Source organism: Pinus tabuliformis, chromosome 9, assembly GCF_031772625.1.
Source record: "Pinus tabuliformis cultivar Carrire ecotype Pingquan chromosome 9, CPIR1, whole genome shotgun sequence".
In the NCBI taxonomy this organism is placed as follows: domain Eukaryota; kingdom Viridiplantae; phylum Streptophyta; class Pinopsida; order Pinales; family Pinaceae; genus Pinus; species Pinus tabuliformis.
This window is the reverse complement of record NC_142307.1, coordinates 53,297,988-53,370,076: the sequence shown is the minus strand read 5'-3', so window position 1 is coordinate 53,370,076 and position 72,089 is coordinate 53,297,988. Positions and strand designations below refer to the sequence as shown.

The following is a 72,089-nucleotide window of genomic DNA, read 5'->3' as shown; positions in this document are numbered from 1 at the left end:
ATTGGTGCGATTCTTCTGTGTGGGGTTTATCTTTCGAATCTCTTCAACGTGCTTCCTTAGTGTTACCATATACTGAAAGGTAGTGAAATTTGAGAGAACGAAAGAGTCCTGAAGTAGAAAATTACTAATGTGGTTGAAACACAAATTCTCTCTCAGCTGTGGGCATTAATGTAATCTAAATTTTCTTTGCTTCATCAGGTTGATCATGTGTCTCAATTTCCATGATATATTCTTTGAGAACATCCACCAAGTTTGATAAAGTAGTGGCTTGATGCAGCAATAAGCTTGATGCAAATAGCCTCTACCTATGCCACAACTAAGTGCACTTGCAACAATGTAACTTGTTGTTCTAAAGAAGAAATGCCCCCCATACACAGGTTCTCTAACTCCCACATTTGCTTCGTAAACCATGCTGCTAACTGCGTCCCCTCTCTGCTGAATGGGAGGGTCGTGCATGTCATGCGGCTATGATAAAAAATGGTAATGTTTTGTTGGGGTGTGTTATATTCTTTCCACGACTAACCCACATAGTGAACCAGGGGGTTAGAGGGGGGCGGGTAGCCCCCCTCTACGGGGTCCGGGGCAGCACCCTGGGAAAAAAAAAATTTGGACCCTATATTAGGTTGGGCGAACCTACCTATGGTTTTCGGTCCATGATTTTGGACGCAATGGTTTTCGGTCCATGGTATTGGATGCTTTGGCATGTATAAATATGTATTGTAACATTGAAAAGAATATAATGAAAAATCAAGCTGGTAGTCCCGGTTTTGGGATCCAGGGGAAAATCTCTATGTATATGTGTTTTATGTGTTATGCTATCTCATTGTTTATTTTTTTGTGATTTAGAATTCGTATGCAGGTAATTTCTGTACAGGGTAAAACCTACATTTGGTATCAGAGCTGTTTTGGCTTCAAGGGGACGCCTTTGTTGCTGAGGGGTTTCGCTCGGGCCTGTGGTAGACCCTGTTCAGTGGGAGATCTGTGAGATCGATTCTGGTGGTGAAAGAAGATGGCGAGCAGCGGAAAGATAGAGATCGAGAAGTTCAATGGTCAGAGTTTTGAGTTGTGGAAACTCAAGATGGAGGATCTGTTGGTGGATAAAGATCAGTGGATCGCGGTAGATCCAGGTACTAAACCAACGGGAGTGACCGATGAAGAATGGAAGAAGTTGGATCGGAAGGCAAAGAGCATAATACGATTATGTGTCTCAGATTCAGTATTGTTGAATGTATCAGGGGAAGCTACGGCGAAGGCTTTGTGGGACAAGTTAGGGACTTTGTAGCAATCTAAGTCTCTGGTGAATAAACTGTTCCTACGGAAAAAGCTGTATAACCTGAGGATGAAAGATGGAGACTCGGTGACAGAGCATCTGAACGCATTTAATACTGTGGTAAGTCAGTTAGCATCTGTTGACATTAAAATTTCAGATGAACATAAGTGCAACAGTTTGTTGTGTTCTCTACCAGATTCGTGGGATAGTCTGGTTATTGCAATAGGTCGCAATGCAACTGCTTTGTAGTTTGATGAAATAGTCTCAGCCTTGCTGACGGAGGAGATGAGACGGAAAAATATGGAGAGCCAGAATGGTGATGCCTTGTCTGTACGAGGACGGTCCCAGAATAGAAACAAAATAAGTCATCGAGTGGGAGATCTAAATCTAGAGGGAGATCTAAATCTCCAGGAAAACCTGTAAAGGTGGTGTGCTAGAAATGCGGAAAGGAAGGGCACTTCAAAAGGGACTGTAAATCTAAATCTCCTGATAAAGGAAAGGGATCTGATGATGCTCCTTCTACAGAGGCGAAAACCACCTCAGATGAAGGTGGGGATGTGTACTTGGCTTCTTCAAGTAAACATGTAGATCATGAGGCATGGTTGATTGACTCAGGTGCATCCTTTCACTTCACTCCCCATAGAGAGTGGTTCTGCGAGTATGAGAAATACGATGGTGGTGATGTCTTCTTAGGAGATGATAGGAAGGCTAGAATCATTGGTCGCAGAAAAGTAAAGTTGAAGTTGCAAGGTGGAAGGGTTAGAACACTTCCGGGTGTTCTGCATATTCCTGCATTGGCCAGAAATTTGATTTCTGTAAGCAAGTTGGATGATGCAGGTGTAAAAGCAGTGTTCGAGAAGGATACCTGCAAGGTGGTTCGGGGAGCACTAGTATTGATGCGGGGAGTTCGGACTGGAACTCTGTACAATCTGCAAGGTAGCACTGTTGTTGATGGGTGCAACAGTTCTGCAGTTCCTAAAAGTGGAGCTGAAAATCTAGTGGTCTGGAGAGAAGACCATGCTGTGGCATCAAAGGCTTGGACATATTGGAGAGAAGGGCCTTCGAATACTTCATGGTAAAGGTATGGTAGAAGGTATGAGTAATAGCTCTCTGGATTTTGATTTCTGTGAAAATTGTGTATATGGGAAGCAGAATCGAGTGAGTTTCCCCTCTGGTGCTAAGAGGGCGAAACAGATATTAGAGCTTGTGCACAGTGATGTGTTTGGACCTGTGAAGGTTCCATCACTGGGTAAGTCTGTGTACTGTGTATCATTTATAGATGACTTCTCAAGGAATACATGGATATATTTCCTTAAGAAGAAATCTGAAGTCTTTGACAGGTTTAAAGAATTTAAGGCTCTGGTGGAAAATCAGACAGAGAAGAAGATAAAGGTGCTAAGGACAGATAATGGTGGAGAGTTTTGCAGCAAGGAATTTGAAGAATTCGTTAAGAAGTGTGGTATAGCATGGCAGAAGACTACTCCATATACACCTAAGCAAAATGGAGTCACAGAAAGAATGAACAAGACATTGATGGAAAGGGCAAGAAGCATGCTCAGTGGTGCCGGGTTAGGACAGGAATTCTGGGCAGAGGCGGTGGATATTGCATGTTACTTGATCAACAGGTCACCTTCATCAGCGTTGGAGGATAAGACTCCACAAGAAGTATGGACTGGTAAGAAACCCTCTCTTTCACATCTGAGGGTATTTGGATGTGATGCATATGTACATGTTCCAAAGGAGAAACGAACCAAGTTGGATAGTAAATCTGAAAAGTGCATCTTTATTGGGTATAAGGATGGTTTAAAGGGTTATAAGCTTTGGAACCCAGTAACAAGGAAGGTTGTGTACAGCCGAGATGTGGTGTTCAGAGAGGTGAAAGATGTTATTAAACATGAAGTCCAACCAAAGGAACCTGAGAAGATAGAGTTTGAGCTAAAGGAGGAAGAATCAGACTCTACAACAGAGGAGGAATCAGAAGATGAAGAGCCACAAACTTCGGCTCTGAGAAGATCAATTCGAGAAAGAAGGCAGCCAGAAAGGTATAGTCCATCTACTTTCTGTTCAAATTTTGCTTTGTCTGTTACTGATGATGATCCCAGAACTGTGAAGGAAGCAGTGGATTCAGAGGATGGAAAACTCTGGAAAGAGGCCATGGTTGATGAAATGGCATCTTTGCACAAAAATGAGGCTTGGGATCTGGTGGAGTTGCCGGCTGGAAGGAAACCCATTGGTAGCAAATGGGTGTTCAAAAAGAAAACAAATGCAGAAGGGAAGGTGGAGAAATACAAAGCTCGGTTGGTAGCAAAAGGTTATTCCCAGGTGTCGGGAATTGATTTTGGTGATATTTTTTCTCCTGTTGCCAAGGTAACTTCTATTAGGTTACTTTTATCTGTTGCTGTTGTTTTTGATTTTGAGGTAGAACAGATGGATGTGAAGACAGCATTTCTTCACGAGGATTTGGAAGAGGAAATCTACATGAAGCAACCTAAAGGCTTTGCGGTGAAGGGTAAGAAAGAACTGGTATGCAAGTTAAAGAAGTCTCTGTATGGGTTAAAACAGTCACCAAGGATGTGGTATCAGAAATTTGATACATTTATACGGGGACTTGGCTTCACCAGAAGCAAAGCAGATCACTGTGTGTATTTTAAATTGATTGGTGACCGTGTTATTTATCTGGTCTTGTATGTGGATGATATGTTGCTGGTTGGAAATGACAAAGAAATTATCCTGGATTTGAAGACCCAATTGTCCTCCAAATTCGACATGAAAGATCTTGGTAGTGTAAACTATATTTTGGGCATGGAAATTAAAAGAGATCGAGCAAAGAGGAAGCTTTGGTTAAACCAGAGGAAGTATGTCGAGACAATACTGCAGAGGTTTAATATGCAAGATAGTAAACCGGTGAAGGTTCCTATTCCTGTAGGTGTGAGGTTATTGCTGAACAGTGTCCCAAGACACAAGAAGAGGAAGAGGACATGTCCCGTGTTCCATATGCGAGTGCAGTCAGTAGCCTGATGTATGCAATGGTCTGTACTCGACCAGACATTGCACATGCAGTGGGAGTATTGAGCAGGTTTATGTCAAAACCAAGGAAGGAGCACTAGACAGCAGTGAAGCGGGTTTTTAGGTATTTGCGTGGCACTAGTGATTATGGTTTGTGCTACCAAGGAAGACCAGGATTGGACAGAGTGTTGGATATTCATGGCTTTGTTGATGCAGACTGGGCTAGAGATCTGGATCAGAGAAGATCTACAAGTGGGTATGTGTTTAACCTATTTGGAGGTGCAGTCAGTTGGATGAGTAAGAAACAATCTATAGTGTCACTATCAACTACAGAGGCAGAATACATGGCAGCCACTCATGCAAGCAAGGAAGCAGTTTGGTTGCAGAGATTGTGTTCAAGTATGGGGTTAGTACAGGGAGCTATAAGAATAGACTGTGATAGCCAAAGTGCAATTTTCTTAGTAAAGAACCCTGCTTATCATTCAAAGACAAATCACATTGATGTTCAGTATCACTTTGTGAGGGATATGATAGAAGACAAAAAGGTATTGCTGGTAAAGGTGGACACTTTGAAGAATATTGTAGATGCATTGACAAAATCTGTGAGCTCTGAGAAGTTCTCTTCTTGTAGAGAAACAATGGGCATTTCAGGGCTGGAAAAATGACTAAGCTCTCCTGTGGCCCCGTGTGGAAAGAAAACAACAAGTGGGAGATTGTTGGGTTGTGTTATATTCTTTCCACGACTAACCCACGTAGTGAACCGAGGGGTTAGAGGGGGAGCGGAACCCCCCCTTCATTGCGCCGATTGCGCAGCGGGGGGGTCACAAGGGGGGCAGCAGCCCCCCCTGTCCGGGGGGTTTTAGGGGGGCGGGTAGGCCCCCTCTACGGGGTCCGGGGTAGCGCCCTAGGAAAAAAAAAAATTGGAACCTATATTAGGTTGGGCAAACCTACCTATGGTTTTCGGTCCATGATTTTGGACGCAATGATTTTCGGTCCATGGTATTGGATGCTTCGGCATGTATAAATATGTATTGTAACATTGAAAAGAATATAATGAAAAATCAAGCTGGTAGTCCCGGTTTTGGGATACAGGGGAAAATCTCTGTGTATATGTGTTTTATGTGTTATGCTCTCGCATTGTTTATTTTTCTGTGATTTAGAATTCGTATGCAGGTAATTTATGTACGGGGTTAAAACCTACATGTTTGTATTAAAGAAATAAAACCCACTGGTCAGCTCTACGAAAGAGAGTCTGAACTAGGAGAGTCTGGCTCTGCAGAATGCTCTACTTTGTTCATCCACATTATACATTAAATAGAAAACATGGTTTTATGGAAGTTAGAACAGCATCTTAAGAAATAGAAACTAATTCCTATCTTGAGGTTACGTGAACCAACTCTACCCATTCTAGGATATTCTCCATTATCTTCAGCTCTCCCGCTTAATGGAGAATGGGTTCACATATATGCCTAACATCTCCCTAAACATTTGAAACTTAACTTTTCCAAGAGGTTTAGTAAAAATGTCTGCAACATTATCACATGTACTACAATATTCCAGATGAATTTATTTGGATTGCACTTTCTCCTTGACAAAGTGAAATTGAGTCTCAATATCTTTAGTGTTTTTGTGAAACATCGGATTACTGGCCAAGTTGATTGAACTTTGATTGTCACATCTGATTGTTGTTGTGACTGTCTGTTCTTCCCCAACATCTTGGAGAAGTATCCACAACCAAACTGCCTCACACATTGCTGCACACATGGCTTGATACTTTGCTTCTGTTGAGGGCAAGGAGACTGTTTTCTACTTCTTGCTGCTCCATGTGATCACCCCAGATCCAAGACTGAATGCATAACCTGTTATAGATCTACAATCATCTACATTTCCTGCCCAATTTGAATCTGCAAATCCCGCCAATCTAACATTAGAAGAGTCAGCGTAACTAATTCCATAATCTACAGTACCTTGTAGGTACCTCAAAACACTCTTAGCTGCATTCCAGTGGCTTATACATAAACTGGCTTAGCACACTGTCTCCATAAGCCAAATCATGTCTAGTGGTGGTTAGGTAGATTAGACTCCCAACCAATTGTCTGTAGAGTGTTGCATCCACTGCTTTTGAGCCATCCTCACACTGCAATTTGATGTTCTGCTGCAATGGTACCGGTACAGGCTTACACTGATCCATCCTAAACTTTTCTAATAGGCCTTTGACATAATTTGCTTGGGACAGAAATGTTTGACCTAAATCTCTCCGGATCTCAAGACCTAAATAGTATCTGAGTTCACCAAGGTGCTTCATCTCAAACATCTGTGACATCTGTTGCTTGATTTCATCAATTAAATATGTAGCATCACCTGTAATTATCAAATTATCTACATATAATGAAATCAACACTACGTACCCTTGTTCATCTTTCATGGTGTAAAGATTAGGGTCATTCTTGCTTCTATTATATCCAGCTTGTAGAAAAAATGAATCAATTTTCTCATACCATGACCTGGGAGCTTGTTACAGTCCATAAAGTGCTTTCTTCAATGTACAGACTAAATGTTCTTTTCCTTTTTGGACAAACCCTTCCAGTTGCTCTAGATAAACCTCTTCTTTTAGTTCTCCATTCAAAAATGCAGACTTTATATCTAGTTGGTGCATCATCCAATGTTTCTTAGTAGCTAAAGCAATTAACATTTTGATAGTGTTCAATTTCACTGCAGGGGTGAAGGTTTCTTCATAGTCTATCCCTTCTTTTTGTGAGTACCCCTTTGCAACCAACCTAGCTTTCAGTTTTTCTATAGTTCCATCTGCATTAATTTTCGGTTTATATAACCATTTACAACCTATGGTCTGTTTTCCTCTAGGAAGTTCAACCAATTCCCAAGTGTTATTTCTGATTATTGAATCATATTCCTATTCCATCGATGTTTTCCATTCACTACATTCATTTGCTTCTTTATAACTAGACAGTTCAACCACATTCATCATACTAGTTATAAAAGCATTTTCCCTATATCTTGTAGGCATTTGAGCTTTCCTACCTTATTTGATCATCAATTACTTTTTTTTCCTGCTGCTGCTGCTGTTGTTGTTCATCCTCTGCCTTTGTTTGCTGTTGACCCTGATTGTTCTCTGTTTCTTCTTTCTCAAAGTACAGAATGTTCCATCCATCATAGTGCTCATCAGGTTCTTCATTATCCTGCTCATGGAATTTAACATCTCTACTAACAAAAATCTTGTGAGTAGAGGGATTAAATAGTTTGTGTGCTTTATATGATGAACAATACCCTATAAAAGTACATCTAATCGCTTTTGAGTCTAATTTTCTTCTATCTTCCTTTGGAATGTGGGAAAATGCTTTAGATTTAAATATTCTTAAGTGTTTTACTGCAGGCTTATATCCATATAGTGCCTCAAAAGGAGTTTTAGACTCAAGACTTCTTGTAGGACTCCTATTTTTTAAATAAACTGCAGTATTCACTGCTTCAGCCCAAAAACCATTTGAAAGATTCTTACCTTTAAGCATACTTCTGGCACATTCCACCAGTGTTTTGTTCTTTCTTTCTGTTACTCCATTCTGCTGTGGAGTATGGGGTACTGTAAACTGCTGCAAAATTCCATGATCTTCACAATATCTGATGAGTTCATCCTTCCTATATTCTCCCCCTTGATCAAAGCGGAGAATTTTTATCTGTTTCCCTGTTTGTATTTCAATCATATTTTTAAACTACTTAAAGTATTCGAATGTATGACTCTTCTTACTTAAGAAATACACCCAAGAAAACTTCGTACAGTCTTCAATAAGCAGTAGGAAATACAGTGCACCTCCTAATGATTTTGTCTGCATGGAACCACAAAGGTCTGTGTGCACTAATTCCAGTATATCCCTCTGTTTATTTTCAACTCTAACGGGGAATTCTTCTCTATGCATTTTTCCTAAAGTACAGGCATCACAATCATTATGTACTTGCTTTAGCATAGGAAGATCTCTTACCATTTCCTTCCTTTGTAATAACAGCAAATCATTATAGTTGATGTGGCCGAATCTATGATGCCAAAGCTCTTCTATAGTCAGGCTCGCTGCTATCAATGCTTGAATCGGTGCAGGTCTCACGTCCAACTTGTACAGACCTCTTGTTCGGATCCCTGTAGCAATTGTCTTCATGCCATCTAGCAAATCTTTAATGTAGCAGTTAGATTTTAAAAATTCAACTTTCAAATCTTGGTCTATAATCATAGATATAGAAATCAAATTCTTTGTTATGTCAGGCACATACATTACATTATAATTTGATATTACCATCGAGTAGAATGACAGAAACTTTCCCCCTCCCTTTGATTTGATGACTTCTCTAATCACCTAGGTAAATCTGTGCGCCTTCATTGATCTCTTTAACATCCTCTAGATAGTGCTTATTTCCTGTCATGTGTGTTGATGCTCCTGAATCTACATACCAGATGTCTGCATCAACATTTTCATCACGATCTGCCATGAACAATCTTAAATTTTGCACCTGATCACCATTCGCAAGATGACTTGCATGTCTTTTTGGCTTCTGTTGTTCTTCATGATATTTCTTTTTCCTACACTCCCTGGCAATATGACCCAATTTTCCACAATAAAAACATTTAGTTTCAGAGTAGTTTTTATTGGGATGCATACCTTGAGTCAGATTTGGCCGTTTATGTGAACTTGCTCCATTTTGTTGTTGTGGACCTCCTTTCCCTTTGTAGAAGTTTTTCTTCACCATCAATGCAAGATCAACACTCTGGGGCTTTAGGGTCGATCTCCTCTCTTCTTCCTGCATCAGTATACCTATCAGCTCTTCAAAGTGCGGGATCTTCTCTCTGGCATTGATCCCAGTGATGAACATTTGATAGTCATTAGTGACACCATTCATTGTAATGGTCACAATATCTGTATTGTCCATTGTATGGCCAATATCTGATAATTTGGTTTTCGGATCCTTAATTCTTGCAACAAATGAAGCAATTGTTTCATTCTCCTCCATCTTCATGGATAGGATCTTACTCTTGAGGAACATAAGATGATTTGAATTCTTGATCTCATACAATTCCTTTAGAATTCCCTAGATCTCGTTAGCTAACTTACCTTCTCTGATGTGCAGTATAATGCAGTCTTTCACTGACATCTTTAACATTGTCTTTGCTCTACTTTCTCGTTTCTCCCAATCTGGGACCGATGTTGATCCAGCCTCGGGCCTTGGCTCATCCCCATTCACAATCATCCAAGCACTATGTGCTTCTAGCAAAGTCTACATCTTGAACTTCCAATTTGCATAATTGGAACCATCGAGCTTGTTATGCTCGTTCATGCATGCTTCAAATATATTGTTATTCATCTTGGCGATTTAGAAAAAAAAAAAATCGACAGGTAAAAGATGTTAAATTTACCCCAGATTTGTGATAAAGACAGATCACTGATCTTCAATGTTGTTTGATCTCGCAGCACACGTGCAGATCACCGTGGCTTTCTTCTCAGCCTCTAGACAACCTTCTGTTGTCAGCTACAACCTTGTTCTTAGCTTCCCCACGCAGCTTCTCTGACAGCTACAACCTTGTTCTTGGCTTTCCCACGCATCCACAACCTTGTTGTTGGCTTCCATGATCATCGCATAATTGTGTGTCTTTTCTGCGATGTCATCACAGCTGTACACGTCTTTCCTACCATGATAAAGGAATAAATTGCGCGAAGGAGCTACATTGACCTCGTCGCAAAGGTACACTCATAACCAGCGACGATTTTGGAATTGTCGCAGTTATCTTCCTTATAATTACAATGATCTGGGTTCAAAGAACCACCCACCAGGCAGCGTACAGGTTCCTCGGCCCTGACGCTCCGATACCATGATAAAAAAAGGTAATGTTTGTATTAAATAAATAAAACCCACTGGTCAGCTCTACGAAAGAGAGTCTGAACCAGGAGAGTCTGGCTCTATAGAACGCTCTACATTTTTCATCCACATTACACATTAAATAGAAAACATGGTTTTAGGGAAGTTAGAACAACATCTTAAGAAATAGAAACTAATTCCTATCTTGAGGTTACGTGAACCAACTCTACCTATTCTAGGATATTCTCCATTATCTTCAACAGGGTAAAACAAACAACCTCATGCGTCCATGACATGTAATAGAAAGGAGGGAAAGCATAGGAGGAGAATGAGAATGAATTACATGAAGTAATTTATTCACATTGCTGGTTCCAAACACGTTGTGAACATGAGCAAATCTACGTCGATCATCAGATGGGAAATTGGGGGCAACCGTACAGTCATTGGACATCTTCATCTTAGCAGTTTACACGCAGCACATAGTTACATGCTATTCGTCTTTCTTTTTTAGGATGATGTTGTTGCTCCACCTTCGACACCCATGTTTCTTCTTATGTAGATATAGCCTATGGCCAACCAATTAGGATAAAATGGTCGATTACGCCTGGCTTCGTTTCAACATATTGGAGTTTTGTGACCAAGTGCAACACATTCACTCCACTCCCTTGATATATCTATCACGCTTGTGAAACTCTACATCACATTCCTTCTTGCAAGCAAGAAAAATCCTAAGCTAGACTTCTCATGTATTGTTGAAGAGCATAAAAGCAAATGAAGAGACGAACCTCCGAATTCCACATGACCTTCCCTTCAGTTTCTGCTTGTTGGATAGCGTATTAATGCTATTTTCGAACAAAACTAAACCGTAAAAAATACATTTTTGACATTTTCTCACACGTCGCAATATACGGTCATTAAGAAATTTTAAACGTAAAATACGACCAAAGTGCCTTGTGAAGGGCATCTTTCACGTCAAATTCCATCCTTGATCTGGAGTATTCATTTTTGAAGTCTATGTTGTGAGGAAGGCAGATGCAAGGCAAATATTATACCATATATCCTATGACCTATAATAGATGCCTAATTAAAACGCGAGTGACACAAAAATTACTAGGGCTTTCTTTTTGGTCTGAGTAGGAAGCCCCTTTTTTCTGTCTGAGAGGATATCTAACTCCTGGAACACATCGCTTCAGGGATTCTCAGAGAGGACCTAGATAAACATGAGGTGTATTGAGACTTACCTTCACTAATTTACTGCAATAAACAGAATTTACAGCTATAAAAAGGGGAAAGATGATCTCCAAATTCTAGAGATCTGACAATTTGCCTCTACCATACCGGATTCAAACCCAAATCTGCTCCCACAACCATGCTTCTAATAGCTTTGGTTGAAAGGAGTATATGGGTCACATATCTTTGAGTCCTTTGAAAATGTAGATAGTTGGCAAATCTTTTCCTTTTGGTAAAATGCACATGTTCTCATATAATGTTGTTAAATAGTTGGCAATGCTTCATGTTTTCGTGTATGTATGTATATATATATATATATATATATATCTTACAGCTGGCCTTTGGCTAAGTTGCCACACTATGATTACCATTTGTATGTTGTCAAAGTTTTCCAGATGTAACTCTAGCCTCCTCCACTCCCACTTGCAGGGATTTAATCGTGAATGGTCTTTAGATTTTAATCCTTTAGTTGTATAAAGGAAAAACTTCTCCCAATTTGTACTAATATATTTCTTTCTCAGCTTCACACTCGAAGTATAGATCGCCAGCCACTTCTCTTTCAATTCAGTGCAGATGATTGGCAAGTATTTTCAGTACCCATTATTCAAAGGGCACGTTGTTAGTCTAGCCAGTTGTAGGTACCAGGTTCCATTTCCTCACTTTGTTGTTGTCTGCGCATGATGTTTGGGATCCAATGCCTTTGAGTCTGGTCACTGCTAATTAGTATGGAATATAATTACACATAAATGTATGCAAGTTGGTAATAAATTATAAATCTTATCAGGTTAAAAAAACAGGTTAAAGAAAATGATTTTTTGTTTCTAATTGAAAGTATGTGTATCTTAAAAGTCGGAGGTTATGACACTAAAATAATTTTTCTCCTTATTTATGAAATTATGGACAGCTTAGTCAAAATTTTCTTTTAATTTGAATTTGGGAAAGAATTATGGACAGCTTAGTCAAAATTTTCTTTTAATTTGAATTTGGGAAATCTTTCAATGACAGTTTCTTTGCTTACAAGGGATAGTGGTCTGCATAGGAAAACCCTTCCCCCAGTTGTGAAAATTGGATGATTTCGCTTCAATAATGACTTCAACTTTATAACTTAGTCACAGAAAACTGAAACCGACATGGAAAAATTGGTAGTTAAGTTTGTTGGGGGGATTATGGACCAGTTAGCCCCCCGAGGCCCATTCGTTGTATCACCAGGGCGAGTGGTAACCTCTAGCAATGAGGCTATAGAAATATGTTTGTTCATTGAGTTGCGCATCTCCAAAAACACATTTATGAACACTTTCAAGAGCTTACTTGTTTTCATTTTGGTCTTCCTTTCCAAATGCAAGAATGGGGAAGACAAAAAGTCATTGTTTGCTAAACAAAAAAGCTGTTTATTACTTTCTTCAGCTCTACTTCACAAATGTAAACTTCTTGCAGCATTTTTAAGAATTTCATGTTTGGCTTTGCAAATTGACATAAACAAAAGAACACAAAACAACTTCCATCATATATATTGTTTTGTAGCACAGAAGGGGAACTTGGTTGTGAGACACCTGCTTGAAATAGTGCGTTATTGCAGAGAAATTTAAGGATCTAGAAGTACATAGACTGGAAAATTGAATGTTTCTTGCTTATGTTGCAAGCTTTAACAATGCAATTTGTAGAATCCGGAACTGACACCCAGTGTTCGCAATGAAAATAAAGTCCGCTTAAGCAAACCCAAATTCAAAGATGAATGAATACTACGAAAATAACAACCACAGTAAACATTGACATCATGACAAATTTTGGTAAGATAAATGTTCATTTTTCTATCTTGGATCATTTTCTAGGTTGATACATGTATCTTAACATGTAAATGAATAAAATAATTGACTATTCTACCCAAAGAGTGGATCCTATAAATCATTTTGTTAAAAATTTAGGAAGACAAAATTTCTTCCTCACATATTTTGCTCTAGAGGCTATTATGGATTACGTTATAGAGTGTCCATCTGATTACCTTCATGGTCATTTTTGTTGCAAAGTTCTCTAGAAGCCACGAATGGTATGTTTTACTATAAAATTTGCTGCAAGTACGAAATTATTTGAGAAACAACAGAATTTGCTTGAAAATGTTAAAATGAGGCCTTTGACAACAATTTTTGTAGGAAAAACAACTTGAAGATTTTCTCATGACAATGGTGCATTTGAGTAAGCGTTCCTAAGGACTCTCTTGCTCATAAAAACATGATAAAAAAGGGTGAGGCTAGGAAAACCATTAAGTAAATCCAACCTTAGATGCGGTTGTTCATTTCATGTCAATAAACAATCAACGTTCCTGTGTTTGTGTGTTACTCACATAATACTACAAGAAGTTGACTTTTTATCTCATACTTTTTTTCCCAACGAAAATGTTATGGGAAACCCAAGGGATGTTTTTCCACAAATGGCATGGGAAACCCAAGGGATGTTTTTCCACATTTGTGGATGGCATCATTAGTGAACTTGTCGGCATATACTAGTTTTATTGGCCTAAGGAGATTTGAAATAAGTACCTTCCAGTATTGAACTAGCCAAATGCTCAACAATTATCCAAAACTGGATCTGCAACAAACATCATATGGATTTAATGCTTAACAATGAAGAAAGCTTGATGGTATCAGAATGTTGGCTACGAAAGCAGAGCTCATCCTTGAAGATGACATCGAAGGAAGTGGTTAACAGCGTGAAGGGCCTATGCTTGTTCAATCCTCTATTGTTTGCCTCCAAGTGTTGCATTGCCAATGAAAGCACAAAATAATAAGATAATTAAAAAATTAATTGCATTGTTTGGTGGTTTGCATAACCCAATTTGTCATTCACTTGATTGTTGGGATAATTAATTGTTGTGTAATATCTGTGCTACAGTGCATTGAAGCATCATTCCCTCTGTTTGAACTGTGTTAATAAGCTATAGCTCAATTTCCAACATTGCAATTGGACTGAGTTGAGTATTTTTATGTACATAAATCTTCCCTCATGCTATGTGTGCATACATCACCATCGTTGTGTTCTATTTTGCGACCTTACATCAAGGCACAACTACAACCATCCACTTTGAAGCCATGAACAGTAACTTCAAAATGCATATTGCAAAAATAGATAGGTTATTGAATTATGTTTGTAAATGAGTTGTTGCTTGAACACTTGCATATATATGTATTTTCAGCGAGCAAACTTAACTTGTTTGAGTGTTGTGAATATAAGTCACTTGCACATATATGTATTTTCAACGAGCAAACTTAACTTGTTTGAGTGTTGTGAATGCACACCTATATTGTAGCATGCATTGTGTATTTGGCAAAATGAAATTGTAGAGTTTAGGTTGAAGAGTGTAAAATTTGGGAGTTCTTATTTGGGTAGAACAACACATAGAAGTTGAGCATTGGCTTTGGTACCTTGAGTAGATAAAAAAAACATTGAACTAAATTATAGTTGGCCTTGGTAGTTGGGTCGCCTTGCATCTTCTCTCACTTCTCTTATTGCCTTTGACCGGCCTAACTTAGCCTCATCGTCTCTCCTCTTTACTTGCTTTCTCCTCTTGCTTTTGTTAGGCCTAACCTATAATCATTGTCACTCCATATTGCCTTTTTTAAATTTACCCTAGTATCATCACCTTCTCTCACCCCATATTTCCTTATTCATTTATCCTTCATTTTTTTGTTGGAGAGTTGGTATTTCTATCCTTAACCCTCATAGGTCAAGATACTAGCCTTTGTGTTATTGGAATTCAACTCAATTCATAGGTGCCTACATTATCACACCTCACCTACATGTAGGTGCATGTATCATGTTCTTAATTCTACCCTTTGCCTTTGTGTTATTGGCATTCAACTCAATTCATAGGTGCCTACGTTATCATACTTCACCTACATGTAGGTGCATGTATCATATTCTTAATTCTACCCTTGCCAATGTTTTCATGGTTGAGGTGTTATTATTGTCTCACTTATACTCCCTTACGTGTTATGGTTATTATTCCATTATTATAAAAAATACTTATTTCTAATCTCATAGTTTGACACAATAGTTTGGCTATTGTGTCATTTGCACGATAGTTAGACTTATTTCTCGTTATTTGGTCATCTAAATTTTGTTGTTTAGTTGCTATTTTCAATACTCCAACTTCATCCCCAAGTTGTAATATGTACATATAACATATATATGTTGGTGAGATAGTATGAGTTTTGGGTAGGAGAGTCTAGAAAAGTAATTGTACATAAACCTTAATTAACAAAATACATCATGGCTGTAGATTAGACAGACAAAAAGTATGGGGGGCTAGGACCCCATAAGAGGGAAAGGTAAGGGTATGCTACGACCACAATCCATGATCAATATTTTCCCACGTTCCTTTGGGAGCAGGCGTGTAATACAAAATTTACATCTAGAACAGGGGTCCTCACAAGATCTTAGGGGACAAGACATTAGAGGAAGCATTCACTAGTGTGAATCCATAGGCAAGAAACTTACGTGTATTTGGTTGTCCAATGCATATACATATAACAAAAGAGAAGAGGACCAAAATGGAGTCCTCTAGCATGAAGGGCATGTTTATGGGATATAGCAAGATTTTAGAGGCTTATAGTATTTTCATTCTAGTATTTGAAGTTCAAGAAGGAACTTGCATCTAGGAAGCCACATGAGATGATACCAGTGATAGAAGACAAGGAGTAGGAAGCTTCAAAGGTTGAATCTAGATTAATAGCTTCCAGTTCAGGAATTCAATATTCAGATGAGGAGGAGAGATGTTAGGTAATTTAATTGTCTTTAAACTACTATATTTAATTGTCGACCCTTGTTCGTAATACTACGAAGCATAAGCACAATATATGTAGGTATCAGTTTACCAAACCAATTAAAAGGACAATCTACCTAGAGGATAACTTGCTGAGAAGAAGAAGACGAAGAGAAGGGTTCAAGAGGAGGCTAGTGACTTGGTCTTGGGAGGACTCTAGTGTCAAGGGTCTTTGTCATGGTCTTGGTATTCGTCAATTGAAGATTTATAAGAATATTTTTTTTTGGGTTTTGTTGGCTTGTTGGGGCCTGGCCCAGGTTCAGAAGTGATTTAGCCAAACAAATCCTAAAATTACCGGCCCTTTCGTTAACAGTCCACGGTGTACGGATTGAGGTCTCACCTGAGGTAGTATGGGAGGGTGTTGGAACCAGGTTTCCGCACCCTAGGGATGTCTTGATGAAGTCTAGGAAGTTTTCAAACCGAACTTGCGTGCTGGAGTTGCTCCACGCAATCATCTACCCTTCGCAACTTGTGCAATTGCTTCTGCGCAGCGCTGTAAAGAGCGTGAAGAGGTGTTGTCTAGATCCTTTATCCTTACTGTGCTATTATTATAGATCTTACTTAATTGTGTGGGCCCAATATTCTCATTCATCATTCAACATTCATAACAAGTACGCGCAATCATAAAACTGTAAAGAGATGCATAAATATAATAGAAGCATAGACACAGAATATTCCAGAATCAACTTATCTTTTATTAATTCTCTATCCAAGTACAATCCCAACTCTGCCATGCGCACTCAACTGTAGGGGTCCGTGCACATAGTTGTGGACTCTACCAAGCCCCTGCGCACTCAACTGTAGAGCCTCTTACTACTACCACAACCCAAGACTTAGACTTACAGACTCAGAGCTAATTCATCATCCAAAACCCATATGTTTTTTCTCCAAGCTAAGACTTACTTTACCCTTAGAGCCTTGCTCTATTTATACAATCCCATGGTCTGTGGACCATCAGTAGGCCGACAGACTTTACATTACATTATCTTAGGGCGGACAACCCTAGACTCTTGTGCTCCGCACCCACATTTCGTGGGGTCATTACATTACACTTGACCAAAATTTGGGCTTCAAGCCCAAAAAACATACTATGGAGAGATTTGCTGCCCAACAGGCCCCCAACACAATCATCGTGACTTGTCCCGAGTCACTCTCCCGGTGTAGCGATCCTTGCGCGAAGTCCATCCAATTGTTCCTATGTGGCGCGAAGTTCCGCAACTCACCATGCTTCCGTCGTCTGGATCTACTCCATTTCTGCTTCTGAATCATCTGCGTCTGAATTGATTCTTTACTTTGATGATGGCTTCTAGTACCTGTGTTTATAGTCCCACACTTCTATCCAACTTGTCGGATCGCGAAGACTGTGCTTTGGTCGGTTAGTCAGAGAGCCGGCCCACCCGTGTATGGCTTCAGGCGACTGTCATTTACTCTTCCTGGGAAGGGCTCTCCATGAAGTTTGACTAGCTAGACCATGCCTACGTCTGTGACTTCTTTTACCACATATGCATTCAGAATTTTCCAGGAAATTTTTCGAACTTTCTGTCATACAGCAACACTAAATCGTTTACCTTGAATGTGCGCAACTTGATATGGTGATCATGCCAAGCTTTCTCGCGTTGTTTCTGTACCTGTTGATGGAATCCCACTAGAAACCATTCTTCCTCGAGTTATTCCAATTGTGCGAGCCTCTCTTCGAAGGCCTCGTGGTCCGACATGCATGTAATTGCTGCTATCTGCAAACTGGGTACAATGTATTCCATTAGCATGACTGCTTCTGTGCCATAGACTAACCTAAAAGGTGTCTAACCCGTCAATTTTTTGTACGTGGTTCTGTATGCCCATAATATGGCAGGTATGCGCAGGTCCCAGTCATTTCGCTACGCATTACATACTTTAGTCAGCGCAGTCTCCAGAATCTTGTTGAATGCTTCTACTATCCCATTAGCTTGCGAATGGTAATGAGTACTTTGCTGATGATACACCTGAACTCCTCGGTGAGTGCGCTGATAGTTTCATTGAGGAAGCGCATTCCGTGGTCACTCATTAAAATTTTCGGGCATCTAAACCGTGTCAACACGTTTTCAAACAAAAATTTTGCAGTTGTGGCGGTCGTGCAGTCCTTAACCGGTTGTGCTTCCGCCCATCGAGTCAGGTACTCTGTCGCGGTGATGATGTAGCGCACACCCGTCTTTCCCTGAGGTTTGATTGGTCCCACAAAATCGATTGCCCATTTTTCAAATGGTTGCAACGTCATCTATGGATTGAGTGGCATCTCATCCCTTCATGATGGTTTCCCAGTCCTTTGACATATGTCGCAGGCCTGACAGTATGATTTCGAATCTTAATGTAGGGTTGGCCACCATAGCCCAACGCGAAGAATTTTTTGTGCCGTCACGCATCCTGCATAATGTCCTCCTGCATCCCCCCCATGTGCTTCTGTGAGGATCTATCCTCATTCAAATTGAGCTATATATCTTTGCAATATCTCATCGTTTCCCATTTTGTAGAGGTGCACCGCGATGACAGAAAAGTCCGTTGCGCGCACCACCAATTCCTCCTTTTGTTGGACTAAATATTCCTTTAGCGTGGTTCCTATGGTTAAAAATTGGATTATATCTTCGAATTGGCCGTCCGCGATGCACACTACAAAGATCTGTGCATCAAGTAGTCCTTCTTCCAAATTTGTTGGCTCCTCGCCTGTCTCAATTCGTGATAAGTGATCTGGTCCCGCATTTAGGTATCCTGGCTTTACGATGACCTCGAAGTCATATTCTTGAAATAGTAACAGCCATCTGCATATGCACCCCCCCAACACAAGCTTGTTCACCAGGTATTTCAACGCGGAATAATCGGTATACATCTTGAAGTGCCCGCCAAGTAAATAGTGTCGGTATTTTTGGAGCGCGTATACCATTGCCAACCATTCGCACTCGGTAGTAGAATAGTTCTTTTCGGCTTTGGACATTCGTCGACCCGCGAACGCGATCCAGTGATCCACGCCTTCCATGCCTTCCTGCGTAAGTACCATTGTCAACGCAATACACGACGTATCAACATGTACATGAAATTCTACATCCCATTTTGGGAAGACCAAGATGGGAGCGGATGCCATTTTCTCCTTGAGAACATCCAAACTTTTCTTACAATCATCATTCCAACAATATGTAGCATCCTTTTTCAATAGTTGTTCCATTGGCGTTGTTATTTGTGCATAACTCTTGATAAAATCTCTATAGTAACCAGTGTGCCCCAAAGTAGTGCGTAGTTGTTTGACACTTCGTGGCACTTCCAGATTGAGAATAACGACAATATTCACAAGGTCCACCATCAGGACTTGTTTGCAGACCACATGGCCGAGCAGGTTTCCAAAGGGGACGAGGAAAGTGCACTTTTTAAGATTCAGTGCAATCTGGTGTCGTCGGCAAGTATCCAGCATCAAACATAAGCTCGCTATATGGTCGGGTGGAACGTGGTAGTCCCATACCGGTTTGAGTTTTGCATTCATTAATAAGAGGTTCTTTCCTTGGTATTTTATGTGTAAATGTACTATTTTATATGTGGATTCTATGGCTGATGTATCCTTGATATTTTTTTTGTTATTATGCTGGTTATAAGCATGTGTTATGACAATGATAATGTATGGCACTCCTCATGTTTTGATTTGTAAATGAATGAACAATGTATCCATGACCAAATAGATGACAATGCAGCTAATGATACAAGGGAACAATGCTTCTTACCGATTCTCAGATAAGTATGAGCCCTATATTCTCAAATATGTTGTTTAAACCTGTAGATTACCTGTTTGTGACATGTTTGACAAAATTCCTGTCATGGATAGTAGGGGTCCAGTCTGAACCTTGTCAATGTTTTTGCAAATGTATCATTTTTATATTGCGTCATTTCATTTCTAAACTTGTCATTGAGTTCTGGGCAGTGACTTGGGCTCTCGGCCTGAAAAAGTGGCACGAATCTCGAAGTTGCAGGCACATGTCTGAGGAGATAATTCCCCAGATGCATGCATACCCATGCTGCGGGAGCATCTAGAGCCTCCCAGACACACCCTTTTCCATATCAAGGGAGTGCTTGTGGGTTTAATGGTCTAAAAACTCAGTGGTACCCAGAGGTTGGTTACCTGAGTGGTTGGGATGGCTCCTGGGAGTTCTGTGGTTGATGTGGAAGGTCTATATGGTGCATTTTCATTGATTCCACTTCCTTAAGGTGATCCAGGTGGATGTTGGTGGCCACCCACCTATCCCATCTAGACCCCCACAACTGTCCCTTTCAGTTTTTCAGTTTCCTTAATTATAGTCCAGTTTAATATTTTTAGCAGTTTTTCGGGTCCTAAACTCCGGAGCCGTTTTGAGGCCATAAACGACGTTTTTTGGGAAATCTACCGTCAGCGATTTTTCTGCCAAAAATTGTCTTTTCCGTCGTAGTCCTTAGAGAGATCTTTCCAACAGGCTATCATGCACGTCAAACGGAGATAATACGACCAATTCGCGACCCTGGGAAGTTGATGTAACAACTTACCCAAAAACGGGGCCCACAATTTGGCGTTTCATCTTCTAGGGTTAGGTTTTGGAATGTGAAGGGTTTTCCATTGTTTCTCAACAATAAATAGGCCTTCGAGCCTCATTGTAACACAGTTCAGAATAGTTCAGAGGCATGTAGCCACACATCTCTTCTCAGAGATAAGCTACCATCGCCCTAGCTGGTTTATTTCCATTTCTGGTTGTAAGCAGATTTCAGTACTTTCCATTAATGAAATGAAGTATTATTTCCGCTGCATCTTTGTGTATATGTTTATCTCTATATTTTTTGCGTTCATGTTTAAGTCCAGATCATAAGGTGACTTAGGAGGTTGAATCCCATTATAGTGGCCTCTTATCGCATATTTACCCCGGTTGGCCGGTTACTTGGGTAGATGTGGGATGAGGGTGTTACAAATTCCCCGCCTGTTAGATATATGGTGAGAAGATGAAGATCTATCCACTGCAAGATGTTTCAATACTCAAGAATTAATTCTACTGTATGGTAGTGTTTTGGAGAATTTAGTATATAGGGATAAATATTAATTCCCTAGATAAGTAGTTGTATCTGAACAACAGTTTAAAGTGTTTTAGACTGTCCTAATAAGCAATAGATAAGATGAGAAGATAGAAGGCCTACCTGTAGTTCTGCTTTCCTCTCGTCTCCCTTGTACCGATTCTATTGCTCCTTCCTGTACTTAATCCGCTTGAGACTTACCCTGTGAACACAATAGAAAACAAAAAACCGATCAAAGCATACGATCTATTGACTATTAGTGAAAGGAATTAGATACAATTCACACACATAAGCATTATGAAACAATACAAACATATGGGAAAAAGGTTCAAACACTTTATTAGATAGAAGAAGGAATTACAACCATTGGTGTCTGATTTAAAGCCATTCCTCCAGCTTGGATCCCATCCACAACACATCAAAAGTATGACAAACTTGTAGCATCACAATACTTGCTTCAAAGCGAAATCTCATAGCAGTATTATCTCCTTACAATTCAACATAGTCCAACCCTTGATCACTTAGATGAGTGGTCAATTTTTAGGAAGATGAAGGAGGTTTTGTCATTGATGGTGGCATTGAATGACCATACTCAAAATTAGTTCCATGGAGGAAGGGATGAGAGGATAGGATGCACCTTAACTCATTCCTCATCCATTTTCGAGCTCATAGGAATTGATAAGTGAGGGAAACTTCTAGATGACTCCAAAAGATAAGAATAATCCCCAAACCCTATGTGAATTTCGTTCATTCTCTCTCAGCGCAGGTGAAAGGAAGCCTAAGTGCTTTGTAGAGCACCCTAGCAGTGGACTTAACTCCTCTGCAATGCACCTTCATAAGGGCTTACCTGCGTTGGTCCCTCTAGAAGCTATTTCTGGATGTCTTCAAGTCATGAAACTATCTGGGAAGGAGGCATTCAAAGGGGTGATTTGTTTATGGCATGAAGCAACTGAAATTAGGGTTTGATGAGCCCTAAAACATTGATCGGAATGTTGGGATTTGATGTGCCCAAATGGATTTGTAACAACTGCCCCCTAAAGCATGAAGTCGGAAAAATGCCAATGTTGAATGAAATGATTTACGATGTGATGAGGAGGTATCTAAGTGGAAGGTGACCTGCAATAATTACAATACATATATAATGATATTTGATTTTTCATGAATTGCTGAGGGAAGGAATACCCATTCTTAGCTTATAAACTTTCATTACATGTACATAAACAGTCTTCTACAGATATAGACCCATGATCGGAATGACTATCCATGTAAAGCCAATGTACATATGATTTAGTACTCCTGAAATTGCAGTTCGGATGGATGAAACTAGATACGGGGTCTTCAATCTCGTTCAACCGTTTTCTCAAGTACGAATCTAACCATGTGAATATGTGATCTAAAGTCGAACATGGGAAGACACCATCTAATTACCAGTGAATAATGTAAGCTGTTAACAAATGTGAGATAAATCACCGATAATGATAATGATCCTCAAGGTAATACAATACATTCTACATGGTGTGAATGGATGATTTGATGTCGAACACCATACAAATTCTTTCGGTCGAAGGCCATTGATGTATGCCTATCTCCGGAAGTGAGAAACCTGCCATTGTTGCGTGCAAGCTTCAAGGTACTTAATGGATGTTTCTAAATCAACTTCTTGGATAATGTGCTGATGTCGACAAGAAACGACTCATTGTAGGAGGGCCTTGATGTATCCCACATCAACGACATGAAACGAGTGTAGTGATTTTAGAGATGGAATTTGACTGACAACACAAGGTTCATGAATGGCGGTCATGAAAATGAAGGTTTATGGTATTGCAACAGATGAATTTTCACTAAATGACTTCTCTTGAACATGTCGGCGACACTGAAATGAATTGGTAGCATTGACCCAAAACAAAGTGATGGATGGTATGATAGCCCAACGGTGTGATAACCATCAAGCTAATAGCCCAACCCAGATAGTCATGGTGATGGAGTGAAAGTGTTATGTTCAAGAGCGACTTGCTACCATAAAGTGGTTTTCCTCTTTTCCCATTTTCTCTAGTCATTGCCAACCAGTACCTCTTTATTTTTATCAAGATTGAGGAGGATAACATGTGCTTGTTGTATAATTTCACCCTTTGGGCGAATCCATCGCTATTTGATGTTTTAACAAATCTAGCGAAGGTGAAACTCAGTCTTATCTAGATGGATAAGTTTGTCGCTATTTGATGTTTTAATGAGTTTAATGACAAAGATAACTCGGTCCTTTTCATGTTTAGAGAGTTTGAAAAAAGACAAAAAGAAAATATAAGTTCTTTTTCATAAATTAATCTCTCAAGCCTGAAAAAGCGTAAAATAAATACAAGAGAGATATCATTTCCAATCCATTAACGAGCTGGAAAGGACAAGCACTCGACAATATTTTCATATTTAGAGAGTCTAAAAAGAGCTTAAAGAGGACTCCATTTTGAGGAACGAGTGGTGTCTAGGGTAGCAACTGGTTCCGGTGATGTTGGAACTTCTCAAAACATGTTGATTTCTGTGAAGAGGATGGCTAATAAGACCACTCATTGCAATTGTTCCTAAAAAAGGGTAAAACAACCAAGTGAAAGCATATGATCGGCCAAAGGGATGGTGACGATGGGATGAAAACAACCAAGGCTCATCTGATGAAAGAGGCTGATATAATGGCCATCACAAGGATTAAAAATTGAAATGGGTTCATTTTTACACAAGCTTAAAATGAAAAGCTATGCTTGAGATTGGTTTACATGCCCCCAACATGATGAAAGGGAGAGTCTCTTGTAACCAGATGGAAGTCGATGCAGTGAAGCAGGACGGTTATCCAACAACTTTTTGGCTTTGTCCAGATAGGGACAAAGGTGAATAGGGTGATTCCCTTCACATAACCTACAAGGAAACTTAACTTTACCACTAGGTGCATGCCCCCCAAGCTTCATTACATTTTCCTAAGTAGACCACTCGTGGCTATTAGGTGGATGGAATGAAGTTTCTTTTACGAGATCAAGTGAAAGACTCGACTGGGATTTTATGAGATCTAATCAAAGACTCGACTTGGAACTTTTCTATAGGGGTCCTTGTTTCATTTTTTAATGAGCTAGACACAAGACAAAGAACTTTTTTTAGATTCCTTGTTTCATTTTTTAACTAGCTTGACACAAGACAAAGAACTATGCTTATACTCCTTGTTTCATTTTTTAAAGAGATTGACACAAGACCAGGAAATATCCTCATATCCTTGGTTTCATTTTTTAATGAGGTTAACCCAAGACCAGGAACTATCCTCATATCCTTGGTTTCATTTTTTAACGAGGTTGACACAAGACAAGGAATTGTCTTCATACTCCTTGTTTCATTTTTTAATGAGGTTGACACAGTAAAAGAACTATCCTCATACTCCGATCACAACTCATAAGAGGTCATGAAGGAGAGATCTGGTTCCAATGCCCCCAGTACATGATGTACAACATCACTAAAATGATCGTCATTTGATGTAGGTATTGAACTAGTTGCCACATAATTAACCCATGGCGGGGATGATACCGTTGGTGTAAAAAGACCATTTAGGGAAGATGGTTGACTGGAAGCCATATTTGGACCGGGAAATGAAAGCTGGTCAATGGTGACTATTCTACCTTCATGCAGGAAAGACATCACTCAAAAGAGTGTTGAAACAATAGCTCCCATGTCATAAACATAGTCGCGCCCAAGAAGTAAATTGTAATCTAAAGGTCCTGGGACTAACATCACATTTAGATAAACGATTTTTCCTCCCAAAGTAATAGGTAATTGAGGAAGGATCCCTAATTCTTGATTGGTTCCTTTGTTAAAATCCAACAAATTATGGGTAACAAGCACAAGTAGCGGCGAACCAATTGCTTGCCAAGTAGTTGAGGAAAGGATACTCACAAATGCACCTTCATCTATAATAGTGCCAGATACAATCATATTACAAACTTGTACTATGATATGGAAAGGCACATAAGAAGGAAGATAGAATCCTGCCAATCGATTCCAATCAAAGGAAGTGACCAGACTACTTAGAGGGGGTCCTATAAGGATGGGAGAATCAACCCCTTGAGTTACGAGAGCGGGAGGATTTTCCTCTTGTCTTAATGGAATAGGAGGATTGCCCCCAAGCTCATTGGAATCTGAAGAGACAAAAAGAACCAGAGTGGTACCATATTCACTCTCTTCGGGAAAGGTACGATTAGCTGAAGGTGAAATCGGGTCAATTATTACCTTGACCTGTTGATTTGGGTCGGGTATAGACTCATAGGATTCACTTTCAGAGAGAGTGGGTTTGACCAACTGTTGATTTTGGTCAGTCAATTCATCAACTAGTGAAGAACTTAGGGAGATTTTCCTGTAACCAAATGGAAGTCATTGTGGTGAAACAAGATGGTTATCCAACATTTTTTTGGCTTCGTCCAGATAGGGACAAAGGTGAACGGGGTGATTCACTTCACATAACCTACATGGAAACTTAACTTTACCCTTCTTTCCATGAACTTTAATATCACTAGTTGATGTTGTGTCACCAGCATGATCACCAGAAGTTGATGACATAGGATGATCTGAACGAGAAGACCATTCTTCTAAGATTTGAGGAATATCACGACAATTTCGAAGAATATGGTCTCCTGCAGAAAGTTTGCATGGATATCGAACTTTATGAGGCTTGATGGATGGTTTTTCATCAGATGTTGCATTCAAAGCAATCGTTGCTTGGTTGCCCCTCTGCTGAATTTGCTTCTTCTTCTTCTTCTTCCCTTTCTTCTTCTTCTTAGCCACCTGGTTACTAGTACCAATAATTTCACTAGGCAAAGAGGAAGAAGGGGAGGAAGAAACAAACAAGGAAGAAGGCAAAGGGTAAACTTTAGCATCAACTGGAGGTTGATTTTGTCCAGTTGGAGGAGTACTCGATTGCGGAGAAATCACGACATTTTGAACCAAGGAGGTTGAAAACAACCATACTGGCAAGACAATGGTAAATCTCGGAAGGGACAATGTAGCCATATATGGAGCACCAATATTTCCAAAAGAAGGAAAAGGACTAAGATTCCCATCAAAATGAATTCCTTGATCGGTGGACTCCGGATTTGTTGCCATATGTTTCAGCCTAAGATCAAATAAGGAGCAAGCGTGGAGGATGTTATCCATGGTCAATTAATTTTATTTTAACCAAAGTAACATAAAAAAGAGGGATAATATAGGCAAAAGGTTTACCAAGCAATTGTGAACTGCAAAATACCTCCCGACGAACCGAGAAGTACGGAAACAAGAGGGATAATCTAGGCAAAAGGTTTACCAAGCAATTGTGAACTGCAAAATACCTCTCGTCGAACCGAGAAGTACGGGTAGGCAATCTCCCCGAATTTTGTGTTAGATGTATCACAGTGTACAAGGCATCCGACTCAGTTACCTAAGGATGGATAGCAACCTAGTGTTGTCCTCCCATATATACCCGAAAGTTCGTGGAGGTCCAATCCGTATAAGCGCTATATAATGCAAAACTGCACAGTGAGAGCATTCCCATATACTTTACGTACTGTAACACCACCCTATATACTCGAAGGTACATGGACAAGCTACGATATACTCACGTACATGGAATGAGGTATCACACTCGGGATGTATTGCAGACAAGTTAGGGATAGCTGCTTTGTTTTACGGCGCCGAACACATCTCTAGCCTAGACCTCTAAATGTTTTTCGTTATGTGACAATGCTCCATTAGGCAAATTCAGATAAATTTTAAGTTGATATTTTTTAGAATTTTCCTTTCAAGGTTCACCACATGATATACGTTTGCAATTCCTAAAATACAACTAATATGATAAGCATTATTTCCATTCAATTTAACAATGAAAATCCTTAGCTAGTAGGGATAGAGCAATCAAATTTTTGACAAAGAGCAGAGAGCAAATCTAATGCAATTTCCCTAGCTATTCCTTTCAAGCATTCACAAACTACAATATGAATGATGCAAGTCTTTCTTTTTGAAGCCCTTAATGTTATGATGAGCAAAAAGGGAAATATGCACATACAATCAATCAATCTTTAATAAGAATGAATATTTTGATGATAATTATGTTTCGAAGGAAAAGAAGACTTTATGGCACTTTCTTTCGAACAAAGATTAATCAACTGCATTCTAACTTTGACTATAGACTGATAATGAAAAAGAAAACATTAAAGAAACATTAATCAATCAAATCAAATTAGGGTTGGCAAAGGAGATAAAAATTTGTTCCCTGAGACATGACATTCGTTGATCAATCAGCAAGCAAACAAAGAGAGAAAAGTTGGAAAAAACACTTTCCAAAGGTGGGAATCTGACATAAGGTTGATCAGCGTAGGTCAAAGAGGACCTAATTGCATTGGAGAGCATTGTCTCTCACTCAAGGGTGCTCAGTAGAGCACTGTCCCCTCACCAAGCCTGCGCTGATTTTTGAGAGGCCACTCAAGAGTCATCTAACCTCAACTTTTGACCAAAATTCAATGCAAAAGAGCTGAAATACAGTCCATGAGCACAAGTAGGGTGTACAAGAATGTCTTAGGAGGTGAATAAGCTACTAGGAAAGGTGATAGTTTCCCCAATGGATTCGCCAATTTGTTTTGTAGAATTTAGTATCTACAGATAAATACTAATTCCCTAGATAAGTAGCTATATCTAGAACAACAATTTAAAGTGTTTTAGACTTTTCATATAAGCAATAGATAAGATGAGAAGATAGAAGGCCTACCCGTAGTTCTGTTTTCCTCTCATCTCCCTTGTATCAATTCTGTCGCTCCTTCATGTACTTAATCCGCTTGAGAAGTACCTTGTGAACACAACAGAAGACAAAAAACTGATCAAAGCATACGATCTATTGAATATAAGTGAAAGGAATTAGATACGTCTGATTTAAAGCCATTCCTCTAGCTTGGATCCCGTCCACATCACAATACTTGCTTCAAAGCCAAATCTCCTTACAATTCAACATATTCCAGCCCCTGATCACTTAGATGAGTGGTCAATTTATAGGAAGATGAAGGAGATTTTTCCATTAATGGTGGCATTGAATGACCTTCCATACTTAGAATTAGTTCCATGGAGGAAGGGATGAGAGGATAGGATGCACCTTAACTCATTCCTCATCCATTTTCGAGCTCATAGGATTTGATAAGTGAGGGCAACTTCTAGATGACTCCAAAAGATAAGAATATTCCCCACACCCTATGTGAATTTCACTCATTCTCACCCAACGCAGGTGAAAGGAAGCCTAAGTGCTCTGTAGAGCACCCTGGTAGTGGACTTAATTTCTCTGCATCACACTTTCATAAGGGATTACCTGCACCAGTCCCTCTAGAGGCTATTTCTAGATGTCTTCAAGTCATGAAACTGTTTGGGAAGGAGGCATTCAAAGGGGTGACTTGTTTAGGGCATGAAGTGACTGAAATTAGGGTTTGATGAGCCTTAAAACATTGATCTGAATGTTGGTATTTGGTGTGCCCAAATGGATCTGTAACAGGTAGATATATCTTCTTGGCTACTAAAGACCATTTCGAAGAAACAATCCATCTAAGGTGAATCTTTTCTCTTGCAAGAATCTTACGTGTAGAACATCTCTCTGAATTATTAGTATGTTTTCCATAATGTTCACAAGGTGAAGATCAAAACATTGATCTTTCCTGTGGTTAACTCGATGACGATGTTGACATCTGAGGTTCTAAAGTGGATGTGGAGTAGGTGAACATAAGCTGACATGAAGAAACCCAACACTCTTAAGCTAGATATGTTTAGAGTAGTCTATAATGTGAAAGGTTACTCCCTTTTGATATCCAAGGTTGATTATGTGCTTGTTGTTGATGCCTTCATCCCAAGGTTTAATAATAAGTTTCACCCAGCATAAAAAGGAAGAACCTCAACTTGAAAAGGGAGGTATCAACCTGTGATGGTTTAAGGATGACCACCAGCTCTGGAATGCTTAATGCAATTCCTGGAACTCTTCCAAAACTGGCAAGAAGCTGAAGTTTTCTGCTAGAGGAAGTGTCCACAATTCTTTTTAGAGATGTCTCAACCCTGCATAGATGGTTTAACACTGATCACCAACCGAAGGCATGCTCAGGGGCATCTTTGTCTCTGGCTACAACTCTGAATCTGGTATGACAGGTTGTGGCTCAGGCTCACTTGATGTGGCTTTGAAGCTCGTAGATGACCATCACTTCCCCACTGTTATATACAAGTTGAGATGATGGGGAAAACTCAACTGCAAGACTGTTCAATACTCTAGAACAAGTTTTGACATATGACTGAAATATCTTCTTAGTTGTTGAAGCCCATTGCCAAGAAGCAATCCATCCAAGATGAATCTTTGTTCTTGCGGGAGGCTTCTTTTTGAAGCATCTATGTGAAGAATGAGCATGTTGACTACAATGCTTGCACGAATGAAGATCAAAACAATGATATTTCATATGGTCAGCTCGGTAACAGTGTTGGCATTTAACAATTTGTTATGGCTATTGTGGAGGAGGACCAAATCTAAAACAACTAAAGGTGAATTTTCATGAAGAAATCCAACACTTTGAAATTTTATGGGCTTTGATAAATTTGGAATATGAAGGGACACGTCTTTGTCATATCCAAGACCAGTTTTGTGCTTGTTATGGACAAGCTCTTTCCAAGGTCTAATGATGGGCTTGGGAAGTGCAGACTGAACTTCTGCATCTATGTGTAACCTTGTCGCTTCATTGAGAATTGGATCTGAATCAACTGTAACATTATTGACTTGTTGTTTATGGGAGTCTATTTCAATGTTTTGAACAGAAATAGGTTCAGAATGATGACTCCATTGCTGTAATTCTTCTGTTGAAGTTAAGATTCAAGTTGCAAAAAATCAATTTTGTCATGTGCATTTTATAGACAGGTTTGAATATAAAAATAAGTGTCCTTGCTAATTTTAATTGTGCTTTTAGTTGTAGACACGATTAGAGTGCTTAATAACTCTAATAACCCATGAATTTTCACCATTACTAAAATAGCTCAAATCAACAAATGGAGAGATGTTAGTTTCTCAAGGGTGCATATACTGAGCACAATTCTCTATGTTGTGATGGCCTAATAAGATTCATCAATAAGATTCACCATTATTCAAATAACTCAAATCAAGAAATGGAGAGATGTCAGTTTCTCAAGGGTGCAGATACTGAGCACAATTCTTTATGTTGTGATGGCCTGAGTGATGTAATGCTAGCCAACAAACTAGCTTAGGATAGTCAAAACACGACCTTCGTCTAATTCTTTTAAAGTTACCTTTTTAATGTTAACAGTGTAAACTTTGAAACGGAAACTATAAACTAAAAACGAGAACTTTGGCTAAAAACCCTGTAAAAACATAAAAAACAGTGCTAAAAACAAAAAGTGTTGATGTTGGAATAACACCTTTTTTTTTTTAAGGGTAAATTTTCAACATGTTTTAAAAATGGCAGTGAAAACCAATTTTTTCTGCAAAAATTGTCCAAAAAACACCCTCAAAACGAAAAATGTTGATATTCAAATAACACTTTTTTTTTCAATGGTAAATTTTCTGCAAAAACACCTTTAAAACGAAAAGTGTTGATGTCGGGATAACACTTTTGTTTTTCAATGGTAAAATTTCAACATTTGAAATAATAGCGTAAAATATTTTATCATGACCCCGAAAAACATTAAAATTTCAAAAAAATAATGAAAACACAAAATAAAATAGAAAATAAAAAAATTAAAACAATGAAAAAACACAAAACATTATTATTATTATTATTTTCAAAAAACAAAACATAAATTAAAATATATACTAAAAACAAAACATAAAATAAAAAAACAAAAAACAAACAAAATTCAAACATAAAAAATTAAAAATTAAAAATTAAAAATAAATGAATGTAAAAAAAACAAAAACAAGTATTTTTTATTAAACTTACATAAAATATATATATATATATATATATATATATATATTTATTTATTTATTTATTTATTTATTTATTCTTTTTTTAAATATATTTATAAAAAATTAAAAAAATCTAAACCTTTTTTTTTCTTTGTCTTTCTTTTTTTTTTAAACAAAAAAAAATTATTAAAAAATTATATTTTTTTAAAACCATTTTTTTAACAGAAATATTATTACTAAAAAAAAAAACCTAACAATTGTTTATTTTTTATTTAATTATTAAAATGTTAAAAAAAAAAAAATTAGAACTCCTCTGCCCTTGGTGGCGTGGCCCTGGGCGGAGGGCCAGCATGCAGAGGGGTGAAGGGGTGATTCCCAGAATCACCCCTCCGCTCGTGCCACCACAGGTGGCCGGAGGAGTTTTATTTAAAAAATAAATAAATAAAAATAAAATAAAATAAAATATTTAAAATTTTTTGTTTAAATTTTTTTAATAATATTTTTGTTAAAAAAAAAAAACTATATATATATATATATATATATATATATAAAGGTGAAGTCATATGTCCTTCTGACTTAATATAACTAACTTTCAATTTAATATATTTATGTCCCTGGTCCAACCAACTAGTCCCCAGTCAAATTTAACCGTTGGTCAATATAGCCATTGCCTGGTCAAGAATTATAGCCGTTGGAGGTTCTGCTCTGACTATTTAACATGCAAGGTTGATCTAATTCTTCAACTTGTCCTGACGATGAACCACGCTGGTTGGTTTGAAACACATTGACAAATTAAATATCATGTGATTTATGCCAAAAAATCTCTCATAAAAAAAAAAAAAAATAAATAAAAAATTTATATATATATATATATAACCAAAATGGTTTATATTTTCCTTTTAAAATTTTTTAATATTTATTTCTTTAAAAAAAAAAACAAAAACAAAAACAAAAAACAAAAAAACAAATTGTTTAATTATTATTATTATTTTATTTTATTAACTTTTAATTTTTTTTTGTGTGTTTTAAATAAAAAAAATGTAAGTTTAATACATACATATATAGATATATATATATATATATATATATATAGATAGATAATATTCTTTTTGGCATAGCGGGGAAGGAGCTGAAGGAAAATGGCAGACTAGGGTTTCTGACAAACCCTTACACGACGCAAAGACAGAGTAAGCAGCCTCTCAGGCCCAAGCAGAACTATTGCCAGTACAGGCTCTGTGCTTCTAGAAGCAAAGAACAATGAATACTCTGATGGGGGAGGCATCAGCGCCCCCCCCAAAGAATACAACAATGAAGACCCAATTGAAGGCGGAACTGAGAATGCAGAGACACCAGAGGTATGGCCTGCATAGCAGCAGGAGAAGAAAGCACAAGAGGATCTGGAAAACGAGAAAGGAGATAAACCGGTAGCATCTGAAAAACCAAAGAAAGTATCATCATCCACTTGCAAGCCCATTGCTACAGAATGACCCAAGATTGAGCTACCCAATCATAGGATCAATGCGCAAATACAATACATGAGAGACCATGCCCTGATTGGAAAATTTATAAGCTATTGGCCAACTGAAAAAGCTCTGCAAGGATGGATAACCTCAAAGTGGAAGCCCAAAGGACATGTAACTCTACAGCTGGGCCCTAAAGGCTTCTTCACAGCTATCTTCAACTACCTTGAAGACCGAAATCAAGTCCTGGATGGAGGACCCTATTTCTTCAATGCAGCAGGTCTTTATCTACGTGACTGGGTCGAAAGATTTAACCCAGATAAGGAAGACTTCAGTTGGGCAGCGGTTTGGATCCACATGTACTTGCATCCATTGGAATACTGGGATGAAGACTCACTCAAAGCCATTGGCAATGGATTGGGTGAGTTCATAAAGGCAGTAGAGGAAACAAAGCTTCGAAGATACACATCCTACGCTCGTATTTGCGTATACATGAAGCTGGGCCAAGCGCTCCCGGACTCGGTAAGTCTCCTGCACGATGACTTTGAATGGATACAACCTATAGATTATGAACATGTACCCTTCAGATGCAGGAGATGCCATGCCCATGGACACCTTTTCCGTGACTGTCCCTTAAACACGTCTCCTAAACCCACAGAAAATGGAGGTAAGTCTGATCCAGAAGGATTCACCAAAGTGGCCAGTAGAAAAAGGCATACCAAAAAACCTCCCACAACACCAAAAAATGTTACTCCATCATCAGATGTGCCATCCTCCATCAACAACTTTGATATCTTGGCAAACCTAGATATGCCTGAATCAAACCCCCCTGTGATAGCAAATCCAACCTCTGTTCCATCCACCAATTTGTCCTCCATACCTATTCACAATAAAACCAGTCCACCATCGAAAGTTAATACCTCTAATATACATGCCTCAGACTCGCAACCCATCCCCAACCCTGTTCATAACAAAGCCCTCTGGTCTGAAAAAGTTATGGACATTGATGATATACTGACAGAATCTCCTCAGCCATTAACCCATATGGAGGGCAATAGTTAGCAAATTTTAATGGAAGAAGAACCTGAAAGCTTTGATCTCAAAGATATAGACATTTTTAGTCTAGAGCAAGCTTCCAAAAAGAAAGAGTTCGACACAATACCGGACAGATAACTGGAAAATTTGGAAGTAGTGCTAACAAGAGTGCATCAGCATAATACTTTGGGCATACAGCAAGGAGGTAAATGGGACGGGAAACATATCATCAAAGATGGGAATAAAAGAGGTAGAAAGACAGATCTACAGTGCACCATTTTAATTGGGGAAATGCTAGTGGAGTCCGAAAGGTGCTCCAAGTTGACCAAATACTATCGATCCCTACCTACAGGTCAACCATGAAGCTCATCTCATGAAATGTAAGAGGACTTAACGGTCCTGGGAAGTACAGAATGTTAAAGAACATGATTCAGCAAGAACAACCACACATTGTATTCATGTAGGAAACAAAATGTATCACTAGTACATTATCCTCCACATTATCCAAAGCCTGGACAGGATGTCAAAATGTGACAGTAGACGCAACAGGTGCCTCAGGAGGGCTCGCCATAACATGGAACACTTAGCATATCTCCCTAACAAATTTCCATGCCTCACATCATTTCATTCAAGCAACGTTCCACCTAATCGGAACCAACATACATGGCCATTTAACTAATGTATACTTCCCTCAGGATGGCACGTAAAAAACCACGTTGCTAGAAACATTAGAGACTCTTAATGCTCCAAGAACTTATCTACTCTGGATCACAGAAGGTGACTTCAATATGAACACACGGCTGGAGAAAAAACTTGGAGGCAGAGGAAAGATGGACAATGAAAGCAATAACTTCAGAGAATACATTCAACACAATGGTCTAATAGACTTACCATTTGATAACGACACCTACACATGGAACAAAAAAAGAGCAGGCTCAGAGCAAATATCATCACGGTTGGATAGATATCTAATCTCAGACAACTTTGTCTAGCTAGGTGGTGATATATGTGCCTCCATTCTCCCCATGGCTGGCTCAGACCATTGGCCCATTTCCTTGCAATGGAAAAATCCGGGAAAATCAAACAGAAAACCATTTAAATTTGAAGCTTTCTGGCTCACCCACCCTGAGTTCAAAACAGTGGTCAAATCAGCATGGGAAAGCTTCCTTCCCAATGGTGGCTCACTCATGTATCAATTCCAGCAAAGAATGAAGCACATCAAAAAGAAAATCAAAACCTGGAATTACACCACATTTGGCAACATATTTCAAGAGCAAAAAGTTCTTGAGCAAAGCATGAAAGAGCTACAACAGAAGATCATCATAGAAGGCAGAACAAAGGAACTAGCCAGACATGAACAAATCCTACTAACACAATTAGACGAAAGAAGGAGACAAGAGGAACTGCTCTAGAGACAAAAGTCAAGAATTAGATGGCTAAAAGAAGGGGAACGAAACACCAAATTTTTTCATTGCACAACTATACAAAGAAGAATGAATAATACAATCTCGCACATTCAAAACTCACAAGGAGACAAAATGGAGAAACATGAAGATACAAAGAAAGAGCTCACCAATCACTTCAAAACAATACATTAAGAGTCGCCTATAAACATACAGCCTGCCATCAACGAGATACTTCAGCATATTCCTAGACTCATAACAGAGGAGCATAATCAGCTATTGCTAAGACCGGTCACCCTTATGGAGGTCGAAGAGGCATCAAATCAATTGAAAGCTGGGAAAGCGCTAGGACCTGATGGTTTTACTTCTAACTTTTACCATCATTTCTGGGACTTAATCAAAGTAGATGTCTGGAATGTGGTCGAAGAATCATGAGTCATGCATTGGCTACTTCCCTCGCTCAATGCGACCTTCATCACTCTTATTCCCAAAGAAGCGCAGCCAAGCACTTCGGAGAAGTTCAAGCCCATTGCACTTTGCAATGTCATATACAAAATTATCTTGAAAGTCATTGCCAACCGCCTCAAACCGCTCCTCCCTCTTCTCATTTCACCAGAGAAATCTGGATATGTAGAAGGACGTCAAATCCTGGATGGCATTATTCTGACTCATGAAACCATCCATTCCTTAAAGAAAAACAAACAGGCAGGTATGCTTTTGAAAATCGACCTATCTAAAGCCTTTGACAAGCTCAGCTGGACCTACATAAAACAGATGCTGACTACCTTCAGATTTAGCCCGACCTAGGTTAGATGGCTTATGACCCTAATTTCCTCTCCACTATGCTCTGTTCTAGTCAATGGGATCCCCTCCAAACCCTACTCCCCTTCCAGAGGAATCCGTCAAGGTGACCCTCTATCCCCATTTCTCTTTATCATTATTATTGAAGGTCTGGGTTGTCTTCTAAAGCAGGGCGTTCAATCTCATGAACTTAGAGGAATCTCAGTACATGGAACCCCCGTGATCACTCATCAACAATTTGTTGATGACAATATGCTCTTTGGTCATCGCTCTTTCAATGAAGCCCGAACCTATAAAACTCTTCTAGATGCCTTCTCAAAAGCCTCTGGCACCACTATTAATACTGTCAAATCTCAACTATTCTTCTTCCATACTCCGGTAGCTACTCAAAGAATCATTGCTCGAATCATTGGATTCTCTCAAGCCAAACTTCCTTCTCATTATTTAGGTGCCCCTCTTATAGATTCAGCCTTAAAGCATGCTTCCTGGCATCAACTCATTGAGAAAATGGAAAGTAGGCTATTGTCTTGGACACACAGAACCCTCAACATGGCAAGCAGGCTAGTCCTAATAAAGGCAGTCCTACAATCTATGCCCCTCTATCTCTTCTCAGTTCTTGCTGCACCAAAATGGGTGCTAAAGAGAATCAAGAATCTATAATGCAATTTCTTATGGGGTTCCACAGGACAAAACAGAAAATGGGCATTAGTAAAATGGGACAAGGTTTGCAAGCCTAAAAAGCAGGGAGGTCTAGGCTTACGTGACCCGCAACATAGCAATACTTTGATGGGAGCACAGATTTGGTGGCAATGGGTCTCCTGCCCACAGAAGCCATGGGCACAACTCTAGACTGCTAAGTATGCAAACAATCGACTGCACACAAGAGCTAATAAGGATAACTACCACGATCATAGGATCCCTAATTTGGAATGCGGCAAAGCAACACAGAGAGGTAATCGAACAGCATAGCTTTTGGGAGATAAGGGATGGGAGGACAGCACGATTTTGGATGGATTCATGGCAACAGAGACCAAAAATTGCAGAACTCTTACCTTGCATAAATCACAATGGAAACGATATTAACCAAGAGGGCAATGTAGCACAATTCTAGACTCTTAGCACAACACAAGGCTTCAGGCAATGGAAACCTTCTGTGAAAATAACATAGCAAGAAACGGAAGCATATAACTCAGAGCTACACAAAGAACTCACCAGTAGACGAATCAGATTCAATACTGGAAAATATGTACTTAGATGGGCATATACACCACCAAAGAAGCATACCAACTAATGCTCCAAACACAGGAACCAACAGATCCTACTTGGAATCGTATCTGGAGTGCAGGGATTTGCCCAAAAATTTCCACTTTCACCTGGTTGCTATATCACCAAAGAATTCTCACTTGGGACAAATTAATCAAAAGAGGATTTCAAGGACCATCCTACTGTCCTAACTGTCAAAATCATGAAGAAACTATTCAACACCTCATGGACTCCTGCCACATGGCTAACCAACTCTGGGAAAAGCTCACTTTCAGATGTCAGTGACCATGCAGACTTCTAGGGGATATAAAAGGTACCATTTGCAATTGGACTCCAGAGCCCTATAACAGCAAATTTCTCAATAAGCTATGGACAATTCTACCGGGCTTCCTTTTCTGGACAATTTGGAAGGAAAGAAACAAGAGAATTTTCAAAAATCAAAGAACTTCTTTAGAAATCATATGGACTAACTTATGTCAGAATATCAAGGAAACTCTAGCTCTACACCAATGGAGTGCTGAGGACTTTCCCACCCAGCCTCAGGAACTAAGCATATGGGAAAATTGGAACCTCCAGCTCCAGCAGGCACAATTGGATCCCAATAGATCCAGCACTATTACCAAGCAACTCTCACATTGGATTCACCCCCCACAGAATGTGATTAAGTTAAATTTCGACGGTGCCTCCAAGGGCAACCCAGGCAAAGCAGGACATGGGGGCATATTCAGAAACCATGAAGGCCAACCCCTGCTAATGTACTTTGGCTCCATTGGATGGGATACGAATAAATCCGCAGAACTGGAAGGCTTATGGCAAGGTATGAACTTAGCTCGCCAACATAATTTTCATCCCATCATAATAGAGGGGGACTCCCAAATTCTAATCAATATGGTTACTCAAATCCAACAAGGAAGCACTGCTTTGAGAGTTGCCAAAAGCTGGAGATTAATGGCCAAGCTTGAACTAATAGAGCAATGGATGAAAAATAGGAGAGCAATCACTTTTATTCATGTCAAAAGGGATAGCAATAAAGTTGCAGATCTCCTGGCAAACATTGGAGTGGAACAGGACCAGATCCTACATTCTGGCACAATCAACATTCTAAATGACCACAATCAATTGCAAGCTTGCACTGACCTAGTGCACAAGGATGCCCATCTCCCGGATGCGGGTGGAAATAGAGGACGCTGAGGTGGCTGCCAACTGGGTTGACATGTGGAGACAGCACATGGCCTCCCACAGGGTAGCACAGAGATCCAAATATGGCATTAACCACCGCCATAAATGCGCCTTGAATGAATATTGCCACCACTTTGATAACCGACTTCAACCTCCGCTCAAAGCAACAATGGGCTCTTGGGAAAATACCACTTCTTCTCCTTCGATTCCTCCTCTGCAACCTCAGCCCTTGCAATTCCTCTGCCCTCATGCAGTGGCAGCGCCCAGTGCCCGCACAACCATTGGGAGACGCTATAATCTTTATTGTTGCATCGATTTTGGTTCGGGCATCCATTTCACCCACAGCTTGAATTTGCAAATTCTCATCCCCTCGGCACTGGTAGCTCATCCCTCTGCAGAATTGCCTATTAGCTCCGCTGCAACGCTGCAGCCCACTGTGCCTAATTCAGACCAAAACTCACCTCCAATTGCAGAAAGCATGGTGCGCCATAGGATGCGCAGCCGTAGAGGTGGGAACCGAGGGAGCCTGAGTCGCTCCAGGCACTCTTCTACTTCGGAGACCACCTCCTCTCTGGCTGAGCAGAACACTGGCTGCTACCCCAATACATGTAGTGGCAGAGGTTGTTTCCACTCGGGGGCCTCTGCTACACCTCCCTCCACTTCTAGCCCTTCTCCTAGAAGCACTCCACTAGCTCCTCAGCCACACTCCCAGAATGCTCAATTTACCTTTCGCTCTGCCCTGAACTAGCCCCTCATCACTACCACCATTACCATTAGTTTTCATGAGGAGAAGCAAAATTCGGAGGCACAAGACTCTGAGGTTGGCGATCGAATCACAACAGCTGAGGAACACAGAGCAATGGGTGATGGCCTCACTGAAGCAATGAGGCTTTCAGACATTACTGCGGGAGTATGCACCACTATGGGGAGCAGCCAACCCAAGGCCAAGACAAAACTGGCACAGTCGATTCTTCAGGGTGCAGGGGAGCGCAGCACAGAGCTGCCAACCAGACGCGCAAGGAAGGAAGTGGAAACAACTCCGCAGATGAAATCGGTCATCGATGAATATTGTTGCATCATCGAGGAAGAGCAACCAGAGCTGCAGACGGGCGACAAGGAGACTACACCACTGGCAAGTGGCGCCATGGACGAGTACAGATGCTTCATTGTGGAGGAGCATCCTCCATCGCCGCCACGTCCCTAGCTGCCACCTCGATGCCATGTGTTCGCCGCCTGGTTTGCCACCTTGCTGCCATTTAACGTGTCACGCGTCTGCCTAGTAGACTGCCACTCAACTGCCACGTGTCTCAAGTTCATTGGGACTTTGTTCTTCAGTTTCTGTTTTTTAATGGTTTTTTTCTTAGGGAACACTAAAAATTTAGGCTCTTCAGTTGGGCTTACTTTTTTAGTCTCCTTAGATACACTGATACAAAACTTGCTAATTTGCTGGTTTCCCCTGCGTGGGCAGCAAGATCATATTTTTGAAAAACTTCGGTTAAGAACTGGTTTCCCTTCTGGGTAGTTCAAATCTAGCTTTTTTGCTGGTTGATGCCTTATATATGTATATATATATATATATATATATATATATATATATATATATATGTTTCTTTATAAACTTTAAATGTTTTTTAATTTTTTTGTTTTTTCAATTTGAAAAGACATATATATTTTTAATATATATATATAGATTTTATTTTATTTATTTATTTAAATTTTAGTTTATTTATGTGTTTTTAGTTTTTTGTTAAATGTTTTTAATATTAATTTTACTAGTTTTTATTTTTTTTGTTAATTTTCTATTTTTTTTAATCTAGATTTATTTTTTTATTTTTATTTTTTCCAATTTCTTTTATGGTTTATTAGATAATCTCTCTCTCTCTCTCTCTCTCTATATATATATATATATATATATATATATATATATATAAAGTAATCAACATTTAAAAATAAATAAAACAATTTGAAAATTCATTAAAAAATAAATAAATAAATTGGATATAATAAATTTTAAAGTGTGAAAAATAAGACCTCTAAAAAAAGGCATGTTGCATCAAAACGTTTCAAAATCAGCATTAAAATCACCAACATTAAAAAACAAATATTTATATTTGACTATTTTTGTTTTTTTAGTTTTTTCTTAAATGTTTTTAGTATTAATTTTACTAGTTTTTTATTTTTTTTGGTTAATTTTCTATTATTATTTTTTTAATCTAGTTTGTTAATTTTTGTTATATATATATATATAAATATATATATATTAAGTAATCAACATTTAAAAAAAGAAAAATAAAACAACTTGAAAATTCGTTAAGTAATCATAATTTTAAAAAACTTGGACATAATAAATTTTAAAGTGTGAAAAATAAGTCCTCTAAAAAAAGGTATGCAACAACATGTTTCAAAATCAACATGAAAATCACTAATATTTAAAAACAAATATTTATATTTGATTATTTTTGTTTTTTCTTAAATGTTTTTAATATTAATTTTACTAGTTTTTTATTTTTTTTGTTGATTTATATTTGATTATTTTTGTTTTTTCTTAAATGTTTTTAATATTAATTTTACTAGTTTTTTATTTTTTTTGTTGATTTTTATTTTTATTTTTTTATTTTTTTAATCTAGTTTGTTTTTAAATTTTTTTATTTTTTTTTCCAAATTCTTTTATAATTTATGAGATAATTTTTATTTTTTTTAACATTTTTTTATTTTTTATTTTTGTCTTTATATATATATATATATATGTAATCAACATTTAAAAAAAGAAAAATAAAACAACTTGAAAATTCCTTAAGTAATCATAAAATATATATATATATATATATGAAGTCACGCCATGTACGGATTTAAGCGCTTTACAGATCTCCCGTCTGCGATCTCCCGTCTGCGGTATTATCTCCGCGTCTCTTCTGCGGCTCCAGGTCTCAGGCTGCGGCTCCAGGTAACTCGTCTCCAGGTCTCCGCGCCTCTTCTGCGGCTCCAGGTCTCCGGCTGCGGCTCCAGGCATTACTAATACCAACAGTTCGGCTACGGCTCTTATTAAAGCAGATCTCCGCGTCTTATTAAATCAGATCTTCGCATCTTTCTCCAGGTCTTATGCATTTCGATCTAATTTTTTACGGTTAGATCTAGATCTAGGCTGCTCAATCTAATTTTCTGCGGCCAGATCTAGATCTAACCTTATCTTCTCTAAGGCTGGGTTCTACCGTCAAGTAAAATATGGCTCCGAGCTTCGCAAAAATCACTGGTGGCTCACCCCCCTCTGGAGGGCAATCTCCTGCCCATATCGTGAGTGAAGTCCCAGCTCCCACTATCCAAGTAGTCCAGGCCTCACTCGATGAAGCTTTGAAGTTTTCCGAAAGTGCCCTAATTTGCCGGTTCAATGGTTTTTGGCCGCGGTTGATAGCACTCCACAATTGGATTTCAGAGGTATGGAAGCCTGTCATTTCTGATGAAATTAATATCTACCCTTGTGCTAGGGGTTTCTTTATAGTAGATTTTGAAAATCCTGAAAGCAGACAATGTATTCTAGATTCCGGCCCTTGGTTTTGGGAAAAATCAGGCCTATTCATGAAGCCATGGGACCCATCATTCGATCCCTCTACAGCAGTGATAACCTCAACACCAGTTTGGGTGAGATTGCCAAGCCTACCCTTGCATCTCTGGAATCTCTCCTCACTAAAAGCCATCGGAAATGCAATTGGGAAATTTTACTGCAGGTGCCCAGAAACAGAGGAATATGCCAGAACCACCTATGCACGCATCTGTGTGGAAATGGACTTCAGCGCCGAATTCCCAGCTGAAATAAACCTAACAAGTAAAGACTATGTGTGGAACCAGAAACTTGATTATGAAAGTGTCCTCTTCAGATGTCGATCCTGCTTTGAGACAGGGCATCTAGCCAAAAATTGCCCAAAAGCCTCTGAGAAAAATTTTGCTAGAAAAAACCACCACAGATCTACATGGTGGGAAGGAGCACAAAAAGAACACTACACTGTCATCAAAGAAGAATATTCTAGAGAAAACTTTGAGTCACAAGAAAGCAGGGAAGAAATAAACAACTCTCAAGACAAGCAAGGAGAAATCCCGCCCCAGCAAATCAACAGTTATGAGGATTCGAATAACTCAGAAAATAAATCTTCATTTAACAGCAAAGCAGATCTCCCAGACCAAACTTCTTCTCCGACTATCTTCAAAAGAACGAACACAATAGATCGTGAAGCTAAGACACCAATGTTCCAAGAACCAGAAGAGATGAAGGAGATGCAAGATAAAGGAAGTTGGAAGACCGTAGAGAAAAAAAAGAAAGCTACAACACCAATCTCGCCAAGAAAGACGAGGAGCCAGACAAGTAAAAATTAAGAAAATTGTAGGTCCGATAGACCAATTTGGTCTCAGTGGACGTTAACCACCATCATCATCATCATCATCATAAATTGAAAAAAATAGACATTATAAATTTTAAAGTGTGAAAAATAAGTCTTCTAAAAAAAAGGTATGTTGTCTCAACACGTTTAGCATGAAAATCACTAACATTTAAAAACAAATAAATATATTTGATTATTTTTTATTTTTTTAGTTTTTCTTAAATGTTTTTAATATTAATTTTACTAGTTTTTGTTTTTTTGTTTTTTTGTTATTTGTTTTTTGTTTTTTTTTTGTTTTTAAATCTAGTTTGTTTTTAAATTTATTTATTTATTTATTATTATTATTTTCTTTCCAAATTCTTTTATGGTTTATGAGATAATATTTTTTTAACATTTTTTATTTTTATTTTTGTCTTTTTTATATTTGTTTTTTTAAGTAATGAATATTTAAATAAATAAAAATAAAACAACTTGAAAATTCGTTAAGTAATCATAATTTAAAAAAAAAAAACTGGATATAATAAATTTTAAAGTGTGAAAAATAAGTTCTCTAAAAAAAAGGTATGCTCCATCAACACATTTCAAAATCAGCATGAAAATCACTAACATTTAAAAACAAATATTTATATTTGATACATAAGAAAATTTAAATTATCAAAAATATGCTCCCAAAAAAAAGAATTGTATTCTGCGTCACCACTTTTCAAAATCGGATCACGTTTTTACCGCCCTTATGAAACAGATAATCGTATCAGTTATTTAAAGTGCCAAAAACTATGTTCTAAAAAAATATGTGTGTTCTGCATCGCCCCTTTTCAAAATCGGGTCAATTTTTTGCTATCTCTACGAAACGAGTAACAGTACCAGTTCCCGTTTCAAAGTTTACGTTGTTTGTTGAAATAAGCATCCCTCTTGTGAAAAGCTTCCCATCTCTCTTGCTCCCAACACAACTTTATAAACAATATAGAATTGCTCGAATCCACAACAAATTATTTGTGCCAATAAATCTTCATGACCATTTCCATTTCCATTTCCATGCAGTAAATAAAAGTTAGAAAACCAAAAAGAAAGGTTTTGGCATCGTAAAGGTGATACCCACAAACCTGTCAATCTAGAAACGCGAAGGATGCAAGACAAAAAATAGCTTTACCTTCTCACCAAAAAGGAATCGCAACACCTATAACCAAACTAGAATGGCTTGAGGCATTTTACATATGTTAACATTTGAAAGCCCATTGGTCCAAAGTATAAGCAATAATCACCGGAAAGATAGCTCCTCTAGACCGAAATTAATATCGAAGAATCCACACCGAAGGAAAGGCTAGTAGGAGAAGAGGTAGCAAAAAAAATGGCATCAACACCAGAAAAATACGACTCTCAAAAGCAAAGAGAAGAAGAAAACCCCATGGAGCAAAACCCCACTACCGAAGACCCCTCGTTTCAATCTCCATCGCCTTGGTATGCAGTAGCCTACAGTTGCTACCCGTGCCAATGAATTACAGGCCAATTAGGGCACCTACTCTCCTAACTCCGCCCAACACGTAGGCATTGATCCTCACCCCTATCCCGCAGGGACAGAAGGTCTCATTCATCTCCGTATCACATTCCTTCCAAATCCCGTGTAGGAGAATATTTACCCCCGCGGATATCTAACACTTCGACAATTTGGACTCCAGAAGGTCTTTTCTGGGCTTCGTGGTGACATTGAGCGAATCGATCCATGGTCATAAGATCTCCGATGAATGCCACGAATCCCCATTTGTAAAGGGCGTCGTCAAAATTCTGGGGATTATGGATGTGTGGATCGACGAAATATCATTGGTTCGTCGGGGGTCTCGCTCGGGCCACTGCAGATTGAAGCTTGCAGGACGCTTTCAGTCCCTTTAGGGAAATTTCACCAGAGATTTCAATACCCAATAGGAATGGTAGCATATTTAACCGCAAAGGTTGAGGCCAATGTTAATTCTTTTCCAGTTTCAATCTTTGTTGATCAAAGATCCTAAGAAGGATTGGATAGGGATCTAGAAAATATCATAATAGAACCTGAGAAAAGTAGCTCAAGTGCTTGTGAGAATGATGTTGCTTCAGATACTAAGGACAACAAATCTTCTTTGAGTGAAAACCAACAGGTTAATGGAAGAGCAGCTCTGAAGGAGCATAAGTTGATGGTGAAGACGGAAAAGAGAGAGCACAAAATGTAACGTATAAGACAATTATATCTGCTTAGGCCAATGTATATGACATGAATTAAAGAATCAAGCAGTAAGACAGGTTCTTAATTAATGAATCGATTAGAGGGACTTGGCTCAACGTACAAGGATTCAACAAAGTTCAACCAACGCACCAATAGACAACGATGTGGGTATGCAGTCTAGAACATTATGTGTATAAGTGATGCATAGATGTCAAGGCCTTAGAGTGGACAAAGCATCATAAAGAAGATCGTTAGAACAAATAGAGCATCAGAAAGGAGTTACTAAGGCAGAGAATGCAACTAAAATTTCGCTGATAAGATATTCATCAAATGCAGAACTGATAGCCGAACTGTCATGCACATAGAAATCACAAAATCAGTAGATCAGAATGGAGCAGGGCAGGAGAACGCCTGCTCTGATACCATGTTAAACACACATGAAATGTGAACAAAATATGAATGATAAAACAATGAATTGCTTTTCTATTGACAGATATATACATTTATATTACATTCATATGACCCTTGGTTTTGTATTCCAAGGTCTCTTGGACTCCGGTGTCTATTCACATTCCACACCAACCCATAGAGGGCTACGTGTCCAACACAATGATTATTCACTAAATAGTCACAACCCTTCCATTCTTTCAATTTGAGATGCCAATGTTCATTACCAACTAACATTCACCCTCCAAACTCTTCAAAACTACATTTCCAGGTATGAATCCAAAGCCGAAACAACTTAGAGAAGTTTCCACCATATGCTTCATAGAATTTCCCTTACAGACCTTGGTCTCTATCCTTCCATTGTTGTAGTTAATAAATTCCTTTTAGAAACACTTATAGATTGTGACATTAGAGCACAAGAAACATGCCATATGTTGCAAAAATTACGCCCCACAATTAATGGTTTCCTTTCTTCTCCTTAAATGTTTGCAAGAAAATATTACCTTTATTTCACCAAAAAATAACACATATTCCCAATATCAAATGCTATTAAAGAATATGTTCCTCACATTCTGAAGCTAATTCAGCAGTTAGCCGAGTTCCAACGCTTGATCGATCATTGCAAGCTGATTGAAGAGGCTCTTTCATCAACCCTCTTTAGCGCACCTCCATTCCAAGGTCCCACAACCTTCCTTCTAGAAATATCTCATAAAAACTTCCCAACCCCCAAAACCGTAGATGAATCGTTTGAACAGAAAGTTAAGAATGTGAACTTCAAACCCCCCATGAACGACCCAGAAAGGGTTTCGTTTGTCTCGGCTCTGGGAAACGACAGGACAGTTGTGGGTTTTGTTTTGTTTTTCAGGAATTATTCGACGTTTTTGGCGAAACCGGGATTTTACATAGAGGTTCTTTTTGTGAGAGAGCCTTACAGGGGAAGGGGTTTGGGTAGCATTCTTCTCAAGGCAGTTGTCGGGCGAGCTGCTAAAATGGGGTTTGGAAGAGTGGAATGGTGTGTGTTGGACTGGAATGTGAACGCGATTAAGTTTTTCCAGGACATGGGAGATCAGGTGCTGCAGGATTGGAGAATCTGAAGACTCGTTGGTGAGGCCTTGTACGGCTTTGCATCTTGAACCCACGATAACTTATTTCTTTTTCCACAACTTTTTTTTTTCTGGTTTTCCCCTATATCTTATGGGGTTTTAGGGAGGTTTTATTTCCCCTAATATTTGATGCATAATTACAGGAGAAGACATTAACCTTTTTCATAAGGAAGATGATTGGCCAGTCGTATTTTCTTCTGTTGAAGAGTATAGTTTTGAAAACAATTTTACTCTTTAAATAAATATAAAACTTTTGATAAATCTGTTTGTTTGAATGGGCATAAAACTTTATCAAATCTGTTTGTTTGAATGGGTACGCAGTAGATAATTGGGACATATTTTTAAATTTTTAGGCGGCCAAGACTTGCCAATATGGAATCTAGAGTTTCTTTTCCTATTTTGAGCTGGCGAATCTTGGTGCTAAAATGTATCTTATTTTCCACTCATGTGCCCACCAACTTGGGAGGTCCACACCAGCTCCTTATAGATATGAATTTTTAGAAGATACTTGAATGCTTATAAAATATGAATTTTTAGAAGATACTTGAATGCTTATAAAACTTGTATTTTTAGAAGATATTTGAATGCTTAAATCTGGTGTAGTGTTGGAATTTGGATTTGTTTTTACTTTTTATATAAGCATTGGAATTTTGAATTCTTTTTACTTTTTATAATAATAAAAAATTGACTTTTAATGTTTGTATGCTTTTCTTGAGTAACATGTCAAATAAGATAATGTTTAAAGTTTTGCAATTCAAGAATAAGGTTTTGATAATAAATCAACCCCTTCACCCATTAAAATTTGATTAAAAAATTATCCTTCAATAACACAAATAACATAATTATGTTAAAAAATTTCACATATTTATAATCCAATCCAATCTCATCTGCATCAGCCTTCCAATTCATGCTGATGCAACAATGCCATACCTTGTAGATTTGCAATTCTATATTACAGAGTCGATAGTTCAATAAGTGGTTCTAAACAAGTAAATTATCAATGACTCAATACTCTGTTGCCTACATTCGTATGCAATTTGTAAAACTAACGGTTAACATGTGAATTTGCCTACATTCGCAATGAAATTTGAAAAAGTAAAGGTTAACATGTGGATTTGAAAGTTCATCTAAATTTTATTGAAATTTATTAGTGTAAACATCTCGAGATTGACATCCTACTAGGTTTAATATCTCTTTTAGGTTTATTCAACCCCATCTTTAGTTTGCCAAACACAAAGCTATATTTTAGCTAATGAAATATACTTGAGTATTCCCTAGTTCCATTTGTTGCCAAAAATAATGCTTTCTCTAAAGGAAACCAATAAAAAATCTGATTGTGCTCAAATGGAAATCTAATAACTATTTTTGTCAAAAGAGAAGAACATATTTCATAACTAGATTTCCCTGTGGAAAAAACAGAGATTTCGTTAATTTTATTAAAGCTGGCATTCACAACGGAAGAACTATAACTGTATTCTTCAAGGAGGGTAATGTTGGGTGTGCTTTTAACCCAGTCTAGGACTATATATCGAATGTCAAAGTCTCCCAGAAGGGCTTTCATTGAATCTCGGGTTGTACCCTTGCTAAAAATGTGAGGCTGGCTTGTCGCTAAAAAAGGCACTCTTAATAAAGGCACTCTTAAATTCATTGATGTCAATGAAAAAAGAGTATGCTTCCTTTAAAATTGTCTTAGAAAAATAGGGAGAATGAGTTGGATACCTATAAAATTGTTATTATAATTATTATAGATGAATAAATAGAGTGTCTTATTTTTTATTATAACCATTGTAGATAAATAAAGATAAGATAAGATAAGATAATTATATTTATGTCCAACTAATGACCACAAAGTAGGTCAAAACCACTGTTGAGTACAATGATATCCATACAATGCAGGAGAACCAAACGATCTCCTATCAAAAATATAATGCATGAATATAAAAGGTACAATGCAGGAACATAAAAGATACAATGTATAGAATGCCCTAACAGAGAAGATCCAGAGGCTAATGGGTCTGAGGATTAGACTCATCTCTCCTAACATCCGAGGTTGACTGAAGAACACTAGAAAAAACTCCACAAACTTTGCTAGCCCGATGAAGGGCTAGTGGGAGGTGCGGATTGTCCACTAAATCGTTGTCTGGGGGAGTTCTCGTACTGCTGAGGTTTGGAGGACTTAGTTCGTCCCCCAGGGATGGATCTGAGATGGTTTTGTTGTTGAGATCCCATGTGGCAGGGTGAGGTTCCATGGATCCTCATTGGCCTAGATTCTGGTTATGAAACGATATCTATCGTTCTCTTTGTGCCCATGTCTAAAGGTAGTACCCTGAAAAATGTTGTGATCCTCTGTGTGCGGTTTGGTTTGATGGGAGGCTGAAGAATATGTGCTCGGAACCTAAGAACCTCCTGCATATATAGGGCCAAATATCTTTGATCGGAATACCTGAAAAAGTCTGTGAGGGTCTGCGAGTCTCTAAACAAGCAACGGAACCTTCCTCTGATCTTGTAGTAGATAGGGCATCCAAAAATGAAGTGAACCTCAGTTTCTACTTCCTGTAAATGACTTACCAGGCATATTTTTTCTGGCCTATCAATTTGGTGGTCCGTCTCTACTTGAAGTCTATGAGAACCTACTCTGAACTAGCCCAGAGGAATGTGAAGAGCATGCATCTAGAGGTGAAACGTATATTGGGGTTGAATAATGAGGTTGTCTCTGAACTCCAAGAAGTGCTCTTCGTAGAAGGCCATCTTTGGGCACAACCCTCCTAGAGGATTGACCGTGGTGACTTGGACGAACTGCCTGTAGATGTCCTCCTTGATGATCTTTTTCAACTCTTGTCTAGTAGGTAGAAGGTGACCAGGAGCAACCAAAGAATATCGGAAAGGAGGGAGATGATCCAACTGAATGCCCACTAACTCTTAGAGATTTGAAACTCCTGTAAATGAACATCTAGCCCGACCTGAGGGAGTAGAATGAGCAATAGTCTCAGAAGAGCAATATGCCAAGGTTAACGGTCCCTACTCTTTATTGAGTCTACAAATACCCGGACACGATGAAAGAATGAGACCAAACTGAAGACTGTTTCAAGCTGAAAGGGTTGAGCTCCAAACTTTGTAAGGATGATGTGCTGAGTTACTGTCTATTTGCATCTAATGATGTGATGGAGAAGAAGAATTTGGACTCTCTCAACTGAAGCCAAATTCGACTTGAGTAAAGACAATCCCCAAATCTCCGAGCCATATAGAACAGTGGGATGAATCAAGGTGTCCATGAGGCTCATCTTGGACGAGATGTCTTGGAAGTGATGTCGAAAGCACTGTCTCTCGAGAAGGGCTAAGGATCCATATCCTTTGTTGATTTGAGGCTGAAGCGTTGGTCGCAAACTGAAGCGGGGACTTGAGAATTGCACCCCCAAGTACGTATACGTGCTGGTGATCTCAACCTCCTCCCCTCTGAATAGGAAGTGATGGTTCAAAGTTTCTTCACCCCATTGAAGATCATAACTTTGGCTTTTACCCAAGTTGACCGTAAACTGTCAAAGATCTCAAAACAGAGCTAAGGCATCCAACTACCTCTGTAATCCTTCTGGAAATGAGGAGAGGAGGACCACATCGTCAACAAAGTGTAGAATAGATATCAAGACCTAGCGAAGAAGGCAACCATTAGTGTCCTGGATATGCTCGTGTAGAAAAGCCTCCAACTCATCAATATAGATCCCAAATAGGGTAGGGGACTATGGACAACCCTGTTTAACCCCAATGGTGCTTTGGATGAAATCAGAGATCCCATGAGCCACGCGAAGATGACCAAGGACAAACTCATATAGGTGTGTAATAGCTGTCAATAGGGTTGTCGAGATGCCAATATCTCTAAGTCTTTGTAGTAAGGTTTCCCTTAGAATAAAGTCAAAAGCTTTCCAAAAATCTATGACACAACAGTAGAATTTCTAAGAGCGAGGTCGTGCCTCCTCAATCACAGTGCAAAGGGTGAAGATGTGGTCAATTGTCTGATGAGCTGGTCGAAAACCTGCATGTCCCCTAGCTTTGAGTTGTCTTTGCTCAAGGTCACTAGAGAGATTCTTATGTAGAACAATAACATATAACTTCGAGAACGTGTGGCCCACCATGATTGTTTTGTAGTTATTGGGATTTGAGCTGGATCCTGATTTGTGGATCAGATGGATAATGTGGTGTGGCCATGCTAGTGGAGAACCTTCACGGACTACATGGTTGAAGAGATCAACCAAGTAACTAACCAAAGCACGAAAATCGTGTTTAAAGAACTCTGCTTGGTAGCCTTCCTCATCGGCTACTTTGTTGTTGTTCATCACCCAAATGGCCTCTCTAATATCTTTGTCTAAGTATAAGTAACAGGAAGTGGGTGGGTAGGTAACATGAATTTGGCCCTGCCCCAGAATATCATAAAGGTTGGAAGTGTGAGAGAACATGGATGTGGAGTCGAGGTCAGATGGAAGAGGGGACCATCGAGGAAGGATAGTATGCCAGAATTGTTTAGGGGAGTGGGCAAGAAGAGTAGAAAGTTCCCATATTCTATGAGAGACAAAGAGTCATTTCTTGCGACGAAGGAGATGATGGTAAGAAGCTTTGAGGTCAAGGTAGAAGGGTTGAGAGTGGGTGAAAGCATATCGAAGTTCTCGATGTAGAGTCTTGCATTCATCATCATACCATTTGTTCATGGGGAAAGATCCAAATTTTCGGGAGGTGGAAGTGGAACGAGTGGAGTGAGGGAAGGATTTGAGTGCTGCTTCCCAAATGGCAGATGAAAGACGAGTGTATTTAGTGGAAGCAGAATCAAGCAAGGAGAACTGGGTCTTTGATGGGAACATCTTGCGTAGGGTAGAGGAGAAGATGTTAGAGTCACCTTCGTCAAATTGAAAGGTGGTTCGGGGTGGGCCCCGAGGGGAAGGATGGGGTGGAAGGGGGGGTCAAACCGAAGAGAGAAGGAAAGAAGTGCATGATCAACAAGGGGGATGGGGGAGACCAAGAGATGGCGAATAAAAGGGAGCAAGTTTTGGCTAGCGAGGACATAATCAACTACACTTGTACCCACACCATATGGTCGGCTCGTTAAAAAGCGAGAGTCTGGGAAACAGGGGAGACCATTTAGAATTAACAACTCCTGTGATTCCCCTAACTACAATAGATGCTTACCATAAACTGTTGTGGTCCCCAAAGCATCATCTAACATCCAGTGAAGCCCAATTGAATCTGTATCTATCTCCTGGGTACAAAACACATCCTCTGATCGATCGTGGAGACGGATTTGGAGATCTCTAATACGAGCATTGAAGTCATCTAGGAGGATGACTTCCCCAACAACAAAGTATTTGGAGATGCTGGTGTACAAGTCTATAAAGGGCTCCCCATTTGAGCCATTATGGATGAAAAATGGCGAAGAGGCTGGGGAAAGTAACAGACTGCAATGTAGATGTCCCTTGGAGGAGAGACTCCTATGCTAATCTGAATCCACATAAACCATGACAAACTCATCTTCGGCTACCAAAGACATCCTATTTCAGAGTAAGTCACTAGCCAAACAAGCAACTACGCTTGATCCTTTGATCCTCCTGAGCTCCTCGTCTCCTGCCTGCAAACTGATAACCAAAGGTAACTTGAGATATCTGGGAGAGGTCGAACAGGGCTTGCATGAGTCTCGGTCACGTTCATACTATTAGAAATTCATAATTAGCAATTTTAAGACAGTAATTTAGATGACATATTCATACCTTTTTATGCTTTCATATACCTAAACTCCTTTCCTTTTATTCTTTTTGGTAGATCGTCCTAGGCTGCATATAGAATTTATATTCTATTTCTGAAATCCAATATTGTTGTTAAAAATCAACAATGTGGCAGTAGTGCCCACACTGACAACATCCTTAGTAGTAAACACAAAATCCAGTGATGGATCCACATCTCCTCTGCCTTCTGCAATAAAGTCACCACAATTATGATTGCAACAGAATTTCTAAACAAATAAGATTGGCATGATTGGCAATTTCAATCCATTTCCCAAGTTACCTGGATTAGAATCAATATATATATATATATATATATATATATAATTTCATATACAAAAGTTTCACTGATTGGTGCGATTCTTCTGTGTGGGGTTTATCTTGCGAATCTCTTCAACGTGCTTTCTTGGTGTTACCATATACTGAAAGGTAATGAAATTTGAGAGAAAGAAAGAGGCCTGAAGTAGAAAATTGATAATGTGGTTGAAACGCAAATTCTCTCTCAGTTATAGGTGTTAATGTAATCTAAATTTTCTTTGCTTCTTTAGGTTGACCATGTGTCTCAGTTTCCATGATATATTCTTTAAGAACATCCACCAAATTTGATAAAGTAGTGGCTTGATGTAGCAATAAGCTTGATGCGGATAGCCTCTGCCTGTGCCACAACTAAGTGCACTTGCAACAATGTAACTTGTTGTTGTAAAGAAGAAATGCCCCCCACGCCCCCCATACACAGGTCCTCTAACTCCCACATTTGCTTCGTAAACCATGCTGCTAACTGCGTCCCCTCTCTGCTGAATGTGAGGGTCGTGCATGTCATGTGGCTATGATAAAAAATGGTAATGTTTGTATGAAAGAAATAAAACCCACTGGTCAGCGATATGAAAGAGAGTTTGAAATAGTAGAGTCTGGCTCTGCAGAACGCTCTACATTTTTCATTCGCATTACACATTAAATAGAAAACATGGGTTTAGGGAAGTTAGAACAGCATCCTAAGAAATAGAAACTAATTCCTATCCTAAGGTTACGGGAACCAACTCTACCTATTCTAGGATATTCTCCATTATCTTCAACACTCCCCCTTAATGTAGAATGGGTTCACATATATGCCTAACATCTCCCTAAACATTTGAAACTTAACTTTTCCAAGAAGTTTAGTGAAAATGTCCGCAACATTATCACATGTACTACAATATTCCAGATGAATTTCTTTGGATTGCACTTTCTCCCTGACAAAGTGAAATTGAGTATCAATATGTTTAGTGTTTTTGTGAAACACTAGATTGTCGGCTAGCTTGATTGAACTCTGATTGTCGCATCTGATTGTTGTTGCGACTGTTTGTTCTTCCCCAAAATCCTAGAGAAGTCTCCGCAACCAAACCGCCTCACACATTGCTGCACACATGGCTTGATACTCTGCTTCCACTTAGGACAAGGATACTGTGTTATGCTTCTTGTTGCTCCATGTGATCACCCCAGATCCAAGACTGAATGCATAACCTATTATAGATCTACGATCATCTACATTTACTGCCCAATCTGAATCTGCAAGCCTTACCAATCTAACATCAGAAGAGTCAGCGTAAATAATTCCATAATATACAATACCTTGTAGGTACCTCAAAACACTCTTAGCTACATTCCAGTGGCTTTCAAGTGGCTTAGACATAAACTGGCTTAGCACACTAACTGCATAAGCCAAATCAAGTCTAGTGGTGGTTAGGTAGATTAGACTCCCAACCAGTTGTCTGTAAAGTGTTGCATCCGCTGCTTTTGAGCCATCCTCACACTGCAATTTGATGTTCTGCTGCAATGGTACCAGTGCAGGCTTACACTGATCCATCCTAAACTTTTCTAATAGGCCTTTGACATACTTTTCTTGGGACAAAAATTTTTGACCTGAATCTCTCCAGATCTCAAGACCTAAACAGTATCTGAGTTCACCAAGGTGCTTCATCTCAAACATCTGTGACATCAATTGCTTGATTTCATCAATTAAATATGTAGCATCACCTGTAATTATCAAATTATCTACATATAATGAAATCAACACTACGTACCCTTGTTCATCTTTCATGGTGTAAAGATTAGGGTCATTCTTGCTTCTATTATAGCTAGCTTGTAGAAAAAATGAATCAATTTTCTCATACCATGACCTGGGAGCTTGTTTCAATCCATATAAAGTGCTTTCTTCAATCTACAAACTAAATTTTCTTTTCCTTTCTGGACAAACCCTTCCGATTGCTCTAGATAAACCTTTTCTTTTAGTTCTCCTTTCAAAAATGCAGACTTTACATCTAGTTTGTGCATCATCCAATGTTTCTTAGTAGCTAAAGCAATTAACATTCTAATAGTGTTCAATTTAGCTACAGGGGCGAAGGTTTCTTCATAGTCTATCCCTTCTTTTTGTGAGTATGCCTTTGCAACCAACCTAGCTTTCAGTTTTTCTATAATTCCATCTGCATTAATTTTTGGTTTATATGACCATTTACAACCTATGGTCTGTTTTACTCTAGGAAGTTCAACCAATTCCCAAGTGTTATTTCTAATTATTGAATCATATTCCTATTCCATCGCTGTTTTCCATTCACTACATTCATTTGCTTCTTTATAACTAGACGGTTCAACCACATTCATCATACTAGTTATAAAATCATTTTCCCTATATCTTGCGGGCATTTGAGCTTTCCTACCTAATCTCCTGAGTGGTGGGGTAGTGGTTTCAAACCTTATTTGATCATTAGTTACTTTTTCTCATGTTGTTGCTGTTGTTGTTGTTGTTGCTGTTGTTGCTATTGCTGCTGCTGTTGTTGTTGTTGTTGTTGTTGTTGTTGTTGTTGTTGTTGTTGTTGTTGTTGTTGTTGTTGTTGTTGTTGTTGTTGTTGTTGTTGTTATTGCTGCTATTGTTGTTGTTGTTGTTCATCATCTGCCTTTGTTTGTTGTTGACCCTGCTTGTTCTCTATTTCTTCTTTTTCAAAGTACGGAATGTTCCATCCATCATAGTGCTCATCAGGTTCTTCATTATCTTGCTCATGGAATTTAACATCTCTACTAACAAAAATCTTGTGAGTAGAGGGATTAAATAGTCTGTATGCTTTATATGACGAACACTACCCTATAAAAGTACATATGATGGCTTTTGAGTCTAATTTTCTTCTATCTTCCTTTGGAATGTGGGCAAATGCTTTAGATCTAAATATTCTTAAGTGTTTTACTGAGGCTTATATCCATATAGTGCCTCAAAAGGAGTTTTAGACTCAAGACTTCTTGTAGGACTCCTATTTTGTAAATAAACTGCAATATTCACTACTTTAGCCCAAAAACCATTTGAAAGATTGTTACCTTTAAGCATACTTCTGGCACATTCCATCAGTGTTCTATTCTTTCTTTCTATTACTCCATTCTACTGTGGAGTATGGAGTACTGTAAACTGCTGCAAAATTCCATTATCTTCACAATATCTGATGATTTCATCCTTCCTATATTCTCCCCCTTGATAAGAGCAGAGAATTTTTATTTGTTTCCCTGTTTGTCTTTCAATCATATTTTTAAACTGCTTAAAGTATTCGAATGTATGACTCTTCTTACTTAAGAAATACACCCAAGAAAACTTCGTACAGTCATCAATAAGCAGTAGGAAATACAGTGCACCTCCTAATGATTTTGTCTGCATGGGACCACAAAGGTCTATGTGCACTAATTCAAGTATATCCCTCTGTTTCTTTTCAACTCTAACAAGGAATTCTTCTCTATGCATTTTTCCTAAAGTACAGGCATCACAGTCATTATGTACTTTCTTTAGCATAGGAAGATCTCTTACCATTTCCTTCCTTTGTAATAACAGCAAATCATTGTAGTTGCACCTGATCACCATTAGCGAGATGACTTGCAGGTATTTTTGGCATCTGCTGTTCTTCATGATATTTATTTTTCCTACACCCCCTAGCAATATGACCCAATTTTCCGCAATAAAAACATTTAGTTTTAGAGTATTTTTATTGGGATGCATACCTTGAGTCAGATTTGGCCATTTATGTGAAATTGCTCCATTTTGCTGCTGTGGACCTCCTTTCCCTTTGTAGATGTTTTTCTTCGCCATTAATGCAAGATCGACACTCTAGGGCTTCAGGGTTGACCTCCTCTCTTCTTCCTGCATCAGTATACCTGTCAGCTCTTCAAAGTGTGGGATCTTCTCTCTGGCATTGATCCCAGTGATGAAAATTTGATAGTCATCAATGACACCATTCATTGTAATGGTCACAAGATATATCGTCCATTGTATGACCAATATCTGATAATTTGGTTTTCAGATCCTTAATCCTTGCTATGAATGAAGCAATTGTTTAATTCTCCTCCATCTTCATGGATAGGATCTTACTCTTGAGGAATAGAAGATGATTTGAATTCTTGATCTCATACAAATCCTTCAGAATTTCCCATATCTCGTTAGCTGACTTACCTTCTCTGATGTGCGGTATAATGCAGTCTTTCACTGACATCTTTAACATTGTCCTTGCTCTACTTTCCCATCTCTCCCAATCTGGGATCTTTTTTTATCCAACCACGGGCCTTGGCTCATCCCCATTCACAATTGTCCAAGCACTCTGCGCTTCTAGTAGAGTCTGCATCTTGAACTTCCAATTTGCATAATTGGAACCATCGAGCTTGTTATGCTCATTCATGCATGCTTCAAATATATTGTTATTCATCTTGGCGATTTAGAAAAAAAAAAAAAAAAAAAAATCGACAAGCAAAAGATGTTAAATTTACCCCAAATTTGTGATAAAGACAGATCACTGATCTTCAATGTTGTTTGATCTCGCAGCACACGTGTAGATCACCGTGGCTTTCTTCTCAGCCTCCAGACAACCTTCTGTTGTCAGATACAACCTTGTTCTTGGCTTCCCCCCACAACTTCTCTGACAGCTACAAACTTGTTCTTGGCTTTCCCACGCATCCACAACCTTGTTGTTGGCTTCCACGATCATCGCAGAATTGTTTGTCTTTTTTGCGACATTGTCACAGTTGTACACGTCTTTCCTGCGACGATAAAGGAATAAATTGCGCGAAGGAGCTACAGTGACCTCGTCGCAAAGGTACACTCATAACCAGCGATGATTTTGGAATCGTCGTAGTTATCTTCCTTACAATTGCGATGATCTCGGTTCAAAGAACCACCCACCATCCAGTGTACAGGTTCCTTAGCCCTGACACTCTGATACCATGATAAAAAAATGGTAATGTTTGTATTAAAGAAATAAAACCCACTGGTCAGCTCTACGAAAGAGAGTCTGAACCAGGAGAGTCTGGCTCTACAGAACGCTCTACATTGTTCATCCACATTACACATTAAATAGAAAACATGGTTTTATGGAAGTTAGAACAACATTTTAAGAAATAGAAACTAATTCCTATCCTAAGGTTATGTGAACCAACTCTACTTATTCTAGGATATTCTCCATTATCTTCAGCAGGCTAAAACAAACAACCTCATGCGTCCATGACATGTAATAGAAAGGTGGGCAAGCAGAGGAGGAGAATGAGAATGAATTACATGAAGTATTTTATTCACATTGTTGGTTCCAAACACGTTGTGGGTGCGAGCAACACATGGTGACATGCTATTTGTCTTTCTTTTTTAGGGTGATGTTGCTGCTCCACCTTCGACACCCATGTTTCTTCTTCTGTAGATATAGCCTATGGCCAACCAATCAGGCTAAAATGGTCGATTATGCCTAGTTTTGTTTTGGCATATTGGAGTTTTGTGACCAAGTGCAACACATTCACTCCACTCCCTTGATACGTCTATCATGCTTGTGAAACTCTACATCACATTCCTTCTTGCAAGCAAGAAAAATCCTAAGCTAGACTTCTCATGTATTGTTGAAGAGCATAAAAGCAAGTGAAGAGACGAACCTCCCGAACTCCCCATGACCTTCACCTCAGTTTCTATTTGTCGGATAGGGTATTAATGCCATTTTCGAACAAAAGTAAACCGTCAAAAATACGTTTTTGACATTTTCTCACACATCGCAAGATACGGTCATTAAGAAATTTTAAATGTAAAATACGACCAAAGTGCCTTGTGAAGGGCATCTTTCCCGTCAAATTCCATCCTTGATCTAGAGTATTCATTTCTGAAGTCAATGTTATGAGGAAGGCAGATGCAAGGCAAATATTATATCGTATATCCTATGACCTATAATGGATGCCTAATTAAAACGCAAGTGACACAAAAATTACGAGGGTTTTCTTCTTGGTCTGAGTAGGAAGCCCCTTTTTTCTGTCTGAGAGGATATCTAACGCCTGGAACACATCGCTTCAGGGATTCTCATAGAAGACCTGGATAAACATGGGGTGTGCTGAGACTCACCTTCACTAATTTACTACAATAAACATAATTTACACGCTATAAAAGGGGAAGATGATCTCCAAATTCTAGAGCTCTGATAATTTTCCTATACCATACCTGATTCAAACCCAAATCCGCTCCCACAGCCATGCTTCTAATAGCTTTGGTTGAAAGGAGTAAATGGGTCACATATCTTTGAGACCCTTGAAAATGTAGATAGTTGGCAAATCTTTTCCTTTTGGTAAAATGCACATGTTCTCATATAATGTTTTTAAATGGTTGGCAATGCTTCATGTTTTCGTGTATGTATATATATATATATATATATATATTACAGCTGGCCTTTGGCTAAGTTGCCACACTATGATTACCATTTGTATGTTGTCAAAGTCTTCCAGATGTAATTCTAGCCTCCTCCACTCCCACTTGCGGGGATTTAATCGTGAATAGTTTTCAGATTTTAATCCTTTGGTTGTATAAAGGAAAAACTTCTCCCGATTTGTACTAATAGATTTCTTTCTCAGCTTCACACTCGAAGTATAGATCGCCAACCACTTCTCTTTCAATTCAGTGCAGATGAATGGCAAGTATTTCAGTACCCGTTATTCAAAGGGCATGTTGTTAGTCTAGCCAGTTGTAGGTGTCAGGTTCCATTTCCTCACTTTTTTGTTGTCTGTGCATGATGTTTGGGATCCAATGCCTTTGAGTCTGGTCACTGTTGATTAGTATAGAATATAATTACACATAAATGTATGCAAGTTGGTAATAAATTATAAATCTTATCAGGTTAAAGAAAATGTTTTTTTGTTTCTAATTAAAAATATATGTATCTTAAAAGTCGGAGGTTATGACACTAAAATAATTTTGCTCCTTATTTATGAAATTATGGACAGCTTAGTCAAAATTTTCTTTTAATTTGAATTTGGGAAATCTTTCAATGACAGTTTCTTCGCTTACAAGGGATAGTGGTCTGCATAGGAAAACCCTTCCTTCAGTTGTGAAAATTGGATGATTTCGCTTCAACAATGACTTCAACTTTATAACTTAGTCATAGAAAATTGAAACCGACATGGAAAAATTGGTAGTTAAGTTTGTTGGGGGGATTGTGGACCAGTTAGCGCCCCCAGGCCCACTGGTTGTATCACCAGGGTGAGTGGTAACCTCTAGCAATGAGGCTATAGAAATATGTTTGTTCATTAAGTTGCCCATCTCCAAAAACACATTTATGAACACTTTCAAGAGCTTACATGTTTTCTTTTTGGTCTTCCTTTCCAAATGCGAGAATGGGGAAGACAAAAAGTCATTGTTTGCTAAACAAAAAAGTTGTTTATTACTTTCTTCGACTCTACTTCACAAATGTAAACTTCTTGCAGCATTTTTAAGGATTTCATGTTTGGCTTTGCAAATGGACATAAAGAAAAGAACACAAAACAACTTCCATCACATATACAATTTTGTAGCATAGAAGGGGAACTTGGTTGTGAGACACATGTTTGAAATAGTGTGTTATTGGAGAGAAATTTAAGGATCCAGAAGTACATAGACTGGAAAATTGAATGTTTCTTGCTTATTTTGCAAGCTTTAACAGTGCAATTTGTAGAAGCTGGAACTGACACCCAGTATTTGCAATGAAAATAAAGTCTACTTAAGCAAACCCAAATTCAAAGATGAATGAATGCGACGAAAAGAACAACCACAGTAAACGTTGACATGATGACAAATTTTGGTAAGACAAATGTTCATTTTTCTATCTTGGATCATTTTCTAGGTGGATACATGTATCTTAACATGTAAATGAATAAAATAATTGACTATTCTACCCAAAGAGTGGATCATATAAATCATTTTGTTAAAACTTTAGGAAGACATAATTTCTTCCTCACATATTTTGCTCTACAGGCTATTATGGATTACGTTATAGAGTGTCCATCTGATTACCTTCATGGTCATTTTTGTTGCAAATTTCTCTAGAAGCCACAAAAGGTATGTTTTACTATAAAATTTGCTGCAAGTACGAAATTATTTGAGAAACAACAAAATTTGCTTGAAAATGTTAAAATGAGGCTTTTGACAACAATTTTTGTACGAAAAACAACTTGAAGATTTTCTCATGACAATGGTGCATTTGAGTAAGCGTTCTTAAGGACTCTCTTGCTCATAAAAACATGATAAGAAAGGGTGAGGCTAGGAAAACCACTAAATAAATCCAACCTTAGATGTGGTTGTTCATTTCATGTCAATAAACAATCAACCTTCCTGTGTTTATGTGTTACTCACATAACACTACAAGAAGTCGACTTTTTATCTCATACTTTTCTTCCCAACGAAAATGTCATGGGAAACCCAAGGGATATTTTTCCACAAATGGCATGGGAAACCCAAGGGATGTTTTTCCACATTTGTAGATGGCATCATTAGTAAACTTGTTGGCATATACTAGTTTGATTGGCCTAAGGAGATTTGAAATAAGTACCTTCCAGTATTGGACTAGCCAAATGCTCAACAATTATCCAAAACTGAATCTGCAACAAACATCATATGGATTTAATGCTTAACAATGAAGAAAGCTTGATGGTATTAGAATATTGGCTACGAAAGTAGAGCTCAACCTTGAAGATGACGTCGAAGAAAGTGGTTAACAGTGTGAAGGGCCTCTGCTTGTTCAATCCTCTATTGTTTGCCTCCAAGTGTTGCATTGCCAATGAAAGCACAAAATAATTAGATAATTAAAAAAATAATTGCATTGTTTGGTATAATTAATTGTTGTGTAATTCCTGTGCTACAGTGCATTGAAGCATCATTCCTTCTGTTTGAGTTGTGTTAATAAGCTATAGCTCGATTTCCAACATTGCAATTTGTTGGACACCTAATCCTCAATGGGTTAGTGTGGAAGCCGAATAGACAAAAGCAGTCCAAGAGACCTTGGGATGTGAAACCCAACAGTCACAACATGTACTATACATGTAAATCATTTGTTAATAAAAAATGTATTGTCATGTTTTATCTTTCCTATTTGTTGTTGCCCATGTGTGTTTAACATGGTATTAGAGCCAGCTCTTTTTTAGCTCTTGTCCCTTGTAACTCCCTTGTCTGCTCTCATATACCTGCGCTGCTCCTCCATACAATTATCTGCGCCCTTTGTCTGCCATATTCCATTTATAAGACCTACGCCTGACATTCTCCTGACATGGGAACATTTGCGCCTGACATTCACCTAACATAGGAATGTTTGCATTGTTCATCCAAATACGTTGATTGCTCTCTGGCTGTCCTGACATAGAATCCATAAACGTTTCATAATTTTTTAGCGCTGCCCTTATAGTTGCAGGAACCATTGGTATCCAATATGCCCAAATCCGCATAGACTTCAATGCACTTGGGTTGTTCCAGTTCCGTACTTTTTTCCGTGCTCGGCTGCATTGACAGAGCTCGAGTTACTTGTGCATAGTTATAACTCGATGGATCTAAGGCAGAGAGCATGAAGAAATCAAAGTGCCCTTTCTTTTGATAGACATGTAACAGAGCAATTGTTCTCTTATCTGTATGGATAATAGAGCTATAGGATGTGATTTGAAGTGGTTGTGTGCATAGAGCAATGCAATATACCTATAGCAGAGTGTCAATTGGTATACACATTGTGCATGAATGGTTTAGTGCATACATGTAGCAGAGAAATGACAGAGCGTATGGAGAGATAATTGACTTGCATATGGATCAAAGGAGGACAGAGACATAATTGTATTTATGCGCAAACAAGTGTCCTACAGGGTGTGCTATTGATTGTATTGTCTCAGTAGCGTATCAATATCATATGCTTGTAGCTTATATGATTGTAGTTTTGTTGTATGGACAGAGTCTTGCAGAGAGCCATTGATGGCATATGCCATGTAATATTGAGGTGTTGGGTTGTTTGAATTTCCACCTAACCTACTTTCTGTCTGTTTCTAATAGCAAGAATAGAAGCATCTGCGTTGAAGCGCGCAGAAGTGGAGAGAGTGCATGGTACACACAATGTTATATGCAGTGAAGTTTTTATGACAGTGGTAGCATAGTTATGGTCAATGGTATATGAATGGCGTAGCTAAATTCTATTCCTGCTCCGGTTTTGGATGGTTTTAATACACTGTTGCTTTCATACATACGCTGGTATATAATGTTTGATGTGGCTATTGTTTTCATATAGACTATATCCCATATATACCACGTTGTTGGGCTACCATAATATTGTTTTCATAAAGCCGTTTTCAAAGTGACTAACATAGTTAACGCTCCTGCGTTTGACTGCATTTAATATATTGTTTGGGGCCAGAATACATTTTGATATCAGAATCAATTTTCTTTTAGCAGCAGAAGTTTTTTTTCTCCACAAAAGCACATTTTTTTTCCAGCAGAAGTATTTTTACAACTCTCCAATTTTTAGGCGGCTGAAATAATTCATGGTTTAGTGGTGAGAATTCCATGTTGTAGTGGCACATATTTTGAATAATGATGCGTACAATTGTTTACATCCTTCATTAAATGTTAAATCTTATTATAAAAACGCGGTGGTATATATATAATTTTGTTTGGTGGATATGCTCCTGTGTCCATACTATCAAGACTTCCATCTGACAGTGAGGCTGAGTGAGGTTGCTCCTGTTCTAGATTTCGTTGAGCTATCATCAGCTGGACACCCAGAAAATGGCCGACCACTACAGTACAAACTGACATTGTAATTGTACCGCTGGTTTTGGTATCAGACGGTAAAAGGTTGAGCGTTCGAAACCTGAAGGAGGAGAGTATACGCCCGATTCCAGTGATTGCAATTGAATTATGATATTGACTAATGAACTGTAAAGATGCATCTCGCATTTGCACGCTGTTGGTATACACCACATTGCTCTTGATTGATTATCTTTAATGCTGCTCCATACATACATTTACGTTGATTAGTTTTTGAGTATTACGTTAAATTGGCATTGAAAATGTTGAATGCAGTCAAAGGGAGTTGCTAGATAACATTTTATGTTTGGATGAAAACATAAGCATGTTAATTCTTGTCCAGTTGTAATTGCTTATTTATATATTAGCAAATGTTAAGCGTTATATATACCTCAGTTCAGTGCACTGTACAATTTTGTAGTCTCAGGTATTGACATTTGCTATCCAGTTGAATTTGTTGATCAGTTATATCATAATTATATTTTCTCCCATTAAGAGTAAAATTTTGCAGCAAAAGTTTTTGTTATAGCATGCATCCAATGTATTAGCAGTTCATTTCAGTCTCCATATGATGTCTCCTTCAAGCAGTTCATTTCCTTCAAATAATCGAAATATGAAGCCATTAAATCAAGGAGGAAGGGAATTAATTCAAAGGGCACAAGATTGTTTTATATCGACCCTGCTGCAAGTGTCTACATATTTCTTTCTAGAGAATTCAAGTGCTTAAAATTGTTGTCATTATTCTGCATTTTTCTTGGCACTCTTGAACTGGAGAAAATGGGGAAAGCTTATGAAGTATTAGAGTTTTTGAAAATTCTGATACAGTCTACTACTAATGACACAGTAAAAATCAACAAATCCTCTCTGGCTGACATTAGAATTTGTCTACAAAATGCACAAGAGAAGATAGAATTTTTGAAGCTCGAAACTCAGCTATAGCAAGAAGAATTAAAATAGAGGAGTCATCATTCTGAACCTGTTTCTGTTCAGAAGATTGAAACAGACTCCCATAAAGTAGCAGTTGTACATGCAGATGCAAAAACTCAGTTTGCACTTCCCAAGCCCATCATTATACCTTGGGAACAACTTGTCCACAACAAACACAGAACTGGTCTTGGATATGACAAGGACTTGTCCTTTCATATTCCAGACTACTCAAAGCCCATTCACTTTCAGAGTGCTGGATTCATTGATGACAGTTCACCTGCTCCTCATGACAGTTCAACTTCAGTTGCTCCAGACTCTGCCCCTCTTCCACAACAACAACAACAGATTGCGAAATGCCAACACTATGATCGAGTTGGCCATTTTAAAGATCACTGTTTTGATCTTCATCCATGTAAGCACTGTCATAAAACCACCCATTCTTCACACAGATGCTTCAGAAATAAACGTCCTGCAAGAACAAAGATTCATCTTGGATGGATTCCTTCTTGGCAATGGGCATCAACAGCCAAGAAGATATTCTAAACACATGTCAGAACTTGTTCCAGAGTATTGAACAGTCTTGTAGTTGAGTTTTCTCCATCATCTCACCTTGTATCTGACAGGGGGGAAATGATGGTCATCTGCAAGCTTCAAAGCCACATCAAGTGAGCTTGAGCCACAACCTGCCACACCAGTTTCAAAGTTGTAGCCAGAGACTAAGATGCCCCTAAGCATGCCTTCAGTTGGTAATCTGGGACACTTCCTCTAGCAGAAGACTTTAGCTTCTTGCCAGTTTCAGAAGGATTCCAGGAACAAAATTGAGAACACTTCCTCTAGTAGAAGACTCCAGCTTCTTGCCAGTTTTGGAAGAGTTCCAGGAATTGCATTAAGCATTCCAGAGTTGGTGGTAATCTTTAAACCATCACAGGTTGAGACTTCCCTTTTCAGGTTGAAGTTCTCCCTTTTATGTGGGGTGAGACCTCCCTTTATTGGTTGAAGGTTTCCCTCTTCAAATCAATAGGAGCACTTCCTCTAGCAGAAAACTTCAGCTTCTTGCCAGTTTTGGAAGAGTTCTGGGAACTACACTAAGCGTTCTAGTGTTGGTGGTCATCCTTAAACCACCGTCCTTTATACCAACATTTCAGAAAGCACATTCAGCCTAGTGCTGCCTTGCATTTTTTGCACATTTTTTATTACAACTCTCTTCTTGGACTCATACATAACCCTTCGAATTAAGGGGGGGAATGTTGGACACCTAATCCTCAATGGGTTAGTGTGGAAGCCGAATAGACAAAATCAGTCCAAGAGACCTTGGGATGTGAAACCCAATGGTCACAACATGTACTATAAATGTAAATCATTTGTTAATAAAATATGTATTGTCATGTTTTATCTTTCCTATTTGTTGTTGCCCATGTGTGTTTAACACAATTGGACTGAGTTGAGTATTTTTATGTACATACATCTTCCCTCAAGCTATGTGTGCATAAATCACCATCATTGTGTTATAATATTGTGACCTTACATCAAGGCACAACTACAATGCATATTGCAAAAATAGAGGGGTTATAGAATTATGTCTATAAATGAGTTGTTGCTTGAACACTTGCACATATATGTAGTTTCAACGAGCAAACTTAACTTGTTTGAGTGTTGTGAATATAAGTCACTTGCATATATATGTATTTTCAACGAACAAACTTAACTTGTTTCAGTGTTGTGAATGCACACCTATATTGTAGCATGCATTGTGTATTTGGCAAAAAAAATTGTAGAGTTTAGGTTGAAGAGTGTAAGATTTTGGAGTTTTTATTTGGGTAGAATAACACATAGAAGTAGGGGGTTTGCTCTTAAAGTTGAGCATTGTCTTTGGCACCTTGAGTAAATAAAAAAACATTGAACCAAATTATAGTTGACCTTGGTAGCTGGGTCGCCTTGCATCTTCTCTCACTTCTCTTATTTCCTTTGACCGGCCTAACTTAGCCTCACCGTCTCTCCTCTTTACTTGCTTTCTCCTCTTGCTTTTGTTAGGCCTAACCTATAATCATTGTCACTCCATCTTGCCTTTGTTAAATTTACCCTAGTATCATCACCTTCTCTCACCTCATCTTTCCTTATTCATTTATCCTTCATTTTTTTGTTGGAGAGTTGGTATTTCTATCCTTAACCCTCATAGGTCAAGCTACTAGCCTTTGTGTTATTGGCATTCAACTCAATTCATAGGTGCCTACGTTATCACACCTCACCTACATGTAGGTGCATGTATCATGTTCTTAATTCTACCATTGCCAATGATTTCATAGTTGAGGTGTTATTATTGTCTCACTCATACTCCCTTACATGTTATGGTTATTATTCCATTATTATAAAAAATACTTATTTCTAATCTCATAGTTTGACACAATAGTTTGGCTATTGTGTCATTTGCATGATAGTTAGACTTATTTCTCGTTATTTGATCATCTACATTATTTCGTTTAGTTGCTATTTGCTGTTGGCATTATGAGACAAGTGTTGTCCTTGATGGCAAATCACACTGATGACAAATCATAGTGCAGAAGGATAGCAGCAAGGAATTGATGATCAGACTACAAGTATGAAGAGAAAATATATATACGGAGGTTCACTATATACCAAGTAGGGTATACAAGCAGGTTCACTATATACCAAGTCGCGTATACGCAGGTTCGCTATATACCAAGTCGCGTATACAAGCAGGTTCACTATATACCAAGTCGCGCATACGCAGGTTCGCTATATACCAAGTCGCGTATACAAGCAGGTTCACTATATACCAAGTCGTGTATACGCATGTTCGCTATATACCAAGTAGGGTATACATGCAGTTTCATGCACGGAAAAGCGTGTACATGTCGGAAAGCTTACTTTTGGTCCGTGGTAGTTAGTCCTCGGTATTTGAACCTATGGTTTCGGACCATGGTATCTCGACAAGTGTGTTGATCCCAAGTATTGGGCTCTTGGTATTGATTTATTATGGTTTTGGACCTTGGTATTGAGCAAGGCCTAAGACTATAAAAGGAGAAGAAGATCATTAGGCAAGAGTACCTGAAAGGTCTTGAATATCTGAAGAAGGATGAGATCCAGGATGCAGGTTATGGGTTGATGATGCATTTCTTGATCTGAGCTAAGGAGGGATCTCACCGGTTGATGGAGAATAAGATCTAAGGAGAGATCGGGATCAAATGGTTTGAGATGAACTATCTTTATGATGCTTATTCTAGATCTAAATAGTGACGCATGTATTGTTCTATAAGTGTTATGAGTATGACTGATGTCTGGTACAGCTGCAAGTTATGAGAAATTATTTTTAGATCTGTACGCGGGTTGTCTTTGGCAAAAGCGCGTATGTACGCGGGTTTGATTCATCGAAGTAGCGTATACATTGTAAAGCTTGATATTTGAAGTTGCAGATGGGTCTGATGGTTATTGCAGAGTTCTGTGTCTGCTCTGTGTTCTGGTGACTGTGTTATTGACAGGGTTTCAGTGATTCAGAAATTGATGATGATAGTATTGATTGTTTTGTGCTTCAATGATGGTTATGGGTCCAGTATGAAAATTTGATGAAACGTGACCTTCAGATTATTAGTGTTGTGTTTCAGGAGTATCCAGTCTGAAAATGTATGAAACGTGGTACCTGGAGGAGAGAAGATTGTAGGTCGGCGCCTACGTACTAGTATCTTAGCTAGTACAAGAGCAAAGGGGGTTGGAGCTCCCTTCCAGGAGAGTCTGGAGAACGAGAGAAGGTTGTGGCCTTCTCCAGGTTGTAGCCTGCGTGCTGGTAAAGGACTGCACCAATACATTGTAAAAGAAGTTTCTTAATAAAGGAAGATAGAAACGAATTGCAGCAGGTGGTTTTCACCCACATTGGGTTTCCACCTTATATCATGGTGTTCATGTGTGCTTATTGTGTGTGATGATCTGTTCTGTTTTTACTACACCTGCTTACTGTTCATATGGTTAATGAAGTTCTGATACACTAACTAAAGATCAACATTTAATGGATTAACTGAATCATAAGTATTTTGGATATACGCTGGTTGCTTTAGACACAGTTGCGTATACACGCGGTTTCCCTTGAATGAAGTAGCGTATATGTATCTAAGTATGGAAATGAAAAAGTTTTATTGATCTGATAATACTGATTCACCCCCCCCTCTCAGTATTATTTCCAACAATTGGTATCAGAGCAGGTCCTTTGGTAGAAGCTTGATCGCTTGAAGGAGATCCGTGGAACTATGGGAAAGAAGCTTAAGAAGAAAGCACCTAAGAAGAAGAAGACATCTCAGAAGAACTATGACAGTGGGAGAATCGATTGGGGATTAGGTATAAGAAGCTCTTCAGATTCAGAATCAGATTCAGAATCATTATCAGGTATGAATGTGTTATCCTCTGATGTTCCAGCTATATTTCCGTGTGAAAGAGATGGAAGTGATAGTGAAACTACTGAACTTGCTCTTATGGGTGAACAAGAAAGATATCAAATAGAGGCAGTATTTAGAAGGCTTACAGACAAAATTAAAGATCAACAAGATCTATTGAACAAAAGGGAATGTGCTTTCAAAGAAGAAGTTACCAAACTAAAAGCTCAATCAGAGGAAGGAAACAAGGTAAGAAAGTTACTCAAGGACAAGGAAAATCAATGTCAAAAGTTGCAGGGTGAAGTGACATCATTAAGAGATGAAGTCAATGAAAGAAGCACAACCATCAAGAAACTCAGAGATAGATCCAGTTACTATGAAAGTCTTGAAGCCACGATCCGCTCGCTAAAGGAAGATCTTGAAGAATCAAAGAAGCAGAATAAAGATCTACTCCAAGCTATTGAAAAACAGGTAAACGAAGATATCAGCTTAAAATCTGAACTAGAATGTGCCTTCAGAATTCGTCAAATGCAGTAGGATCTGAATGAAGAGCAAGAAAAGGAGATTCTCAAACTAAGGCATCAGTTGGAAGAAGGAAGGAAAGCTGAAGAAGACATGAAGAAGCAATGTCTAGAAAAGGAGGAACAACTTCAAGTTGAGGTAAATATCTTGAAAGGTAAATTAGAAGAAAAGGATAAACTGTTGAGATTTCAAGATAGTACTAAAGCCTTGGATGATCTTCTTAGTAGTCAAAGGTCTCCTATTATCAAGACTGGTCTTGGTTTTCATGAATCTGTTGAAGGTGAGGCAAGGAACTATAAAGAGAAATCCAAAATGATCAACAAGGAGATGAAAGGTCAATCTCATCATCAACCAAGGAAAGAAATTCTTCAAAGAAAATCTTTTACTCCTCCTATGAATAATGTTGAATGTTATGTATGTCATAATCTTGGACATGTTGCAGCCAGATGTGGAAGAAGAAGAGTTCAAGACCATCATGCAGAAAGATCTCCACATTCAAGGCACTTTAATGGATATTGCTTTGCTTGCAATATGTTTGGTCACAAAGCTGCTGATTGCTACAGGAGGAATATGAAACATGTAAGATGTTATGCATGTAACAAGCTTGGACATATAGCAAAGGAATGCAGGAACAAAGGACGAACATCTCACCAAAAAGAGAAAACAACATCACACATGAAGATATGGAAGAAGAAGGAAGTTCAGCCAGAAAGATGTGGCACAGCACAAAATACTCAGGTTCAGCACAACACAGACATAATAAACTCAGAGGGAGCTGAAGGTGTAAAACTTCAGTGTCCTGAAACTCATACGCAAGTTTCATAAATTGAAGTCGCGTATATACGCGAGTTATACACTGCAAAGTCGCGTATATGTCAGTCTGTGGAAAAGCAGTGGGGACAGGCTCAGAAAAGGGGTCTGATATGATTCAATCCAGTATCTGCTCTATTGGTTAACAGTTACAGTCTGCTGAGAATGTCTTGAAATGTCTTGATACTTGTAAGATGCTAGAAGTGTTTTAATCCTAACTTGATGATGATGATGTCTTGATGCTTACTACTGATGTATGCATGTTCAGATCTAACAGCAAACAGATGGCACAGGTTGAGGGGGAGAATATGCCTTTAATATTGCATTGTTGGCATTATGGTTGATAGTCCTTGGTGATGATGCTTATGATATGTTGTGGCTATAAGTTGATCTCATATGTTTCTTGGGGTTATATATATTTGATGATCAGATCATATTAGTGGATTGGTTCTTAGATGGTGCATATATGATGATCCTCATAAGGACAGGGAGTAGTACAAAGCTTAACTCACAATCTTCATTACTTGATGCTGCTGACATATAATATTGTTATGATGCAAGATTCCTACAGTTCTTGGTGCCCTTATGGATGAGGATTGTTGATGTTGATGATAGTGTTGGATACATGAATGATTGCTCAAAGCTGGTAGAGATGATGATGATGAGCTCTTATCTATATGATGATAGGTTGATACTTACATATGTTGATGATAGTTGGATCATGTAGATCTTGATGTTTGATGAAATGGCTATGGTGATTTCACACATGATATAATGTGAATGACTCTGAATTCTGTTCAAAGGGATGAATTGATGCAGACATATCTTGTTATAGGTTGATGACTTATTCTCTACAGGACATTTACAGGTTGATGATCTAGAATGTGTTGTACGCGAGTTTCATAAGGCCTATCCGCGTATATACGCTTGTTCATGTGGATGCAGATGCGTATATGGAGTTTTGAAGGAAATCAGCAGGGACATATGTTGGTTGCAGAGAGTCTGATATGGGTCTGACAGAGACCATCTGGCACAGGTTCAGGGGGAGCAAATAATCTTCCAATGATGCATTGTTGGCATTATCTTAGAAGCTTTTGGTTCTGGTTCACGGTTGTTGTTGGTTTCAGGTGAAACAAAGGCAGAAGGATCTCTTGGTTGTTGATCTGAATCGACGGATGCTGGCGATATCAGTTATTGGTGACTTTCATAAAGTCTTGCTCTAGATATTTCGGTCATATATCTCTTTTGTGATATCTCTTTCATGATGTCAAGGTCATGTAACGGCCTATATTGGTTTCCCCACTATGCCTGGGATGAAAATGTAATGCTCTTGCTTTATCATGTGTAAACTTTTGATGTATCCCCACTTGGTTGGGTGGATGAGTCAATTCTAGTATATCCCCACGTGGTTGGGAAATGGATGTATGTATTGAGTCTTTTGGTGATAGGAAGGTCTCTTATGATGTATAAGTCATGGTTCTTCTTGAAGAACATCTTTTTGCAGATCTTGCCTTCAGTCAGGAAGAGCATGAACAGCACACTTCAGCAGTACAGAGACTTGGCATGTACTCAGGGGGAGCATGGACAGATTGGTACACTTTGGCATATACAAAGGGGGAGCACATTTGGAGATTTCAGCAGGTACTCAGGGGGAGTATGGACAACAGAATGTTTATCAAGGAAAGAGAATATGTTGGTCCACCCTTTGCCCTTGATGTCAAAGGGGGAGAGTGATTTGGTGTTGTTGCCATCAAGTCCAAAGGGGGAGATTGTTGGCATTATGATGCATGTGTTGTACTTGATGGCAACCCTCTCATAGAAGAACAACTCACTTACATATAACTAGATCAATCTACAGATGTGACTAAATGCATGGGATGCAGGACAGCTCAAAGGAATAAGAAGATCAAGTTCTAAGTGTCACAAGTTAGCTTTGCCATCAAGTCCAAAGGGGGAGATTGTTGGCATTATGAGACAAGTGTTGTCCTTGATGGCAAATCACACTGATGACAAATCATAGTGCAGAAGGATAGCAGCACGGAATTGATGATCAGACTACAAGTATGAAGAGAAAATATATATACGCAGGTTCACTATATACCAAGTAGGGTATACAAGCAGGTTCACTATATACCAAGTCGCGCATACGCAGGTTCGCTATATACCAAGTCGCGTATACAAGCAGGTTCACTATATACCAAGTCGCGTATACGCAGGTTCGCTATATACCAA

At 38.6% G+C, this 72,089-nt stretch overlaps 1 pseudogene; it reads left to right on the top strand.

Moving 5' to 3' along the window:
• The first annotated feature begins 45,840 nt into the window (after window positions 1-45,840).
• Window positions 45,841-46,437, top strand: LOC149147081 (GCN5-related N-acetyltransferase 8 pseudogene; annotated as a pseudogene).
• The last annotated feature ends 25,652 nt before the right edge of the window (window positions 46,438-72,089 follow it).